Source organism: Euleptes europaea, chromosome 11, assembly GCF_029931775.1.
Source record: "Euleptes europaea isolate rEulEur1 chromosome 11, rEulEur1.hap1, whole genome shotgun sequence".
Taxonomy (NCBI): Eukaryota; Metazoa; Chordata; class Lepidosauria; order Squamata; family Sphaerodactylidae; genus Euleptes; species Euleptes europaea.
This window is the reverse complement of record NC_079322.1, coordinates 19,575,650-19,647,738: the sequence shown is the minus strand read 5'-3', so window position 1 is coordinate 19,647,738 and position 72,089 is coordinate 19,575,650.

Sequence of the window (72,089 nt, the reverse complement as noted above, 5' to 3'; positions counted from 1 at the left end):
ATCCCTCTTTATCCATCACAAACTGGTGTGGGTCATGTCACTACCATTGCATCTAGTTTCACCCCAAAAGTAGCACTTCCCTGAGGCCCAAACTGCATGTTACATTTAACCTATGATTGCCATGGAGACTTGCAGCCGTACAGCTGCTGTGAGCTCCTTCGACTCAATTTGGATTGGGACCATGTTGCGTGGGGAGGAAAGGCTTCCCAGCCTTCTTTCGTGCTGTTTTCCTGACCCAAAATGCCACAGGGGCATGGTGTTACTTGCCCCACTGGTGGGAGGCTGCATATGCACCGAATGCTTGCACATGCAGCCCCCTCCCATGGGACAAATGATTCCCCTGGGTCATTTAGTGAGGAAAGCCCCTCCCTCTCCTGCACCATAGCCCCAATGCAGTGCTTTAGTACTGAGTTGGCATAGGGAAGACATCTGTCATCCTGCTGCTAGTTCCTTTGGCAGTCATGTGTTAAATATAGCATATAGTTTGGGCCTGAGTCTTCCCATTTTCTGAACTGATGTCATATTCTTTTCCTGGGCATGAATGACATCAGCACACTCAGATCTGGCTCAGCTCCCGAAGAACTCTCAACAGGCTCACGTTGTCAGTAAAGCTGCACTGAGGCAATGTTTTGAAACCACCAGGGGTGGGGGTGGGGGGGTTGCCTTCCAGTTCAGTTTTGAGAAACACCAGGAGATATTGCAGGAAACCAAAATGGTTCATGCCTGCTGTGCACTTGGTACAAAGGGCAACTCCATCCATTTGCTTCTGTTTTTCTAACTAAAAAAACCCTTGAACCTATATAACGCAATACAGTCATAAACAGTTGGCTTGAGGGAAATCATGCAAAGCATGACATGCTGGACCCCATTCTGTTTTTATCACAATTGGAAGAAAGAGCTGCAATGTTGTTTGTTCCATGTGCATTCAAGTAGGATATTTAACAAAGGACCTCTCCTTTACTGTTGTGCGATCCATGGCAGTTTTAGACTAAACTATGGAACTGAACTTTCCCTGACAACAGCAGATGAAAAACAATGAATAGCTTAGTCAGCAACCACAGTTGCTTGTTCTACAAAGAAGGGTCGTGTACAATTCAAGTGAGCAAACCGCAGTCTTGGACACCTGATCATACAGGTCCGGGAAATGTAAAAATCAATGTTCCAAAACAGAAGAATCAAGCTGGGATCAATGGGGCAGTGTTTAAGCCTTGGCTCATACCTCCTCAAAGAAGCCTATCTTAAAAACACTTCCCTTCAGCTCTGACGTTAAAGAAACTCAAAGATAGAGTCTCGGAGAGGGTCCAAGGGCAATTTTCCAGTTTCCTTCTCAGAAATATCTTTAACAGCCTTATGGAGAACTTGATCTTCAACTGTTTTGTGAGAACGGACAGCGTCTGATCTTTGAATTGGAGCTGGGTTGTAATGTAGTTCTTAAATAATCTCAAGATTATAGTTTTCTGTGTTCTCATTTCATTCTGATAGAGTGGCTTAGAGTTCAGAGTGATGGGCCTAATAACTGGCAATGTCAGATTTCTTAGTAGGCCTCAGATTCGACTTAGTATGTGGGGTGGTCACATGGCCTTTACGATTAAACAGCATGTCCACTGCTGTAGTGATTTCCAAATTGAGTTTTGGAGAGCTGTAGAGTTCCTTGCGCCTTGACCTGGATGACTCGGGCTAGCCTGATCTCGTCAGATCTCAGAAGCTAAGCAGGGTTGGGCCTGGTTAGTACTTGGATGGGAGACCATCAAGAAATACCAGGGTTGCTAAGCAGAGGAAGGCAATGGCAAACCACCTCTGTAAGCCTTGAAAATCCTATGGGGTCTCCGTAAGTCGGCTGCGACTTGACGACACATTACGCACACACACAGATCCTTGCTAGTCGATCAAAGATTCCTCAGTGAGAAAATCAGTACTAATGGACAGCACTGAAAGGATAGCTATCCGCTATTACTGATCTTTGCCAATGTGTGCAGCCATTCAAAAGGGAGAGTTTCTTTGGACTGCTGTAGTGCAACAGGTTGAACCAGTGTCCTGTCTGTACAGTGTGTGCACCCTAGGACATGCCTCAAAATCATCTGCAAATCAATATGAAAGTATTCCTTGAATGTAGAACACCATTGCACTGTACCGTCTTAACTAAGCCATACTGCACATGGGTAACTTCTAGAAATTCACAGCTTTTCCACTGATATTCACAGAGAGTGTACCTGTTGCGTCTTCCTAGATCAGAGAAATGGAGCTAGGAAGTCTGTCCCTTACAAAGCATAACGTATCTAGAGTTACCACACAGAAGCGAATGATTCATAAAGCTAGAAATAGTGCCATAATCTCCCATGGTAAGATTACCATGGGAGAGCCGTGAGAGCCAGTGTGGTATAGTGGTTAAGAGCAGTGGTGGACTCTGATCTGGAGAACCGTGTTTGATTCCCCACTCCTCCACATGAGTGGCGGAGGCTAATTTGGTGGACTGGGTTTGTTTCCCCACTCCTACACATGAAGCCAGCTGGGTGACCTTGGGCTCATCACACTCTCTCAGCCCCACCTACCTCACAGGGTGTCTGTTGTGTGGAGGGGGTTTGATTCTTCCTTAAATGGTGGAGAAAGTCGGCATATAAAAACCAACTCTTCTTCTTCTAAGCAAGGATGAACTTGTCGTTGAGCTGGCAAGCCAAAGCAACGTAGAGTGGGGAGTTGAACATTCAACCTCATTCATTGATATGGTTAGTCCCATTTATCTTTGATAACTTTAGGTTGTCACTCTCGAGACTATTGGGCAGGAACAGACAGGTATGGTAAAAAAAAAATGGCAATCCCAGAAAAGCTTTTCCTTCTCGTTAACTACTGAGTTTTGCGTACGAGTTCTGTGAATACATGTAATAGCTGCTCTCAGAATAATGGACATAATCCAGCCAAGACTGTTTTGAGTTCTATTGATTTGGGGAGGGGGAGACATTTAATCACAGGGATAACTCTCTGGTTGAAGCCAGTGGGGCTAAAATATGTTAAACTTAGGTTGGATTGTGCCCTCTGTTTTTGGTTCTTACACAGCAGTGTTTAACTCTCAATCCGTATGTTTAGGATGCAGATGGCAATGACTTTGTAACAGGTATCTTGAGAGCATGAGAGGCAAGTGTGAGAAAAGTGTTCTGTTATGCTTACAATATGCTTCCTGTCAATTCCTAATATACCATTGGGCAGACAAGAGGATTCACTAGGGCAGTGGGCAGTGATCCTCAGGTGGGTTGCAGAGCCCTACCTGCAGAGATGTGATCCTCTATAGAGATGCTTTTTGGAAAGACTCCCTGCTGGTGTTCATGCAGATGAATCAAGAACACCTCATTCTGCCTCTCCAAGCAAGCATAGTGCAAGGGGTGGCAGGATGACAAGGTGATGTTACTTAGATCAGAAAGCCTCCGAAGAGCTGGGAGACAATTTCTTATCATCATCATGATCCGCTGTCATCTACATTTTTATCTTGCCCTTCCTCCAAGGCGCTCAAGTACATGTATCCCCCTTCCTTCATTTTCCCATCATAGCAAACCCAATTCCAGTAGTTGAAATTTCTTTCCCATTCCACTGACAGAAGTGGAGGCAATTTTATTAGCAAAGAATACCACCCTGGAGAGAGGGGGTGAGAGACTAGGCCTTATTACCATGCTGCCCCTAGGATAAGTTTACTAGCTTAACCTGGTAGTGGGAAGTTACCTACCACCACCTCCTGCCCCCTGCTGCTGCTTGAATGAGCAGCTGGAAGAAGAGGGGGGAGTGAGGTCAAATGACATATTTCTAGGAAGTCCCTGAAACTCCATGGTTTTACACTGATCAATGCTTCCTTTCCCTATGTCCTTCCCCACTCCCCCAAAGCTTCCAAGGATTGAGGGCAGAGGCCTGGCAACCCTACCCTAACAGCACCTTCCCCTCCTGCTTTTCTTCTTTTGTACCAGCTCTTAAGTTGAGGGTAAATTCCCCCTCCCCATCTCCACATGATTGAAAATTGGCTGTTTCAGAGTGGTTGCTAGGCCTCCGTGCAATATCCAAAAGCTCTTGAGAGAAGGTGGCAGAGAGACACTAACTCAGGCCCTGCTGTGCCCAGCAGTTCTTGTTTTGTTCCACAGCGTTTCTCCTCTTTTTCCACTCGAAATGAGAGAAAATGACTTTCTCTGTTAGCTGCCAACAGCCATTTGTTTTACATTCTGTTATTCACTCTATAACTAGTTCAAGCCATTGACTCTTGTGAGGCTGCTGTTTTCCTTGATTTTTAAGGCGGGTTATTAGAGGCTAAGTGGCTTCTTTTTAAAAAGTTTTTTTTTTTTTGGAGGATTTTCTTTAAATTATTGACTTTTAACATGAACTGCAAAAACATGTATAAAAAGCAAAATTGTTGTTGGGTGGTAAGTGTGAATACCAAATTAAACAAAAAAGGGTTCCAAAACCCATTGATGGCATTGATTTCCTTGGGCTTTGAACAGAATAGGGGAATTGAGTTATTTTGATTTTTTTTTTAAAGCACAAGAAGTTCTGCGTGGAGAGAAAAATGCCAGAACAATGGTTAGATTCTCTGTTAATCTGTTACTGAGCTAATGCATTTGAAAGACTTTTTGAGAAACATTTAAAATGGGTTATATCATCATTTTTATCATTGCTATGTCTAGCAATGATTAAAAGAGGCTCCTTTGCGGTTGAAAAAAGCCACAGGATAGGACATACCACAGAGAAGGAAGTGTTTCTACATACTTAGCAGATTCCCCCAGGCATGACGAAAAATATAATTCTCTAAACTAACAAAAAGAAAACGAGAGAAACTTTAAAAAAAAACCTGCCCAGTGAGTAGGCAGGAGCCAGGTGACCGTCAAAGGGGGAAGGTATTCCAAGACATGGAGCTACTGCTGAAAAAGCCCTGAAACTGGTTGCCATTTATTCCTCTCCTTTTGATTCCTCATAGGCCCCCAGATTGTCACTATATCTAGTAATGGCCTCTCCATTATAGTAATTAAAGCATCCGGGAAAACTCTGGCCAACTTTGTATTGTGATGGGCCCAGTTCCACTGTACTGTACCCAAGGGACTTGTGAGGGGACCTGAATTTCCCTTGCCTTCTCTCTCCTTTCCCTGCTTCCTTCTCTCCTTCCTACCCACTTACCCACCCACCAACCTACCTTTACCTGCTACTCATTTTCAGCTAAACTTATTATTTATTCACTTCATTTAAAACCCACCTTTCTCCACACGGGGGACTCAAAACAGTTGTCTCCCCTCCCAATTTCAGATTTTTCTGCAAACCTGTTTTTCCCCCTCCGGTTTGTAGGAACATCTGTCTGGTCTGTCCATGGCCCCAGTCTCCAGATTTAAGTACTCACAGATGGGGCCATGTTGATAATTGATAAAAGACATTCTCATTCCTGTGTGATTCTATGATTCATCTTCATCAGTTTGACTCAAATCAAGATGTTTTGAGTGCGTTCTGCAGAGCTGCAGGGTGGGACACAAATGCCGACCATGTTCAGCTCCCAGTTGGGAGGAGAATGTACCACATTTCTGTTTTCTGATGCTCTGTCCTTTGTTTTCCTCTTGTTATTTGTCTTTTGTTTACACTCCTTCACTCTCTTTGTTTCTTTCTCTTGTAACTTGGGAATGCCGTTGTGGTCCACTGTTAGGACTGTTACCTCCGGGCTCTTGTCAAATGTCTCATTGCAATTTCTAACAGTATTGTTGTGAATGCTGGTTGACCAGGCCTTTGCTGGGTTAAGAGCTCAGAATAGTTGGCTGATGTTTCCTCAGTGAGCACTGTCCACAGTTGGCCCTCTTCTGGTTAGAACCCAAATGCGAAATTCCCCGGGACTGTGAGGCCTAAGGGGCATCTAGTGAGCAGAGAAAGGTGTTGGAGAAAGCTCTCTTATGCCCCAGAGGCAAGTCTAGCAGATACTGCCAAGGTGGATGGTTGCCCAAACATAGGCCAAGTTTGATTCAGATGCATTTATGACCCTACCTGGTCTTTCTGTATAAACAGATGTTTACAACTCATGTGTGTTCCATAAATAAGCAACTTGGGTGCCTGATAATGGAAATACTGTTGAGTCTATGACAATAGTGGCCTGGGAACTTTTCTGTCTACAGTTTTGTGGTATGTCACCATAAGTACAAGACTGCATAGCATCTACAAGCTTCCAATATTATCTCTAGTGAGTCTTGACAATTTAAGTACATTTTCCATATATACAGGTCCCTAAAAATTCTGTACATGTTGAGTAAATAACAGAACAATCCTAAGCAGAGTTACACCTTTCTAAATCAAACCTTTGGAGTCTAGAACAGAATGTTTCTTACATCAAATCTGTTTTCCCTTTTTCCCAAAATTTAGTATCTGTGGGATTTTTTGGGGGGAAATGCCAGTACTGAGTAGTATAGAAGTTTCCTTCTCTCATCTACTGTCTATTAACTATCTATGAGAATAAACACTGTCTAACTCAATTATTTGTGACCTGGGTCTGATTTAATTCAATTCTACAGTGGCAAAGAACCAACTGTTAGAAACCAATGAACCATTTATCCCCACTGAGAAAATAACTCTTGTGCAGTTATTAGTGGGGGACAGACAAGGGCCTGATTTCTCCGCCTTTGGCAAAGAGCATTTTCATGAGTTTGGTCTGCTTTGTTAGATCCTTGATGCTGGCAGACTAAGAGGGTTCTTGCCCACAGGTATATATAGTTAAGTGAGACCTTGCAGTTATTCGAGTAAGCTTGATTTGAAATCTGGATATGTTCACCATAGAACAGCTCTGAAGAATCAGTGTCTTGGGGTCAAAATGTGTTGCCCTAAATACATTTCTGAAGACTGCTCAGAGACATAACTGAAATGGTTCACCTCCAAACGTTACTAGTATTACATTAGAAAACCCCCAACTTGCCAATAGTACTAAGACCACAAATGATTGCAATAGCATGTTTTGTTAGCAGCATGGGAGAAAAGAAGTGAAAGAGGCCTAAAGCACAATTAAAGCATCTTTCAAACATCAGATTCTAAAAATATTATAATAGAATATCAAGCAGTTTTGTTTTATTCCATGAAACTTAAAAAACAAAAACAAAAAAAAACAAAAAAACCCTGTAGGTAACTTGCAGGCTGGAAGATACACTCCCAACACCCATTTGCTTTTGCAGTAGGCATCTTTCTTTGATGTAAATACTTTTAACTGTGCAATCCTATGCAGTTTCTCCAGACTAAGCCCATTGAAATGAATGAGCGTAGGCTGGAGTAACTCTCCTTAGGATTGCACTGTAAGTTGCTTTCAGCCCTCAGAGTCTAGAGTTGGTACAATGAGCATGAATTTTGTTTGGATGGCCCCTTTAAGGTCCAGCTACTCTGCAGTATCTGTGAATCTCTCTCTCATTTTTATTGGTAAAATTTTATCTTGGGGAAGGAATCAGATTGGGGCTTTGGGTAGGGAAGAGAGTTTCTTAACCTTTTTGTCATGGTCATGCTGAGTCTGTGATTGCAAACAACCTTTCGGAGGATGCTGTGTGTCCTGCAGGGAATCATAAGGGTGTCCATATGGTTCTGCCACTGAGACAAATAACAACCTCTGGAATGGGATTAGTAGGTGTGGGATATTCTTAGAATCTTACTACTAGCCCCTTCTCATATCAAACAAGGAGATTTTTTTTTCAGTGAGAAACACTTTGTCTGGCTCTCCTTTGGGTGGGGAGTTTGGCCCTCTAACCTAGTGGTTCTCAATGGGTCAGGATCTGAAAGTGGGTTGTGACTCTCTCACATGTGTGTTTGTGAGTCCAGGAGGAAGGAAGTGTAAGATCAATAAATTTTGGTAGAGAAAGCCCCAGGAGACTCAATGGCAAATTTGTGTTTGCATCTAGGTAATGTGTGAATCTTGTGTTTTATGCTGGGGGAGGGGACTTTGCAAGTGAGTTCCAGAAAAAAAGAATAAGTATATAAATTTAGAAGTAAGTCCCATTTCAAAGCATGTGAGAACTGCTAACATGTTTCAGTTCTGCATCTTTGCCCTAGAAGTACTCATATGCGTTGCATCTAGATCAATGAAGCTGCAGGTTTGGAACTTTAAAGGAGACTCATTTCTTTCTTGCTTCATCCTTAATGGTTATAAAATTGTGATTCTTCTATTCTGTGTTGCATTGTTGTATTGCGGGCCATGAATCTGGTTTGCTCTTTGCTGTAGACCACTATGTGGGAGGGCATAGTTCTTTCCACAGTAAAAGGTGTTGAACCTTTGTTGAGTAATTAGTTAATACACCAGTAGTAGTAAGATGACAAGCTTAAGTTTTTTTCAGTGAAAGCTGCCAAACCCTAAACCTAAAATTATGCTGAAGAAGTGACACAACCTACTATATTCTAATTTATCTTACAAATTATGCTGGATCCAAAGAATTACTTTAGGCATGCTCAGTGGCTTGGACATACCAAATGGGATTGACTCCCCACCCCCAAGTTTTCTGTACCATATCATAAAGTTCTTGTAGGTTATCCGGGCTGTGTGACCACAGTCACACAGCCCTGATAACCTACAAGAACCAATGAACTCTGACCGTGAAAGCCTTCGACAATTTTTAAAAGCCGTCAAGAATGGTACAGAGCTGCTCGTTGAGAAAGTCAACCAGTAAACTCCCTTGGTCATGAGGAAGAAGATGTGCAGTTCTTTGGATAGTGGCCAACGTTGCTGACATTTTATCCTGAGATATCTAACTGTCCCTAACAGAGACTATATTTGTTGAAACACAGAGGAGACGATAGTGCTGACTTGCTGAAAGAGATTGATGTCTGTTAGTTGTTTGAGAAAGTGCTATACCTTAAGTACATTTGAGACTCCAAAGATTTCTTAGGTGGTCGACTTTCTCAGGTATCAGAATTTCAGTGAGGTTGCTGCTGTCGGATGACGGCCTCTGCCAAGAAACCTGCTAGACAGTTAAAAGATAAATCAACTGCTAGTAGTGCCTCCTGATGAACTTCTTCTTTAATTTGTCAAATATTTCCACCATAACAACTTGTAGAATAAAAAACAAGGATTGGAAATTTTAGAGTAGGAAACCCAATTCCTTAGAGTTGGACAGTGAGTGAATTAGTGATTTTGTGGTTTGACCTTCATATGGTACATCAATCATGGCAAAGTTCTTTTTCCCTCTGTCCAAGGAAAACCACTACTTCCCACGCAACATGTCATTACCATCACAATAGGATCTGTTCAGTAATAGCATTTGGAATAGATCTTTAACTTTAAAGCAGTGTTTGAAATCAAAGCTTCCTTCCTATTGCAACTTAACTTTAAAACAGACTTGTGTGCCTTTGGCACAATTTCTCACCTTTTCTTTTTTTACTTTTCATTTCTGATTGCTTTGCTTTAGAATCCAATACTGTCATTATTTAAAAAAATTGTAATTTACTATTTCATAAGAAAGCAGATTCTTCAATAATCTGTTGTGATTCTGAAGTCTAACAGCCCATTCCTGAAAATTGGGCCAAAACTTCTTAGGAGGCGGCGTGACCTCGCCGCCAGCGTAAGTGCATGCAGTCGCATGTTTAAATGCACTTATGCTGGCTCTGTTGTTTTGTGCTGGCCAATGGCCGTGACAATAAATGTAAATGTATGATAAAGTGTCATCCCCTCAAAGGCATTAATTATTTCAAAACCTTCATAATCATGCCCATTAATTGGAAGTAAACTCTCCTGTATTTTCAAGCCAGATATCAAAGTCAAATTCACATTAAAATAAAGAGAGGCAAAGTTTGAATAAAACCTGTCAAAAGAAATGATAAATAAGGCTGAAAGCAACCTGCTCGGTTGGATCTAGCCAGCTTCCCTCTATCTTACTGAAATGTCCCTCCATACTACAGCGCACATGTCACATGGCTTTTGAACATGCAAGTCCCATGCGTCTCAGCATAGCCTTTTTTTGCGGATCAAAGATTTCACCTCCTTTCTTTTTCTTCAACAGAAAAGCTGGTTGGATCCAGCCCCTTGTTTCTACAAAGGCGTAATGTTGCTTAGGATTGTTTCTAATTATACATTCAAAGTACTCTACAGCTATTCTATATTAATTTAATTTTTCATAGATTTCAAAATTTCATGAGTTTTATAGTATTAAACCATAGTTAAATATTATTTGCTGATAGTCTGTGGTTGATATTTTCTCTTCAAAAATGTTTCTCAAACATATGGTAGATCTAAACCCAGGCCTGTCTGTTCTTTGAGATCTTTGGACAGGGCCTTGGTCTTAGATGTGATATTTGTAGTGCAATCCTAAATAGCTTTACACCGCTCTAAGACCAATGAACTCAATGGATTTAGAAGGGTGTAACTCTGTTTAGAATTGTATTGGCAGTGTTGTTTTAGGTAGGGTTGTTGCCATGGTAGCTCTGTGATTCTCTGCTATGGAGCAGCCTTTCTATGGGGTTTGCCAGACAACCATGTTACTCAGTTTTAGGCATACTGCCGAGACACTTATTATCTGGATTTTTAATTTGATCTTTTTAAAGGATAGTGCTGTATATTAATTCTCCCCACCTGTATTGGCTTTATAGGTAGCAATATTACTGCCCTGATGCTATGTTTACTCATGTTCATTGCCTTGAACATTTTTGGATGCAAATGTGCTACATAAGTTTTATAAATAGGTATATGCATAGTGAGGAATTGCATGTCTGACATGGACACTTATTATGTTTTGGTGGAAGATATTGGTATCTGATATTTGCTTCATCCTGGCTGTCACCTGAAGAAGTGAGCTGTGGCTCACGAAAGCTCATACCCTGCCAGAAATTTTGGTCGTCTTTAAGGTGCTACTGGACTCTTGCTCTTTTCTACTGCTAGGGACAGACTAACACAGCTACCCATCGTAATCTACCTGAAATAAAGAGCGTGCTAACTGGCACAGGGGAAGGAAGTAGATTGTAACAAATTCATTGCATCCTGGGTAGTTCATATGTTCACATTTACTTACAATCTGCAGAGAAAATAATGGCTTTGATCCAGTAGTTCCCTTTTGCTAAGTGGGGAATCTTCTTTTGGATGAAGATACCCCACTGTGTGGAAGGCAACCGTTGGATCCAACCCACTTTGAAAGATTTCAATCCATCTTGAAGTACTGGACCACATTCCGACATATAACTCATGAAAACAAAGTCACGGTTGTGACCCCTGTTCTCGCACCAAGGACCAGTGAGTAATCCTTTACATACTGACAAAGGGAGCTTTGTCTCTTGAAAGCTTATATCCTGAAAATCTTGTTGGTTTCGAAGGTGTTACTGGAATTAAATCTAGTTGAAACTATCCTTTACGTAGTATCATCCTTTGCGGAAAGCTCTTTTCTACCTTGTGCACTCTATACTCATTTACCCTGCAATACCCTATCACGTACCATTGTCTGAAACCTATTTGTTAAACCAACTGGGACCATTAAAAAAATGAATGCGTAGCAGAATGTTTAGTAGGTTAGAACTAGTTATATTTGTTCTAGAATAGTTGCAATTGAATTCATTCATCATGATTTACTATCCAGATAGTCAGTTGAAGGGATGCTGGTGGAAGGGGAACTGCACGCTGGCATTTTCAAATCGTGCATCTCCCTCATGGAAAGAGAGAGCTTGGAAACCTGGGGAGAAGCTAAAGATCTGAAGGACCCTAATATAGGCATGCATATTGTAACAAAATGATGTGAGGCAAAACAGGGTCTTTTCCCTGATAAATTAAACAGTTGGAGAGTATGCAGAACATCCATCAGCCTACTAACTGATTATGGTTTGTGAGCGTTCCAGTGTGGTCAGTAGTTAAAGGATGAATTGCCATTGGAAGTAGACCAAAGACACTCTGACTTTGTCTTTTATATGTAAGTGTATACTTTTGGGATTTGAGAAGTTATGGGGGGGGGAAAGCTGTGGCTGTTTTTGTGCTTGGTCGCTCGTTCAAGGCCATCTAATAGCTGGAAGGATAGAGCAATTGGCATAGTTACTCATGACATTAGTTACTTGTTTTGTGGAAATGTAGAGTGTTCCTACTTTTATAGCTGAAATTTAAAATGCAGGATACTGTGCACTCAAATGAAATGACCATTAACTGAAAACAAGTTTCAGTTGGTTATACAAGAGCTGCCTTCATTAATGGCTTTCTTACAGTGAACCGATGCACATCTGACACAGACAGACACAAGAAAATGGATGATGGTGCAAATATGTTTTAAATTACATTGAGAGTTTGAATTGGCTTTGAGTTCGAATGATATCCTGTATAAATGATGAGAGGTTAAGGCATAGCCTGGAGCTGAACTCTGTACTAAAGGATGGAAAATCTGATATAGTTCATGAATTGCAGTCAGATGGATTCATTCACTGTAATTTTTACAAAAGCCTTCAGTATTACAGGGCCAGGTCCTACATCTATTAGTGAGATCAAGTACTTACTACTATGAGCGAGCATTAAAGGACCTTTTGACTTCCTTGCCTACATATGCAAAGGCTTGTGTGTGTACGCCTTTAGAAAGGAAGATATTGGTAGCTGTCAGCCCAAACCAACGTTTTTGTCCATCGCTAATTGGATTTAAAACAATCGTTACTTGATTTGATTTAAATCAATTGGCATAGAATGATGGTTTTTAAATTTTTTGCAGTACTTAGAATTGTATAATAGGAAATATTATGGGTTGAATCCAACCAGCTGTTTTGCTGTTGTAAAAAAAGATTTCATTTTTGACTCCCCAAAAATGCTATGCTGAGAATCATGGGACCTGCATTTTCAAAAACCACGTGGGATGGTGGTTGTGTAACACTGAAGGGAATTGAGTGAAAAGCAGGCTGGACCCAACCCTATATTACTTTGTGAATTGAACACAAGCTGATCAGTTAATTTATTGCAGTGGTTGCCAACCTTTTAAAGCCTGTGGGCACCTTTGGAAATCTGACACAGGTTGGCAGTGCCAACCACAAGATGGGTGCTATGGGAGGCACAGCCAACCACAAGATGGCTGCCACAGGAGACGGAACCAATCACAAAATGAGAGGGAGTGAGGTTATGCATCGCTCTATAGTAGCTCTTCAACATTTTAGGCAGAAGTTCTGCTTAACAGGATAACTTTTTAAATTAACATTTTTAAAAAATGTTTTGTTGCATATACACAGCTTACCCAGTCACACAGTAAAAATCTTTGTGCTGTAGTGGCAGCTGCTACTGAAGCGACTTTTCAAAAAAATTGCATAGCCAAACAGAGCCCTTACTAGAAATATTAAGTCTCAAGTTAAAAACAAAAAGTAAGACAATCTGGGCATTAGATAAATAGAATTCCTGTAGTCAAATACAGTATTTTAAGAAGTATTTTAATTTTAAGAAGTATTTAAATTGTTTAAACTTTACTGCTTTTGTAGATAGTTAATATACTATAATGTTTTTTCTTTTTCTTCTGTTTTTTTTTAAATAATTAAAATTTATTGGATAATAGAAATAACAATAAACAATAACAGCAACTGAAAGAAGCAGAGAAGAAAGAAAGACAACCTTCATTATTTAAAATACAGTATAACCTGGATGGCCCAGGCTAGCCTGATCTCGTCAGATCTCAGAAGCTAAGCAGGGTCAGCCCTGGTTAGTATTTGGATGGGATTCCACCAAGGAATACCAGGGTTGCTGTGCAGAGGAAGGCACTGGCAAACCACCTCTGTTAGTCTCTTGCCATGAAAACCCCAAAAGGGGTTGTCATAAGTCGGCTGCGACTTGTCGGCACTTTACACACACACATATCTATATACACGATAACAACAGGATTCCTATGTTACAGCTTATTTCTTTGTCTTCATATTCATCATTCCGTCCTGGCTGAGCACAATGCATTCCCCTTTCTCGCCCTTATTTATAAAATCCTCTATTTTATTTATAGTTTGTGACCATAACTCATCTAAACTTATTGTATCTCTGTTTTTCTTATATGCTGTTAGCTTAATTAAAACATAAATTTCTTTAACTTTAACCAGCCATTCCTCCTTCCAATGTCTGGCAAAGGTCGTTCTAGCAGCAGTTATCATATGTAATCCCATACAAAGTTGGGCTTTAGTTAGGTTAGGTACCAGATTTAACAGGAATATCTCAGGTTTACATGGAATATCCATCTCCATTCCAACAACTAAGCATTTCACTATTTCAGACCAAAATGCTATAGCTCTCTCACATTTCCACCACACGTGTATAAAATCTGCTTGTTTTCTATCACAGTACTAACAGCTGTCATTTTCTGATTTATGGATTTTACTTAGTCTGAGTGGGGTTATATACCACATGTATACCATCTTTATTAGATTTTCTTTCATTTGCATACTGACTGTAAAATCTAATCCCTTTGTGAATATGTATTCCCATTCTTGGTCACTCAATGCTCTATCCAAATAAGTACTCCATTTATCTCGATATCCCGTTGTTAGGTTTAGTTTATCTTTCAATAGAATTGTATAAATGTTTGAAGTTGGAGTTTTGTCTTGTATCATCAGTTTCTCAAACTCTGATTTATCTCTAAGTTCGGTTATATCATTTTCTTTTAGGTTATTTCAATACTTTTTCATTTGTAAATATTTTAAAAATGTAATATTAATTTCTTTTTTATCCAAAATTTTACATAAAAGTTCTAGATTATTATTTTAAATCCAATAATTATGTTCATTCTGTTTATCTATGAGGTAGTTGGAATTCTGGGTTCTCAGCGAAGATATTCCATACGAAGGAGGACAGTAAGGAAATATCCGGGGCGATTTTCCCTCTTAGCGCATCCCATTGCTTTAGAATAGTATTAATACAATTATTATCTTTGTTGTAGAATTTTTTCCTATAATATACTATAATGTTGATGATGAAAAGATATCAAATAGTTTGGTCATTTCAGTGCTATAAAATTATTATCAACATAGAAATCGTATTGTGTTGTGTATGGCTGTATGATAACAGTTTCTGTCCAAAACATGCACTTTCCTTGTTTACTCCAAAATTTGTGTTTTTTATTTCCAACATTAATTTTTTTCCTGCCTCAGATGGCAAAAATGAAGAATCATGTGCTAAGGTTCACAGCACCGTCCTTTCATATTAAATGGATTTACAGTTTTGCTTGTAGAAAACCTTGCAGTTACTTGCTAGTTGATTTTAGTGGGTTTAGACTGGATTAACCCCAAGTAGGATTGCACTTTCAGGTATTTATACATTTTAAATTCCATAAATATGCCAAACCGTGCCATTTTTATATGCTAACAGTGCAGTCCTAAGCAGAATTATGTCTTTCTCTGTCCATTGAGGCCAGTGGACCCACAGTTCCATCCAAAGCAAGTCTATTCAGTGAACATGTACCCAGAAAGGTGTTCTTAGGATTGCTCTGTTAGAATGGTGACACTCTGTTTAGGATTTCAGCATGATGTATTAAGTAGTAAAATAGGCTTAGGAGTGACAAGGAAGTAAGCATTGCATATATTTAAATGCTTCCAAAAAAATATCTTTCCCTCCCATGGGGGATACTATCCTGGTAATTTTTTAATGTTTACAAATGTTTATGAGAACTTTAGAAGAACATTTTAATTGTGTGTTCAAATTCATATAGAAATATGCTGTGAGTGATGAGAAGTATACCATAATGAAGAGGTCTGCTTCACGGAGACTGTCCCCTGTCTAGAAATTTCAATGCATGTTCCAATGAAGGGAGATGCTCTATGAGTACAGTCCCATTCCTGAACCATGAACTGAATTGGGTAGTTTCTGGTTCCACATAAATTCTGTATCTGCAACAGAGACCTAAAGAGCTTTGGATTGTGATGACTCTTGGTTGCAAATGCTGAACCTGGTACCATACACATTTATCTCTCTTTGAATGCTCAACACATTTCTACAAGAAATAAATATTTCAGTAATTCCATTGGTGAATAAAGAGCCTTCATTGTCATGCTTGTTGATGGGAAGGACAGCAGCCCATGTTTGCAGAAGCAGATCAGCTTTTTGGTATGAATCCGTCCACTCATTTGAGATCATCTTCAGAGGGTCAGCTGTGGTGCCCTGTCATCTGAGGTCAGCAAGATAGTGACCAGAATTGGGTGGGAAGGGCAGTGATCACATGTTCAGAGAAGCAGATCAACTGCGTGATTCTTCCAGTCCAGGAATGAAAGTTACAATTAACTTAAGTACACAATCAATTGTATTTTTCAAAGTAAAACGAATGAGACTGCAAACATGCTATTGTTATTTAATTACTCCCTCCCTTCTGTAAGCAACAGTAGTTAATAAGAACATTTGCAGTATTTGACTGACTGCTGAGAGAGGATTGACAGAGCTTAATCATTTTTTATGAAGCTAAGGCTGGTGCTTGTGAATCATGCTCACTGTTAAGCTAAACCCAAGTCCCATTGTAGCTATGCTGTTTCTTGGTCCAGAGCAAGAAAACCGTCATACCTCCTTCACTGTGGAGTAACAGAAAGCTGGAGTTGCAGGGACATTCAAATGTAGATTTTTTTTGTCCACATTCTTCAAGAACAGTTTTCCACAATCTTTAAACCACTGTAAAACCATTGTATCTGGATTAGAAAACAAGGGAAGAGTGGTTATGGTCCTGATATGTAAACATCATAATCTGAAACCGCAGGGTTTGGTGGAAACTTAAGACTCAACAAGAGAGGCAGAAGTCTTTGAGGACCTAATATTCATGCTTTCAATAGCACTTTTCTATCAACTAGAGATGGCATTGGAAGAATCTGTCGCACTTTATCATCCTGTTGGATTTCTCTGATGAACTGTGTATGAATCTGTCTTTGAAGACAGCTTGAAAACTTCAGCCAGTTCTGAATATGGCAGCCAGATCGATACCTGGGACTAGTCCAGTTGAATCATATTGATCCACTATTAAAAGACCATCACTAGTTTCCAGTTTGTTTCTGGGCACAGTTCAAAGGGCTTATTCAGTGACCTATAAATGTTTTCAGACTAGGCTATCTGAAAGACCACCTCATCCTACACGAACCTGCCCACTCGTGGAGATCATCAGAAGGTCAGCTCTGGTACCCTGTCTTAATTAAGTTTTATTTAATTGGGAAAAAAACATACAGAACACACACTAAAACCTACAATACAAACAGTATGTCAAACCTTCCAAAATGTGCCATATATGTCAGGCACCGGCCTGTTGTTCAGGGGCTTGCCAGGTGCTAGTCCCAAGGTCGCTATGTTGTGGTACATCGTCTGTATTGTTATGTCTGTACTCAGTTCTATTCTGGAAACTGGGCCCTGGGAAGAAGGGGCTTATCTGAGTTGCTGTGGCAACCAAGAGCCGTTCTGAAAGTTTGCTTTCTAATATATTTCCTGCACCCTCAGTAGTTTTCCATTAGACTCATTGCTTTTTCCAAGTCATATTCTGCCATTCACTGTGCTTATTTCTCAATAAATCACCTTCTTATGGAACACCTGCCTAAGAGTCGTTTTGTGGGATTTAGCTTGTGAACCCAGAGCTGACAATATAACCACCACTCTCAACCAGAACAATTAAGAATTTCTATATTAAAAGACCTTGTTATAATTGGCTCCGGTATCCCTTAATAAGAATAAACTACACCACATAATAGTTTTGGATTAATATATACCATACTAAATATGCTAATCCTTAAAACCTAGTCTACACATTTCTTTATCAATGATACTTTTAACATGTCTTCAAAGCAAATAATTATACTTAAACTAAATAAAATGTTACAAAAACATTAGCAAGATTATCAAAACTTAATATACCCTATTCTAATTAAAACACCTTTGGAATTTATGCTCTTCTGTCCTTAGCTAGTCACTCAATAGGTGTTATTTATCTGTTCAAATTATTCTATTAGTGTTACAGTTTTGCATAGTCATAATAGGATTTCCATTTCCTTTGAAGCTCTCCGAGGGGTCTTTTATTCAACAAATGAGTTAGTTTAGCCATCACTGCATATTCTGCCTTTTTCTCTCGCCATCTTTCTATCTCTGGATTTTCTTTTTGCTCCCACATTGATGCCAAGACAACTCTGGCTGGTGGTGCCCGGTCTTTTGAGGTCAGGCAGGTAGTGATCAGGACTACAGCCTTTTCTGTGGTGATGCCCCAGCTCTGGAACACCCTCTTTAGAGTGATCCAACCTGTGTCGTGTCTGCTGTCATTTTGGATGTCAAGTTAAGATCTTCATTCTCTCAAGCATGAGATGTCTGATTTCTTTTAATGCTGCCTATCTCCTTTTAAATTTCAATGTTGCTGTACTTTTATGGATTATTTTCATATTAACCAATTAACTAATGTGCTGAAGGTGTCATGAAAGGGGTTTGTTTTGGTTTTTTAAGTAGGAAGGCTGGGTAATTTTTTAAATGTAAACAAAGAGTGGGAAAGAGGTAGGTCACAAGGCTCTGAGAGGAGCATGCGGTTTTAATGTTATGAACTTTGCATCACGGTCTGCTACTAAATTAAGGACTGAATGGGCTGGTTTTTGTGGATTTGTGGAATTATAATCTTATCTAAATGCCAGGCATCAGGGCAGCACTTGCTAGTCATAAGCTGCGGTCATGACCTTCCTGTAGGAGTTACCTATAGTTTATTCATGCCCTTCTTCTAGACTCCAAATAGCAATCAGGGAATGGGGAAAGTTAGTTGAACTGGGCATTAATAAGGAGACCCTTCTCAGCTTCTCCTCTTCCCAGCTTTCTCTTTCTCTCTCTCTCTCTGCCAAAGTCTCCCAATTCACAGTACAGTGTTCATAACTGGATTATATAACTATGGCATCAGTGTGATGTAGTACATCAATAGCTGGATGAGGATCTGGGAGACCCAGGTTTGAATCCTGCCACAGAAGCTTGCCACAGAAGGTTGGGTCAGTCACTTGCTCCCAGCCTAATCTATCTCACAAGGTTGTGAGGATAAAATGGCAGAGAACTACCGTATGTTTCCCTAATCTCCTCGGAGGAAGGGTGGGTTAAAAATGTACTAAATAAGTAAGTGTATTTATAAGTAAATTTATTTATTTAGCAACATTCTTTGCTGCAATGTTCTTCAGAAACCTTCTTCCCTAAGGAGCCCTCCTTTAGGACTGCCTATACAGCCAAAGCAAGGCTTTTTCTGTAATAGGCCTAGTTCGAATGGCCTACCAGGGTGGGTGAGGAGGGCGCCTTTCTTTGTTACATTTAGGAAGGTGTGTAGGGCAGTCTGGTTCAACACAGCATTCGATGGAGGGTGAATTTTGCAACAGATTTGGCTGTGAGTTTGCTGATCTTGTGTGTTTTACCTTGTGTGTTTCATGTTAGAAATGACTTTTGGTTAGTAAATATTATGTTTTGATCTTTTAACTGGATGATAATTTGTCTTTGCAACTTGATTACTACACTGTTCGCCACCTTGAGTCCAAGAAGATAAGGTGGAATAGAGATGTTTTAAGTAAATAAAGAACAGAAAAATGCAGCACAAATTTTAAGCATTTGACAAGTTAAAAAAAATAAACAAACATGTTTTCTCACACAAAATACGACCTGAATTAGAAATGGTTGCTTATCACTTTCACTCACAACACTCTTGATTTTGGTGTTGTTTGTTATACACAGCTGATACTTTTATACCTGTAGTCTGTGCGTGCGCATATGGGGAGGTCTTGGATGTGGTCAGGAGACAGGGCTGGATAAGGGATATTAAAATGAGAAATTTTATCATGAAGGTTGCTTGGATAAGCAAAAACCATCCCTGACTGCTGGTCTTAAACCTCTGGTCAAAATAAGGAGGGCTTGCCAGTGCATTAGCCAGGCTGAGGACTTTTGCTGCATGGATGAAGCTTTTAGGCAGGCATGTCTATTGGGCAAACACCATGAACTGCTAACAGGTAAGCCAGAATTCTGAAGGGGCTAAAAATGTTGATTTTTATATTTTATGTATTCAGAAATGTATTTATGTGTTTGTACTTAGGAGATCTTGGAATTCTACAGTGCTGTAAAATTGAGCATTTTTCTATGACTAGTCACCATAATTAATGATTCCATTGAAAACTGGAAACATTTACTCCTGTATTATTATCCGTGTTGTGAGTCTAGCCCAATAACATGCCTGTTTCTTAGAGCAATTAACTTTTGAATGATCATCAGAAAGCTAAGTTAATTGACCTCAAAACTGTAACAGATGCATACACCCAGACGTGGTAAAAATGCCCACAAGTGTTTATTAGTGTAGGAAGAAAATCGTGCATGAATGCTGTCAGGCAATGGACCATAATGCATTGCATGCACAACCTAGGTATGCAGAAAATAACAATATATGTGGTTATAAAAGATATGTGTATGAATTATTCAGACTCACCACAGTCAGAAGGACTCCCTCATGTTTACAGTGAATAACCTATACATTTTGAAACCATGTGAAAGAGAAGGATGTGAAAAATACAACTGCCCCCTCCCTGGTGTTCTTAAATAGAGGTTTCCCATGTGGGAATAACCAACAGTTCTGGTAGGTTAACAATTCTGTTTTAAGGTTGTCACCTATTCCGTGCAGAAGTAGCGTGTAGGTAGGGGTTGCCCACCATCCTATATTTTACTGACCTAACTGGTAAAACTGCTCTGATAATCAGCATTGCATTCTGAAGAGCTGGTAAGTTCAAGATTCTACTAGATTCCATTCATGATCTTCTGGGTCGTTGTGTCCCAGGCCACATTCAAGCTTTCACATTTTGATGCTACCTTTCCTTCGAGGAGCTCATGGTTATCTCCTCCACCATCTTATTCTCAGAAATACCCTGTGAAGTAGCCTAAACAGAAACTGATTGCCTCAAGGTCACTCGCTGGGCATCTTAGTTGAGCTGAAGTTTGAACCCAGCCCCCTTCCCTCACATCATAATGGTTAGTACTTTACATATCGTACTGTAGCCATTTTCTCTCTGTCTGGACAGTAAGTTTCTGCAGAAAGCATCAGTTCCCTCTTCCTCATTTACTGAAGAAAAATGACTACTTTTTTCATATGGGCATTGGACAATTTATAGAAACCACTTCTCCTAACCGCAAATTGCTTACCCATATTAAAAGAAAAATATCATTCATCAAAACTGTGGACTTGATACACTGAAGGTGGTTAAGAGCATGAATTATGAGGTGGAAGTCTGTGTTTAAAATCTCATCTCCGCCATGAATACATGCTGGGTTGCCCACTGGCCTTAGGCATGCCATGGTCCATCAGTTGCCATTTTCCATCTGTTGTGATAATACTAGCCTACTTGTCAGAATACTGTTGTAAAGGGTATTGCAATGTTTGTGAAATGTTTTAAGCTCCTTATTTTCCCAACTTCCATCCACTTATTTCTTCTCATTACACTTTAATGGTGCTGGATCTGCATTTCTTCTGGTCTTCCATTGATTCCTGGTGAGATCATAAAATGGAAACGCTAAGGACACCCTGTTTTCTGAATGGGTATTTTGTGAAGCTCTGTTCTTCAAGTAACAAGAAAGAGTCAATTCATTATGACTTGGAGAGGGCACTACTGGAAAGCCAGCTTGCTGGTTACGGTGAAGTAAGTTAATGAGAGTATAATACCTCTGTGAGACATAGATTTAATTGCATTGTTTCCACTGTTTTCCTGCACAGTGCTAAGTAATAGTATCTCTGGCTCTAGTATGACTTTTCATTGTTTCCTTTCCTGCTATATCAAACATGCAAGCTTTTCTGTTGGCCATGGGTTTTCTCTTTTTCCTTTTCACATAGGCAGAAAGTGCAGAGGTTAATTTTAATTTTTCTGTGTCATGTTTTGGTTCATGACAATAGAGCATTTGCAGGATTAGCAGGGTGTAACCAATATACTCCCATTAGGTTTTGGCTGACTTGAGCTGAAAAATGAAAACTCCTTCCATATGCCTGTTGTTCTGAGTGTCACAGGGAATCTGGTGTTGGGATGTGAGTGAGGAATAACTCCAGCATAGAGCACACCTTAGTTTAGGGGATTGGTCTAGCCAAGACAATGAAAGTCTTTTTGATGACTTCTATCCTGTAGAATAATGGTTGCAGGAAATTGAACAGTAGCAAACAGCCAGGGCTTGGAGAGTCATGTAAGTTGGGTGGTAGCAAATTACTTGATGGTTGCTTGCAGGCCTGGCCCAGATCAGTTGTCTCTCAAAGACTAAAGCAGCCTTGGAAAGTACCCTGTTCCTTTTCAGAGGCAGAAACTAATACTGTTGTTGCCTAGCAACAGCCACAGAGGACATTTGTTTCTTAAAGCTACAAGCATTGCTTCTATCATTTTGGAAGGTCTCTCTCTCTCTTTCTCTCTCTCTCTCTCTCTCTCTCTCTCTCTCTCTCTCTCTCTCTCTCTCTCTCTCTCTCTCTCTCTCTCTCATATAAGAACATTAGAACATAAGAAAAACCATCCTGGATCAGACCAAGGACCATCAAGGCACCTGGCCAACCAGGTGCCTCTAGGAAGCCCACAAACAAGATGACTCCAGCAGCATTATCCTGTCTGTGTCCCACAGCACATAATATAATAGTCTCTTCTGATACTGGAGAGCTCTTCTGATACTGGAGAGGTTGGTATGCATCATAACTTGTATCCATTTTGACTAGTAGCCATTGATAGCCTTATCCTCTATCCCCCCTCCCTATCCCCCCCCTTTATCTAATTTTACATTTAAAATTGTTCTGCAAACCTGGCATTTTTCTTAGATTTGTAGGAAAAACTTTTGTTCATGGCCCAAATCTCTAGATTTAAGTATCCACAGATGGGGCCATATTGAGGATTATATATTTTGAAGATTTGATCTTTTTATGAAAACAAATGGAGGGACAAAGAAGAAAAAGAGTAGGTTTTTGTAGGCCGACTTTCTCTACCGCTTAAGGAAGAATAAAACCGGCTTACAATCACCTTGACTTCCCCACAACAGTGAGGAGGTGGGGCTGAGAGAGCTCTAAGAGAACTGTGACTAGCCCAAGGTCACCCAACTGGTTTCATGGGTAGGAGTGGGGAAACCAACACTGTTCACCAGATTAGTAAGGTGATGAAGCAAATGTAGTTATTTTTCAAAAGATTGCTAGGTTAAAGGCTTTGGATTTTTTAAATAGCTTGCAAATGAGTGGAGAGTGGCAAGCCAGTGATGAGACAATGTTACAGAAATCTCTGGAACATTGTACCTCTTAAGCAAATGAACCCTTTGAGAGAGATCAGTTTCACATGAGAACGCAGTGGGAGGTGATTTGGCAAATGGCACAGTCACTTACAAGATTTCCTTCCCTCCAGTCATTAAGAAAATAAGAAACTGGCTGGATAAAACCAGGGTTCCATCTAGTCTGGTGTCCTGTTACCAACAGTGGCTAGCCAGATGCTCCCAGAAGAACACGAGTGGGACATGACAATGATGACCTTACCCTGCTATTTTCCCCAACATCTGGAATTAATTCTTCCACAATTTTGTGAACACTTACTATTGAACCTGCGTTATTAATAAAGGTTTACCTTTTAGACTCCTAGAATTGGGATCCAGAAAATTGTTACCAAAACTCATTCTCTGTCAAGATACGAATTATATAAAGCATAAATACCGTTTTATAAGCAGCATAGCATCAATGATACCTTATAGAAGTCTTGTTTTTAGCATCTATATGTTTGTTCCAGAGTCTCTCCAGAATGGGTTGGATGCTGCACAGGGTGTCCATAGATGGAGGGGATATTTTCACTGGTTCCCCTCTCCTGCACCAGACCTTTTTTTCTTGCTGATCCTAGGAGTCCATTGTCACCCAGGAACATCTTAGGGGGCATTTTGGCACAGTAGAAGGCGGGAGGGAGAAAGTTAAAAGCTGATGATGGAAATTGTCCCATCAGTTGATATTTTCAGCAGAACATACGTCTATAACCATAGAATTGGTAAACACATAAAAGAAAATGTTGGTGCTGGTTTAACAGTACCAAATACAAAGCTGTACCGTCAAACAGCTGCACTAGTTTGCTTGACGGGTTGGATTGTTGATCCTAACCGAAGGACAGTAACTTTGGACACAAAAGAAGGTATGCATAAGTACCTATGGATTAAGAAATAATTAAGGACAATTCAAATCCAAGATGGGAAACATGTTTTGAGACATGTTCTACTAAGAATATGGTGTCAGTGCAGCAGTAAAAGAAACCCTCCAATATCGCAATTAATATTTCCTGTTGATGCTTACTAAGAAACAAGCATAAGAAGGATAACTGACCTTATAGCCCATGAAACTTGATTGATCATTAAGAAAAAATAAAAACTTGGCAAAAAATAAAAATAAATAAAAATTATCCAATGGCCCTTATATTGTCAAATGGTGACAAGATTAAAAGGATATATAACTGCAGAGGAAGGCCAATGAAGAAGAAAAACAGACTTTAGACAGTTAATATCCACAAATACGGGACATTTGTTAGGGAAAATTCATAAAATTCTGTGGCAATATGATACTGAAACAGAGTAGGTAAAAGATTGTATGATACAATGGATGCAAAACTTTGGAGAAAATATATATAAAGCTGTGGGAGGATTTATGGGCTAAAGAAATTAAGTTTACAGAATGTCAAACACTAAGAGAGAATTGGTATGAAATGTTTTATAGATGGTATATTTCACCTAAAGATATAACAAAAACCAATAGCTATTATAGTGGGATTTGTTGGAAATGCCAAAATATGGATGCATCTTTCTATCACATGTGGTGGTCATGCAAGAAAATACTGGATAGAGATCCATGATGAAATGCAAAACATTTTCAAATTAAGTCTGTGATGATCCTAAAAGTATGTTATTAACTATATTACCAAGCAATATGCCAAAAATATAATTAATTATTTAAATATATGGTAACAGTGGCAAGAATAATATTTGCAGCAAAGTGGAAAGCAGACAAATACCCAACTCTGGAAGAATGGAAAAACAAATTGGTAGAATATAGTGTCTTGGCAAATCTAACATCCTGTATCCTAACACCAAAATCAGAAGTACAGGAAAAATTGAATGCCTTTTACACATATATGGCAGGAGAATCAGATAAGAATTAAAGTAAAAAGGGAAAGGTTTAAGAAATAAATGTTTTTTAAAAGACACTTTTGTGATAAACAGATGTACAGTGAGGGGAAAAAGTATTTGATCCCCTGTTAAATTTGCCCGTTTGCCCTCTGACAAAGAAATGACCAGTCCATAATTTTAATGGTAGGTTTATTGTAGCTGTGAGAGACAGAATAACAACAGGAAAAACCCCAGAAACCCAGAAGACAAAAGTCAGAGATTGATGTGCATTATAATGAGTGAAATAAGTGATAATGGATCACACCCATTATCTCCAATGAAGTTATGGTGATGTGAAAAATAGCCTGAGACTCTTCGTGGGTTTTTTTGTCACTTATAATAATGGTATGGTGTTCGTTTTCCATTGGTATAAAGAAGAGTCTTCTTGCCATCTGAAATTCCAGAAATGTCTGACTGATTACTGTAATGTCACATGTGCCGAAGTTATTTTAGGATAATGAACAATTTTAATCTGATTTAACCAACTGCTTTTCACAGGGCACTTTAGGGGATCTGCCAATAAGTGGTTTTACTCAACCACTTTTTCTTCTTTGGTGTTTGTTCAAGGGTATGCAAATCCTACAAACTGGCAGCTGAATATAAAAGTCAAAATGGCCATAGCCCTGGAGTTAATTAACTGGTAGCTTTCCCAAAAAAAGATCTGATCAAAAGGATAAAAATGGCATTCTTTAAATCTTCCTTGTGTTGATTTGAAACAGGACTATGGATGAGTGTGTTGAATTCATTGTAGGTTTATGATAGAGGCCAACTTTCATTTGCCTCTGACAATTTGGGCCCGTTTGAGTTATTGTATTCTAAACAACACAAGTGGTTTGTCATAATGCATTCTTTTCATTTGGGTTGGAGTTCCTCTTGAAAGTAAAGAGGAATTGGAAACTGTTAGCAAAACAGATGCAACCAAAGCAAACTTTGAAGCAAATAAAATACTGAGCATCATAACAAATTGGCTGTAAAAGTTCAGAAAGAACCGTGCAATTATCAGGCAACCACTTTTGTTCCTTTCAGATGTCTGGAAATATTTCCATCCCATTCCAGGAGAGAAGGAACAGTTAACCACAGTGAAAACAGACCTTGACAAGCAGATACTTTATCTGCCGTAGTCAGAGGCCAAGCTGGATCAGAAGGTTATTCCAGTTGACTCTTTGGATACAGGCATTTGTCTTCCAAATGTATTCGTCTCCTTTCTCCATTTCAGGTGTGACTACATTTAGAGTTCTCTAAGTCCCTTTAGGGGGGAGAATACACAATTTTCTTTTCCTTTCACTGTTCACTGTTAGAACTACCATCTCTGTTTCTTCTGGCTGCACAATTTCTGTTAGAAATATGGGCTGGATATTCGTCTTCAGGGTACACTTTCTGTATATCCTTTTTTACTCCCATGTCAATGTCATCTGCCAGTTTAGGCCTCCAAGTTGCTTTGAGAAAAAAGCTGTTAATGTCTCAAAACATCTCACCACGTACGTAGCAATCTTTATTACTCATTGTTCACACACTAAAGTCATAGGGGAAGGCATTAGTGTTTCCCATTCAGGCTTGGAACTACTTCTCTGAAATGGATGCCTTACCAGTATCTCTCATTCTTTGTATTTGGTTACGGGGTTGTTTCTTTCTTTCTTCTTTCCCCCTGTGCTTGTTTAATTGTTGGGTTTCTGTTAAGGCAGTGGCTTTTTTTATTGGTTTGGTACCAGGTCCTGAAAGAAACTATAATCAAAACTATGCTAGTTTCCAAGACAACAACAGATCGCTATTCTGTGACACTAAACTTCATGGTCTGGAAACTGTTAGTGTACTCTGATGTCTCAGTCACTTACCGGGTTCATTCTTTTTATTGTTACCAATTGAGCCACGTGAGTTCCCTGTTCTGTTTTTCTCTTGTAGCCCATATGGACCTTGTCTGTTTCAGAGTAGACATATATTGATTTCCCTCATTAGTTTTAACATTCTTGTCCTAGGAGAGGGGAAAACAAGTGGCCCCTTTCCCAGTTTTCTAGCATAAAATGTGAGGTGATATTTTGACCACTGTTTTGCTTGATAACGTGTTTAAAAAATAGCAAATAAATAATTAAAAGCAGCGAATTGGGAGGGGGGATTCACAACCAGTTTGAATAGTTTACCTAATTGTAATGCCATCATCTGTAAAGACAGTGAGTGACATCCAAAAGATTTAAACCAGACTGTGGCCTTTTATGCACAGGTCGTGTTGCTGTCAAGCCCTGGGGCTTTGTTTTCATTATGTATTTAATTTCGAACCTTTAGAACTCCCCCCTTGTGTTTTCCCTGTGTTTTGTGGATGCTATTTACCCCAAGTTTAATGTCTGCCTCGATCCCAAATCGAAAGCTGGTCCTGCGCATACTTGTCAATTTGGGGTTTTCTCCCCACACCCATTCTTGATTCTTCCACTTGTCTTTGCCCTTATCCAACCTCTCCCCTTGAAGCTGAAATTCTATGAGGCTGCTTATTTGGTCAGTTTCACAGCGAGTGTGGCCAGTTTCAGAAATGTCATCTGAAATGTCATGTTCAGAAATCAGCCTGATCAAAAGTTTTCTTGTTTGCGACTAGTGAGATCGCTAGCAAGAAGTTCTGAAGCTCCGTATTTTCCCTGGTGATATATAAATTTCACCCCAAGCACTCCGGGAATTTCTTTGTGGGGGAGAAGCCCCTGTGCATCGAAATTTGAGAATCTGAGTTCAAATACTGTGCATCAAGAGAGCAACATATCCAGCAGTAACTACCCATGTATAAAAGGCCTGTGTGTATAAATACTACTTAAGTCAAATGAGTTTTGCAGAGTTTCCAGAATTTCACCAAGGAGGTATAGCATGATACTTGTTGATTTTATTTGATCCATTTTTATTCTACCCTTCCACCAAGGAGGTCAGGGCAGTGTGTGTTGTTTTCCCTGCCTTCATTTTATGTTCACAACAACTCTGTGACATAGATTGGGTTGAAACTGTGTTACTGGCCCAAGGTCAGCCAGTAATCTTCTTGGCACAGTGAGGGAGTCAAATACAGGTCTCCCTACTCCAGCTCTCTAACTGCCACACCACATTTGCTCTCACTTGGTATAAGGCTGATCCATATCTGTACATATTCTCATAATTTGGAAACGATTTGACGGCACATATAACACACAACCCTTGCTTTTAGTGCAGGGCTCCCTAAGTCTAGGAAACAATTATCTGTGCCTACCAATGTATAACTTATTGGTTCTGGAAATGAAGACAGACCATTTCCCTGGCAGTGTCTGTTTTGCTTTTGAGTGAAAGGGAAAGAGCACAGCCACATGACCTTCTCATATAGTATTTAAGGGGGGAAAACAGCTTGTAACAATAAAGAACTTCCTTGTTGGTTGTTAGCACTGGCAAGGACACAGCCAACAGTCTTTTGAATTGGTTGGTTGCACTGACTGGGTGGAAACTTATGGGGGGAAATCTTAGGGCCTTATTCATACTCTTGGGGGCATATTTCATTCTGGTAATGTGTCTTATGATACATACAAGTAATTTTTTGATTATTTGGGCACTACATGTAACCCCAACCCACTCCCAAAAACACACTTCCCAAGCATTCCTGGGGGGCGGGTGAGTCCTCTTGGGAGGCGGCATGATCTCGCGAAACGGCTTTTTTTTTGTTTATCGGCGTATGAGGAACGGTGTTAGGAGATGGCTCGCCTGCGCCTTTTCCCCGCCATTCCCGTACGCCAATTCTCGGGAATGCATGGTTCATGTATTGTAAGAATTGAGAAATTATGCAAGTATTTAATTCAAGTATTTCAGCTTTCTGGAAGCTTTACAACAAAATCTGGTGGAAGTTCATAAGCTAGGTATAAGGGTACAATCTAGGGTTGCCAGGTCCCTCTTCTCCTCCGTCGGGAAGCTGTTTTCAGAAAGCTTGTGTACATAGAGTGCATAGTTCATGTGGATACCATGAAGGGATTTAGCACCCTTACCAGAGGGCATCAGGGAAGGAAGGTGGCATGGTATAGCCCGGTCTCATCAGATCTTGGAAGCTAAGCAGGTTCAGTACTTAGACGGGATACCTCCAAGGGCAGAGGAAGGCAATGGCAAACCACCTCTACTTCTAACTTGCCTTGAAAGCTCCTTGTTGGGGTCACCATAAGTGAGCTGTAACTTGATGGCACTTTACACACACACACGCCAGAGGGCATCAGGAAGCAGTGACAGAGGTTGCTTCCAGAGGTCTCTGTATTCAAAACGTTGCTGAGATATTAGCAGCAACTGGTTTGGGTGTAAGTGATGATGTCACTGGTCAACACCAGAAGCTTCAGTCCGCTCAGGTGCCATGTTGCCTGCAGGGAATTCAGGAGAAGCTCCATTGCCAACCCTCTAATACCTTGTACTGGAGCTCCCTCCTCTTCAGACTTGCTCAGCAGTGGTACTTGTAATCCTTTCAGCAGTCTGCCTCCTGAGCTTTGCCACGTGATGACAGTGTGATGACATGTCCTGTTTCTGGAAGCCCCTTCTGCTCTTTCCTTCTCATTGAAGTGATGGGACATATTTTTCACATAGCAGGGGAGAATGGGAAAAAGAAGGGTGAGGTAAGCCTGGTTAACACTAGCAACAGGGGCCCTCTCATATTTGCTCAGAGGTCCAGGAACCCTCTTTTCAGTTCCATTTTTCATAGAGTTACCTTCTTACTCTTTCTCATTGCTTTTGTTTCTTAAGAAAAGGGGGAAAATAGAGTTATCTCTTAAGAAAAGGGGGAAAACAGAGTTACTTTTTATTAGTAATTCCACTTCACTTCCCTGTAGAATTTCTGTGTGAATTCCAAACGCAGGCTTGATGTGCCCCATGTAAATCAGGTACAGCTGTTTCCTAAATCTGTTCTTCCTTTCATTTTTAATATTTTCCAGTAATTAGCTTGTCTACAAGAAATACCATACTCCCCTATAGCACTCTTGAGTATAGTGAGAGAATGATTGCTTGCTCGTGATCTGTGAATCCTTACATCTTCCGAACATCCTAAGTAATTACCCTAGGAGCTCTGTTCACCTTTTCCAGGATCATCGATATTACCACTGTTTGAAAGGAAGCTGTAAATGAACATCCTGGCTAAAGGTCTCCCAGTCTCTCTTGCTGTCTGCCTTCTGAATTCGGAAAGAGATTCACTGAGGACCCCGGAGTCCTGTCAGTTCCAATCTGAGACGTTGTAATGTCTTGATCACCTGTTCCGTGGTGATCATAATTTCTTTGTGTCAGGTCCTTCCTCCCCTGAGAAATGTATGTCTGTTTCTGTCATCTAATCTGGACTCTCTCTTTTTTCCTTTGGGGAGGGGGAAACACTGGAGGGAGGCATTAAAATAATGTATTTAGCAATATCTCTTCCCCCTCATTTAATAAATTACCTCATCTCTATTTATTCCTAAAACACCAATTACACAGATGAACTCTTGTTTTACATTTTGTTTTACAATGTAGAGCTTTTCAGTGTTCAAAGGGTTTCACATGCATTCTTTTGTTGCAGTCATCACAACAACCCTATATGCTAGATCAGTGTTATTGCCCCTGTTTTGTGTATGAGGAGCTGGGGGTGGCAGATTATGGCTTGTCTAAAGGCCAAACTACATGGTACAGTTTTTAAAGCGTTGGATCTGGGTTTCCTGGAACCAACTCATGTTCCCTGAAGCCACGCAGCAGCTGTAGGGAATGGCTTCTATTTTTTTAAATTAAGCCCAAATGGACTCAGAACAGCACCAGAGGGGGAGGAAGCCCCCCCCCAGCCATTTTTCCGGGTGAAAATTGTGCTGGGAGATAATTCCCTGGTTTACATGGAATGCCTGTGCAAAATTGGTGAAATAACTCCCCCCAGCACAATTTTCGAGTGGGGTGGGGGTGGGGGGAGCAAGAGCCCTTCCTCCACCTGTGATGCCCCTCAGAAGGGCTGTAACTGTGGGGGGGGGGGCAGCTGCTGCCCCTGTGGCATGCAGAGAGGGTATCAACAAAAAACAAAGCAACTCAGGCAATTGTAACAGTAACTAGACTTTCATTAAGCTCTTACAATGTTTCCACAAACATAAATATACCACAGAGGTCACATGTGACACACAAGTACAAATATCTCCATATGCAACCACTTAGGGCATGTTCACACAGAAAAGAACCTGTTCGATGTGATGAAAGGTAAGTATCCAGTTATTTAACACATTATAAGTACACATTATAAGAACTGCCTCTCCTACAAGTGAAGCGGGCGCCCCTGTGCTGTGTAGTTCTGCCACCCTCTCTGCATGCCGCAGGGGTGGCGGCTGCCCTCCTCACTCCCCACCCCTAGTTATGGCCCTGGCCCTTCTGAGCCCATTTGGGCTCTTTCTCTCTTTTTAGAACCCGTTCCCTGCAGCTGCTGTGGGAAGCTGCAGGAAGCACAAGTTGGGTCCAGGGAATCCAACTCTTTAAAAATCGCAATGTGCAGTTTCGCTCTGGGTCTGCTTTCACACATGTTAGATAATGCACTTTCAGTGTACTTTAGCAATTGTTTGCAGCTGGATTTTTCTGAAAATCCAGTTGCAAATGATTGCTAAAGGGCATTATCCAACATGTGTGAAAGCAGCATAACACACCCCCTATTGAGTTTATGGTAGAGGCAATATTCTTACTGGATATGATCTTATGACAGGCCAGTGTAGGAGGACAGCATGAAGACAATAACAGCCCCCCTTCACTGTCTTCCCCAGCATTCATTTCAAGAAGAATGGAATCTAGGACCCCTCAGCATGTCAGAAGGTGACAATAGGACCTATGCCCAAAGAACCACCCTTAACACATGTAGCCACAGCTTCCCAGCCTGTTAGTTTGTGTTTCTCAAAAGATGTGGTTTTCTTAGCTGCCGCTGTTCTTTGTCAGTAAATTAACTTCTCTGTATAATAATTTACTGTGTTTTATTCTGGTGCACATGGAACAAACAGCATGTTAAGTGATTTCTTATAGATGCACTGTGTTTCTATTCCCTTCTGAAATCTACTTAAAAGCCAACGGTAGCCCTTTTAGTTCTTCAAATGAAATGTGCCCTACGTGTTGTACGGCCTCCCTTCTTTTTGGTTCTTTTTGAATTGCAGGGAATATACCCTTTAACTTGGAAAGAAGGAAGCCCACCCCAGCTACAATTGCTTGATTTAGAAAGTTTTGGGTTGCGCTCCATGGAAAAAACTCAAAGAGTAAATACAAATTTTATGACGGCCCTAGTGATTTCAATGTGGTTTGGCTCTGGTCTTACGCTATGAATGGAATAAAATGAGCCAAACTATCTAGAAATCAATTTTAATGCTTGATTTGCCATTCCTTCCTGGCAGATGGTAAGTTTTCTCTCTCTCTTTTTCTTTCTGTGCCGTGGTAACCTAACTCCCATGTGGGGGCTCTGTTAGAACTAGAGCACACTCCAGGCCCTGGCTTTTCCTCCTTCCCAGACTGTAGCAAGCTGGCTCTCAGAATCATCTGGTATTTCCCTCAAGGTGAGCCAGAAGCTGATGTTACATATGCATAATGCCTGGCCGGTTTTTCTGCTTCTGTATCACAGTACAGACCACAATTTTCCTGGCATCCCCCTCCTTAAGTACACTTACCTGGAAGGAAGTGTAGCTCATTTAAGTGGAAATGACCTGTAAGTAGATTTAATTAGGATACTGCCTTCCAACCTGATCATGGGGACATGCATAAACTTTAGCGGCTGACGGCACCGCTTGTGCTGAATTTACCTTTAGCAACTCTTCCAATTAGCAAAACGAGTCTATACTGCTCTTTTGTCAATCAGAATAAAATTAAATAAATAAATAAATAAATGTAGCTAGATTATCTACGGGTTGCTTGGAGGGAGGAAGAGATGGACACCTGCATCTACGAGGGAGAGGAAGGGTCCTTTCCTCACGGATGAACTCAGATTAGTCAGTCAATTCTCCCCTGTCCAGGCGTCACCATTGTGATGGTCCAAGGCTCAAGCATACCTGCAAGGTTTGTCCTCTGACAGGGAAGTCTCTCCTGTGAGTATTTGCCTTGCTTCTTCCACTTGCCTTGCCACAGGAGTATTACCCCGTCCCTACAATTATTTATCTATGTATCTAGAGCATATTAACTCTGCCTTTCCACAAAACCAGATGCAAGGTGAGTTAAGATGATTCCAGTCTTATCTACGTTCAGAGAGTAGCCATGTTGGACTGCAGTAGAACAGCCAGATTCGAGTCCAGTAGAACCTTAGAGGCCACCAAGATTTTTGGCGTATGAGCTTTTGAGAGTCAAAGCTCCCTTTGTCAAATATCTGATGAAGGGAGCTTTGACTCTCAAAAGCGCATACTCTGAAAATCTTGTTGGCCTCTAAGGTGCTACTGGACTCGAATCTAGCAGTCTTATCTATTGTGTAATAATATTTATTAGTACAGTCAATCAGACCAGTAAAAACTATACAACAATAAACCGCGCATGAACAATATAAAAAAGTGTTTAAAAAAATGAGACATATTTTTATAATTTTTAAGAACACTTTACATAAAAGTGTATGGAGTTGAAAAAAGTGCAATAAATACCAATAACATAATTCTATCAGAAGTCTATGAAGCTTCATAGAGACAGCACAAAATTTGGCAACCGGAGTTGTAACCTGAGGGTTCTCACCGCTTAAAAATTTCACGACCCTATCCGCTGAGTCCCGGCCTGGGAATCTTACCAACAATGGAGAAATCATTTCAGCACAAGCATTTTCATGAAGAGGGCAGAATAGTAAGATGTGTTTCGTGGTATCATCTTGCCCACTGCCACACAGACAAAAGCTTTGAGCCCTGGGGATTTTTTTTATAACGACCCTCTAGTAAGGCTGAGGGCAATGCTGAGCATCTGGCAAGTGTGAATGCTCTTCTATGTCTATTTACTTCAAGGGAAAGCAAATATGTAGCTAGCTCCAACAGGTATCTAGTTGTGGCTGAGGCAATAAAGGATGGTGTTCTAGTCAAGTCTATAATTGTCGTCCAATGTCCTTAACTTTCTGTTTAATTGATGTTATAGCCTAAGCTTAGCTCTAATATAAAGTGGGTAGAAAAACCTAAATGTGCTAATTTATTTTGGACACTTACAAGCCATGACGACTGAAATTTGTCATGTAATATTAATGATGACAATCCCTGAGGGTTTTTATTAAGTTTGAGCCATTTTGTAATGGATGCCATGCAGATCCTATCCTCCACTCCCTGTTTCCAAGCAAACCATAGAATTAGAAACGCATCGGGGAAGCTGGAGAATGGTCCTTAAAAATTTAGATTGGACCCTCTCTAAGGAGGCTATGCATGTTTTAGGAATCCCTAGGAGCAAGCCATATGTAAGTTGGGCCAAGGTCTTTGCAGTGAATAGTTTCAAAGCAGCTGGTACAAAGTGCCCACCCTTGGATTGGTGAAATTTAAGTATGGAGTTCGCAGTGGGCACTCCTAGATCCAGATGATTGGATAATCACTCCTAAATGCTTAAACTTAGTAACCTGTTCAATTTGCTGGTCATTTATTTTCCAGGTTCTAACCTTGGGACGCTTACCAAAGACGATGACCTTGGTCTTTATCTATTATGTTATATTTGCTTGTCCGGGGAAGATCAGATTTGGGAGGGGGTGCTTTAGGAGAATACCTGAAATTTTGGTCAGGTATTTGTTTGGGGAGGGGCCATGGCTCAGTGGTAGAGCATCCGCTTGGCATGCAGAAGGTCCCAGGTTCAATCTTTGGCATCTCCAGTTAAAGGGACTAGACAAGTAGGTGATGTGAAAAACCTCTACCTGAGACCCTGAAGATCTGCTGCCTGGAGATCTGCTGATGGACCAAGGGTCTGATTCAGTATAAGGTAGCTTCATGTATTCATGTCTATGTCATATATTTTTGGGGAGGGGCCATGGCTCAGTGGTAGAGCATCTGCTTGGCATGCAGAAGGTCCCAGGTTCAATCCCCAGCATCTCCAGTTAAAGGGACTGGGCAAGTAGGTGATGTGAAAGACCTCTACCTGAGACCCTGGGGAGCTGCTGCCGGTCTGACTAGGCATTACTGACTTTGATGGACTAAGGCAGCTTTATGTGTTCAAGCAAAATACTTGAAAGTTTTTGTTTTTTTTAAAGGAGTATTATATTTCACTAGTATGTATGAAAGATCACCAATGAAAGTTCATGTAGTAGTTCAATGGCAGACTAGCACTTCCATCACTGAATAGGGGTGGAGGACCAAGAGGATGAACCAGCACCCTGCAGACATACAGATACTGGGAGGATAGCAGTATCCAGAGTGCATGTCAGAGATGGCAGCACAGGACTGCACTGGGTGTTGCTATGCATTTGATATCTGGTGCATCTAGCAGTGGTAAATTAACAGCCCCAAAGCATCTGATGTCCTCCAGTGCCGGTGCAGATCCTTCTCCCCTGCTCAGCAGCACTCACTGACAGAACTTTGTAGATCACCAGTGAAATGCTGCATGAGATTTCTTTATTTACTCCATTTATAGTCCATCTTTCGTGTTGAGACTCAAGACGGATTACAGAATTAGAAAACAATGCCATAAAGAGTGGTGTAATACATGTAAGAAACAGTGCAATAAAACTAGAGTATAAAATTGGAGAACAATAAGTTAAAACCAGTTATAATACAGCCGGTAAACAATATAAAAGAGAGCCCCGTGGCACAGAGTGGTAAGCTGCAATACTCCAGTCAAAGCTCTGAACACGACCTGAATTTGATCCTGATGGAAGTTGGTTTCAGGTAGCCGGCTCAAGGTTGACTCAGCCTTCCATCCTTCTGAGGTCGGTAAATGAGTACCCAGCTTGCTAGGGGTAAAGTATAGATGACCTGGGAAGGCAATGGCAAACCACCCCATAAACATAGTCTGCCTAGTAAACGTCGCAATGTGACGTCACCCCATGGGACAGTAATGACCCTGTACTTGCACAGGGGACTGCCTTTACCTTAAACAATATAAAGGGGGACACACAATATTTTCCAGTCAGTTATACTACAGTCATTTGTACAAAAAGAGCCCTTTTGAACAGTTCCATTTTACTGAATGTTTCCCTTTTTACTACCACCCTTTATAGAAATGCCCTCCTGAACAACTCTGTTTAACACATTTTGCAGAAAGATAAAAGCATATGAGCCTTCCTAATACTACGGCCCTTTTCCTTTTTCAAAAAGAGCCCTCTTGAACAATTCCATTTTACTAACATTTCCATTTTACTAACCACCCTGTTCTTCTTTGTAGAGCTCTTTGTTGCAAATAATTATTTTTTAAAAATTGGAGGAGGCTGGAAAAATTGGTGGAAATGACTGGCTTTGAGGTGAAAAGAGAAACAGTGAAGGAAATGTGTAAAAAGAGGAAACCAGCGAGTGCGGGGAGATTTAAGACAGTGAAGTGGGGGTGGGGAAGATGACAAGGGAGAGAATTGTGTGGGGAAAGGATGTAAGAAGTGGAGGCAGCCAGGAACACACGAGTGAAACATAAGTCTGTTTCCCACTTCCTCCAACCGACCAGATGCCGTCACTAGGCCCAGGCTTAAGCTACCAGTTGTGGCTGGCCTTCTGGAGTTTTGTACTCGTGCTTTCTAATATTAGACATGTAGGATAATTTTGTGACTCTAATGACTGAAATTATACCCATGCAGTTCTGGAGGCCTCACTTCAAAAAGGATGTGGACAGAATGGAGCGGGTGCAGAGGAGAGTGACCAGGATGATGAGGGGCCTGGAGACCAAGCCCTGTGAGGAAAGGCTGAGGGAGTTGGAATGATTGCTCTCTTTAAGTATTTGAAGGACTGTCACATAGAGGAGGGCAGGGAGCTGTTCCTGTTGGGATTAGAGGATAGGATTCACAATGATGAGTTTAAATTGCGGGCAGAAAGGGACCAGCTGGATATTATGAAAAAAATTTTTACAGTAGGAGTTGTTCAGCAGTGGCATCAGCTACCTAGGGAGGTGGTGAGCTCCTCCTCACTGGCAGTCTTTAATCAGAGTCTGGACGAACACTTATCAGGGATGCTCTAGGCTGATCCTGCATTGAGCAGGGGGTTGGACTAGATGGCCTGTATGGCCCCATCCAACTCTATGAGTGTATTATTCTAAGTGCCTTTTGGACACTCTTCCTTTAGTCTTTCTTGTTTCAACAGCCCAATAGCTATGCTGCCAAAACCTTGCTGTGGAGTTATTTCCCATTAGGCTGATGTGACAGCTGCTAGTATAGCAATGTTCCATCCCTTCTATGCCACCATAACGTCGCATTTGCCAGATCATTTGTGTCTCAAACTTGGAAGTCTTTTTTGCTCCCATATTTAATTTGGAAGGCCAGGAAACAACCATAAAGCATGTTTCTGTCTTCTGTACACCCCTCCTGGCTCTCGCAGACTGGCAAGAAGAAGCTGTTTTATTGCTGCAAATTGGTCTGGGTCTTCATTGGGGAATAGTGCCTGGAAGGGCTCTTGTTTAGAGCCACTTCCACATTGAATTAAAAACAGCTGTTCCCTTATTTTAACAAAAATATTTAAAGGTGGTTAGGGGAATACATTTAAAACCACTTCACACTTTTTTTTCCCCTTCCAAAAGATGTTGTTCTACTGTGCAGTTAAGTTGGATGGATGGGGTAGCATTTTCAGCAATTGAAAAGCATGGTCTATTTTATAATCTTGTAGCAGTTTAGAAAAACCTAGTCCCCCAGGTTTCCCTTGTGGGGACTATTTTAAGCACCATATTGTTGAAGAATATTTTTGAAGGTGGCTGTTATTATCAGGTGGTCCATTTACAGTGCCCACTTACAGAAAGTTCAGGTTCTGAGGCACTGGAAAAAACATACTTAGGGACAAAATGTAGATTATGTAGTAGATCCATGATCAGATCAGAGGAACGAGGAAGCCTGAATTCCCATTCCCATCACAGATTTGTTTCCTCATCGTCATTCCCCATCATGGGAGAAGATTCATATTAGGATCTACACCTTGTGAGATATTGGGCTGTCATTGCAGAATACTAATCAGTTACAACTGGATTGCTTATCCACGCAGAATAATACAGTTGCAAATGATTGCTATAGTTGCACACAGTATCCATCAGTGTATTGATGCAGCCCTGTCTGACCTAACGGCAGACCAGGGGTGCTTGGTTTTGATTGAGGAAGTGGTACAGGGGGAGTGTTCCTTCCCCAGCATCATGGTTCAGATCGCACTCAGATCAAATTGGTCCTGACCTGGATGGCCCAGGCTAGCCTGATCTCATCAGATCTCAGAAGCTAAGCAGGGTGGGCCCTGGTTAGTATTAGGATGGGAGACCACCAAGGATGTCCAGGGTTGCCGTACAGAGGAAGGCACTGGCAAACCACCTCGGTTAGTCTCTTGCCATGAAAACCCCAAAAAGGGGTCGCCATAAGTCGGCTGCGACTTGACGGCACTTTACACACACACACAAACCTACCATGCATAAGTGACCAAAGAGTGTGAAAAGAAGCAGGAAGCAAGCCAAAGAGTTGCATTCTGGGGACAAACAAGGAAACCACATTTAGCAGAAGAATGGTATATGACTAGCTTTTCCTCTGTGCTGCTGCCTTTATGAGCTTCTTCTTTTGTACGATAGATGCTGCATATTCCAACATTATGAAGTTCCGTCTTTTAGTGTTATTATGGGGAGGGTGTATTTTTGCTCCCCAAAATCACTTAAAAAAAAAAAGATGTAGCCATTGGTTCCTCTTATTCTTGGTTTCCTCTTTTAAAAGAGGGGATTTGTCTTTCATTTCTCTTTGGGCAGAAAACAGTGTATCCTTCTGTATCTTCAGGCCTTGCAGTTGTTTTATGTTATGCACCACTGGGTGGTGTTCTAATAGGAAGATGGGAAGGTTTGGGAAGACATTTCTTGTCTCTGTTCACTTACAGAGTGAAATTCTGACATTTTGCAGAATCTCTCTCTGCCTGCCTCTCCTCTCTTCCCATTTCTCTTTGCTCTAATTGGAATTGAGTTGAAACTGATCCCAGTAGGGTTGCCAACTCCAGGTTGGGAAATTCCTGGAGATTTGGGGGTGGAGCCTGGGTAGGGAGCTTTGCAGGTAGGGAGCTCTATGTGATGCCATAGAGCCTGCCCTTCGAAGCTGCCGTTTTCTCCAGGGGGAACTGATCGTTGATGTCTGGAGACATCGGTCGTAATTCCAGGAGAACTCTAGCCCCCACTTAGAGACTGGGCACCCTAGATTTCTTTAAAAAAAAAAAAGGAAAAGAAATGGATTGTTGGATTTCACAGAGAAATTGGGTACAGAGGAATGAAGAGAATTTCCTTTAACAATTCTGTTGTGTTTTTTGGTACATACTGTATCAGCTGTGCAACAGAGATGCCATCTCCTTTGTGCTTTTGACTGTGGTGTGCGGGCAGAAGCAGCTTTAGCCTTCTATGGAACCCCAGTTGGCTCTGTTGTGAAAATCATATTATGTCGCTCTGGGTCATTTTTGTAATTGAGGCAATTGCATGAGGACTTTGTAACATGTGGCATGACTCTCTGAAAAATGTAACATCTAATAGGCTGGAACAAAAATGTGTGGGAGCTGCCTTGCAATAACATAGCCCACTTGCAAGGGCTGCAGCAGTTATTACATGTTTAACAAAGAAATGTCAGGTATTTATTTCATTTGCTCTCTATCTTTCCTCCAAGGAGCTTTGGACAGCACACATGTAGGGTAGTCTATCCTATCCACAAAAATATCTGAGGAAGATTAAGGTGATTAAGATCTTGACTAGCTAAATTTACTGAGAAGAGAGTTGTGAATGAGCAGGGGTCCCCAACCTTTTTGAGCCTGCAGACACATTTGGAATTCAGAGATGGTGTGGTGGGGGCAGCAACAAAATGGCTACCATAAAATGGCTGCTGCAGGAGGCGGAGCCAGCCACAAAATGATTGCCACTGCTTAACTTCAGTAACACAATGCAGAACCTTGTGCTGTGTTTGCAGCTACTGTCAAAGCAACATTTTTAAAAATCTGCACAGCCAATCAGAAGCCTTGCTGTGCAAAAGTCCTACGTGGCCTCGCCCACTTTCTAAAAGCACTTGGTGGGCACCATAAAGGGTGTCGGCAGGTGCCAGGGCACCAGGTTGAGGACCCCTGGAGTGGAGCTTTTTAACCCATCATACTCCTACAAATGGTGGGGTGTCTCTTGGGCAAGTATGCTCCTTCCTTCCCTTCCGTTTTCTCTTTGCACACGGCCATCTAACAGAATGGCTTTCAGTGTTATGGTAAGGCTTTGCTTGCTGTTAACAGCCAAACCATAAACCAAATATTTGTGTTCCTCCCTATAAACCAGGCTTGCAGACTTTGGTTTAATATGCTTTGTAGGGAAGAATGTTTGGTTCATGCATAATAGCAAAAGAGTTTGCTGTAAAAGCAGAAAAGTTTATTGAACTTCACATAAGGGGGGGATAGTGAAGAGCAGTGGGTCCAACGATCCTCCAGGCTCATTCACGAAGCAACAAACCACAGTTTGCAGTCGCGTCTGAATCATGCCGTGCTGCCTAATAGCACTATTATTAGTATCTTGGTAATATGACAGTTGCCATCAAAAACAAAAATGACTGTCTGAAATATTAAGGATATTTTTTAAAAAAATTAAAAATGGTATTTAAAACGGGGTGCCTGGTTATTTGTGTATTTCTCAGGACAGCATGTCAGCAACCTACAGTATATTCACTACATATCACGGTCCTTGGAAAGCTATCAAATGTTCTAGTTATAGATCACGAATAAAAAATGTTCCAGATTGATTCATGAGCATTTCCAAAATTTGGACCTGTGTTTTGTCACTTGCAATGATAAAAAATGCCAACTGTATTTGGTTTCCGTGGGTTGCCAGGCTCTGAGTAATGCCATGTTGTATATTCTATATTTTGAGTTCTGCATTTGTTGTTCCAAGTCGTGAATTTGTGCGTGCACAATCAGACCTTCAGTTTATTGTCCTGTTTTGTTTTGGGGTTTTTTTTAAGCCTCATCCAAAAGAACAGAGGTAATTTTGTATGAAAAAAATATCGAACACAGCACAAATAATCAGATAATTTTCGGTGTCTTGCTTCCCTCCTTTTTGAACGACCAGCTCACACAAGACATTTTCACCCCATACAACCTTTTCCTTGGACATGTCCCCGCACCATGTGTTAGTTGGCATAAAACCTCTGGTCAATTGGGAACCCCACTCTGAGGCAATTTTCTTGAACCTTCCAGTTATGGAGAGCTTTCTCGGCCCTGGCCCTGGCCTGGTGGAACAGTCTACCAAGTAACCTCAGGGCCCTGAGGGACCTAAATGAGTTCTACCAGGCCTACACCTGAAGGCAACGTTCTAATATGAAACTGACCTCTCTCAAAGTCCTTATGGTTCAGTTCCCCGAACCGTGTCCCCTAATTTGACTATGAAATGAATATTCATTCACTGTTCATTGAAACATAATATTCCTTATTTAAATACAGGTGCCAGTTTACAGTCATTTAGCAATGTGTACAAAGCTAAGCACATTCTTACGTTTTTTATTGCCTTGTCAAAGCAAAGTCTGTCATTAATTGAATCCTGTTCTTTCAAAGTAAATAGAAGTTGCTGATTAATGGGAAGACAGGTCTGTTGTTTGCATATAGGGTAATTATTATCTAATTACAGTTTACCAAACAAAGGGTTGCCAGCAAAAATAAAATTGACCTATAATAATTATTGCAAATAATATATCCATCTGGAGAAAAATAGTCAAGATAACTTGAATGTCAATATTTAACAAATCCACCTGGTCTCCAAATGAGCTGAACAAAATTGAAAGACGTTAGACGAAAGTGTTTACTTTGTATAAGCTGACAGTAATGCTTTAATTATTTACCAAATGAAGTATTTATTTAAATTAGTGATTTAAATTAGTCTTATGACATTTAGGCTACACTCCTAAACATATGTAGGAAGAATCCTTTAACCCATTTGAGCTTACTTCTGAATATATGTTTTGGATTCAGGCTGTATCCTTGTTTACATCTTCAGAAACATGGTGGTCGTAGAGAAGGTGACAGTGGCAGAATGGAATGGTGCTTGCTGTTCTCACCTCTGACTTCCACGCACTCCGATTTGCCAGACAAGTACATTATTGATGTTAATAATTATTATGACAAATTCATTTATTGGCCACAGTTTTCTGAAGGTTTGAGTAGAGTGTAGCACTCACAAAAATGTATAAGCATATTCTCTTCCATGAGAGTGGGAACCTTGATCCTGCATCTAGAACTTGCATTCATTGGGCTCTGTTCAGACATTTGGCTGAACACACAAAGGTCAGGGCAGAGAAGCAAGAGCAATCATGTCATCCTGCATGCTTGCACACTTGGAAGGTATGAAGGGTCCTGTATTTGTGGATTTCCTCAGCCATAATGCACAAGTAGTTTTTCTGTTGACGTCTAAGCGTTCTTAAATTTCTCCAGTATTACCATCAGCACTGCATATTTTCATTATTATTGTCTATGTTATTAGTGAAATTCCTGTTGTTATGGTGGGTGGATATGTGTGAAGGGAAATTCTATATAAAAGAAAAGTTGGTTTTTACACCTCACTTTTTTCTCCCAAAAGGAGTCCCAAAGCAGCTTACAGTCACCTGAGAGGCAGGTGAGGTTGAGACAGTTCTGACTAGCCCAAGGTCATCCAGCAGGCTTCATGTGTAGGTGTGGGGAGTCATACCTGTTTCTCCAGATGAGAGTCCGGCACTCTTAACCACTACACCACACTGGCTCTATCCAGTCTAAACACTTGTGGTATGGGCTCAGAAAAAAAAAAAAAGTCTCCTGATGTTTTCTCTGTTGATGAAGGCTGGATCACTCAGTGTTTGGTGTTGGGTAATCTTTGCCTCTGTCACGATGTTAGCCTCCCCAGAATACTTTACTTTGCACCTTTAGGGGAAATGCATGTGAGGAAGATTTTGTTCAGAATGATGGGTAGCCATTAGAGGTGCTTTTGAAATTCTCCTCATCTGAATTTCAGCCCAGGTTTTGGAGCTATAAATTAATTGTTGTTGTTTCAGAAGGAAAATTGATACAACAGGGCCATTTATGCATGGGAGTTTGACCTGAGGTTTGTTGCTCACTGGACCCACACTTTCCTGTTGGGAATCTATGCTCCAGCAGTCTCCCAGCTCAAATCAAGTCCAAGCCCATTTAAATGGTGCTTTGTAATTGGGTTACTTTGTAGAGCTTACTGTGAGAGAAAATGCGCCCCCTCAAAACCCAATTGCTGCATAAAAAAGCATTTTAAGAACAAAAAACACGAAACGGAGCAATCTGAAAGGGGCTCTGCTCAGAAAGAGCTCCAAGGGACCAGGAAGCATTTGAATCCCTACCTCTTTACATGCTGCTTTGTAATTGGCTGTGAGAGAAACCAAGCTTGCGTGTCACGCGCTTTGCCTTATGCACGGAGATTTCACACAGGCTGAGCTCAGGGGAGAGGGAAGAATCGGGTTAAAAGAGGGATGGGAAGTCCCGGGATTTGTGAGGGCTGGCAAGGTCATCTCTAATGGATGGGAAACTCATGCATAATTCCAAGGAACAAACGAGACAGACCGGGGGCAAATGTGAGTGAAAGTACCCATGCATAAATGACCTAGGAATCCCCTAGCCATAGGAGCAGGCAGGGCCAACAGACTGAAAGCCAGTCACACCTCTGGCTCAGATTGGCTGCAAACAGAACCAACCTCTGTCTATATAATGGAGGGTTGCTGTTGAATTGTTCAGTGAGGCTGATTTGACCTGCTGTGATTATGCAAAAGAAAGAATCAATACAATTTTTTGCAGTCATTTTGCTCAACATACCCAGTGATATCTACTTGATGTGCCTTGTCCGCAAAATTAATTGCATTTTCAGCAATGTTTTTTAATGAGTACATTTTTTCCCCACATATGTGGGCTTTTGTGCATATGTGTGCATTTTTCTTTTCCTTACATTGGGTTCTGAAGCATATGTTGCAGGAACATAAGATGAGTGTGTTCTTTTACTTGTGTGTGTGTGTGAAGTGCCTTCAAGTTGCAGCTGACTTGTGGTGACCCCTTTTGGGGTTTTCATGTCAAGAGACTAAGGTGGTTTGCCAGTGCCTTCCTCTGCACAGCAACCCTGGTATTCCTTGGTGGTCTCCCATCCAAATACTAACCAGGGCTGACCCTGCTTAGCTTCTGAGATCTGACGAGATAAGGCTAGCCTGGGCCATCCAGGTCAGGGCGTTCTTTTACTTAGGCACTGGTTTACCAGGGTTCATTGCAAAGTCGACATAACATGCATACAGATGTGTCTCTTTCTTTATGGTGATAAACCTACAACAGAGCTGTGAGAGAACCTGGGATGCCCTCTTGAATAGTGTTGGGAATAAGAACATGCAGTCCATTGTGCGCATATGTATGTACAGTCACAGAGGCAGAGGTTATTCAGCTTTATTGGGCGGGATCAGATCAGATCTACAGCAAGGAACTCATCCTGTATGAGTTCCATCAAAGGTTCCCTCTCAGAGTAATCTATTTACAGGAAGAGCATCCCTTATCCGGACATCCCATATCTGGACTGATCTGAAAACCAGACCCTTGGAGCCGACATGCAGGCATATCCATGCTGCCTGCTTTCAATGTACCCTCTCACCTAAAAAATAAAACACATTGTACATTACATTGTAGGTGGAGACTGAAAGCCTGCTGTTGTTAGTTTGTTCGTTGTTTGTTGTTGCTCTTGTTCAACAGCTGATACAGGTAGTCTGGTGTGATAGTTACACCTTTGCTTTCTGATAGCTCAGTGTACAAAAAAATTAAAAAAATATTGTTTAAAATTACATTCAGGCTCTGTGTATAAAGTGTGTATAAAACTTAAATGAATTTGGGTCCCATCTCCAAGATATCTCAGTATGTATATGCAAAAATTCCAAAATATTCCAATATACGGAAAGATCTGAAATATGGACCACTTCTGGTCCCAAGCAGTGTGGATATGGGATACTCAACCTGTACTATTTTCCTTACATAAATGGACAGATTCCTTTGGTGATACTATATGTAGGTATACTTGTGTTGCTAACTATGGCTGCTAGATAGGGTATAACTAAGGTAAAGGTAAGGTCCCCTGTGCAAGCACCAGGTCATTCTTGACCCATGGGGAGACGTCACATCCCGACGTTTTCTAGGCAGACTTTGTTTGTGGGGTGGTTTGCCAGTGCCTTCCCCAGTCATCTTCCCTTTACCCCCAGCAAGCTGGATACTCATTTCACCAACCTCGGAAGGATGGAAGGCTGAGTCCACCTTGAGCCAGCTACCTGAAACCGACTTCCATCGGAACTCAGGTCGTGAGCAGAGCTATTGACTGCAGTACTGCAGCTTTAACACTCTGCGCCACGGGTATAACTACATGTGATATTTTTCCTGAGTACATCCATGGGTTGGACGGAAGTGTGCCCCTTTCTGTGGATTTAAGTATCCGCAGTCAGGGGGCGCATGAGGGAATTAGATATATAGATGAACAGTCTGTTTACCTCTTGTAATTGTAGAACTCAGAACCACCTAATAAAGCTGAGCAGATTGGTAGTAGTTCAGATAAAAAGAAAGTATTACTTCTTTATTCATCTCACACTGACTTGTGAATTTGTTATAAAAATGTGGTTTTAGATGGCTTTAAAAGCAAGCTCAATGAAATCATGAATCATGGGTCTATCAATCGTTATTATCAATGGTATATAAATGGAACATCTCATTACAGATGCAGCTTACCTCTGTATTCCAGATGCAGGTCACCAGTAACAGGGGAAAGGCAGCAGCTTCATATCCTGATTTTGGACTTCCCAGTTATATCTGTCAGGTCACTATCAGAGGCAGGAATGATTTTATCACCTCTGCTTTTGTGCCATTTTCAGTTTAGTTTTCCAGTAAAATGTATACATTTTCCAGCAGTATTTCTGTGTCAATGAATCTGTAATATATATTATAGGTTCTTTATACAAATCGATTGCACTATACATTATATAAATACATGTATGTTATACATATGTGTATTGTACAAATTATACGTAAGCATATATTATACAGATGCAATACATATTATGCCCTGGCCTATATAGCCCAGGCTAGCCCAATCTTCTCAGATCTCAGAAGCTAAGCAGGGTTGGCCCTGGTTAGTATTTGGATGGGAGACCACCAAGGAATTTCAGGGTCACGATGCAGAGGCAGGCAATGGGAAACCACCTCTGAACGTATCTTGCCTTGAAAACCCTATGGGGTCGCCATAAGTCGGCTGCAGTATGACAGTTTCCACCACAACCACCTTACATATCATATAAAATATTGTATAAACTACATATAAAAACCATACAACATGCATGCACAATACAGATGAATTAACAAAATCAAGAGTAAGAAAATCAGACAACCAAAACTGTTGACAGATATCTGAACAAAGATGAAATGAAGTACGGAAATGTGATCCCACAGGATACTGGATTAGACGGAACCCTGGTCTGATCCTTCAGGGCTCCTATTTTCTTAATTATTGAAGGGAGGGGAATCTGCTCCATCTGCCAAATCACCTCCCACAACGTTCTAATAAGAAACTGATCTCTCTCAAAGGCTTCATATGCTGGTGGGGTACAATGTACCAGAAATCTCTGTAATGCTGTCTCACAATTAGCTCATCGCTCTTCACTCAACTGCGAACTATTCAACCAAGTCTAGTGCCACTGGCCTAGAATTATTTAGAAAAACTACCCTTTCTATGTCATCTTTCTTTGGATGCTTCACTTGCTTTCATAAAAATAAGTCAAATTCTTATCTAAACATTTTCTACTTGTTGCTAATTTTCTGAAGATAAGTTACTGTTTCTTTTGTTGTTGTCATTCTTCTTAATATTTTATTTTGTATGTTCCAGTTTCCAGCTTTCTCTAACTGTGTTAGCAGAGTTACTCCAAGTTCCAATGCACCTGCAAGGGCTAGTAAAGTCTCAGACATACTGTAACCCTGCAGGTTCTTTTGCTTGCCTTCCAGTGCTCTAACAGTGTCATGCAATCCTCTGGATTTCCTATTAAACTCCCCAAAACGGCCCTCAGTGCTTTACTGGGGCCACACAGGGCTATACCACCTTGGTGCTGATCAACACATTTGCATTCATGCACTAAAAGTATTCTCATGACACTTTAAAAACGGCCTTCATAAATCTTGTCCAATAACTTACATACTACAATCATACTACAGAAGTCAGAATAGCTGTTGAGTTCTCCTATATCCTGCAATGATTTCATTAGATCTGATAGAGGCCATAAAAAAGACTTCTATTGACTTGGATAGTTGAGTCACTGTAACCTAAGATGTGCTTTACACTAGTCGTATTTTTCCCTGTGCCAGATTCTCTTTCTTTGACACTCAGAATAAAAGGCATGTGGAAAGAAGTGTTCATTTTCAGCTGTTGTAGCTCAAAACCTAATGGGAAATATTGGAAACAGAATGCTGGACTAGCTTGCCCTCGGTCTGATCCAACAAGGCAATTATGTTCTTATTTACGTCCTAGGTTTACCATACTGCAAAGTTGGCTGGATCTATCCTGAAACGGTGCATATCACCTTTTCCCAATTAAAAGCAAGGGTATTTTCAATGTGTTTTTTTTCCATTCTAGCCCAGGATGAGACCAGAACAGCTTAAGACAGGGAGAGACAGGGAGAAACCACAAACACCATCTTCCCTGTAACCAAAGCCCTTTTCTCATTTACCAAGTGGCAAAGCAGACAAAAGAGCTTTGATCACTTTCAGTCGCTCTTAACAAGAAGACTTGTTTTAATTATAGAATACCTCGGCTATTACTACACATTTGCCTGGCACAGTTGGCATATGACATCATTGCACAAAAACTTGGTTTTTTCTTTTCTTTTTCTTTAGAGCATTCCAGCCCTAGGCTGTTCTTCTCAGAACTAAAGAAGCAGCCTTATTCGCCGCCAAATGAAGAAAGGTGTCTTTAAATTAGAGCCAATAAAAATAAGATAGTAATCCGGAATCATTCCCAATGAATGACCACAAAGGCAACAGCCACCTAATGAAGACGTGTTCTCATTCAATGCTCTGCGTGTCGATTTCCGGCAAACTCTCACCATTGCTGCAGATTTCCCTGCTGCCTCTTAGAAATAAGAGGAGGGTTGAATTTCCAGTAATCCCAAGGCAACATTAATTTTACAAACTCGTATTGTTCTATACAAGGGGGGGGGGAATGGTTTGGGAATGTTTTTCTTTCCAAGCCACTGTGACATGCTGTATGGCAAATACAGATTAAATACCAGATGAGGTCAGTATAACATGAAAGGGAGCTTGCAAGGATCTCATAATCATGACCTCAAGTGTCATAGAGCTACAACCTGATACTCTGTATAACTGCGTTCAAGACTGTATTAGTAATTAACCTGGGAGATTTCTGTGAGCTGCTTCAGTTTCACCCAAGAAAGTAACTTGTGGATGCATGTCATATGTAAGATGGAGTTCTACAAAAGGCCATGTTAATTGCATTACAAAAATATCATTTCTTTTTAAAAACGGTTATTCTCCAAGCTGACAACATATTTTTGACAGCAGTTAACAGTTCAAACCCTAGGGAAGTGTTGCATTTGTCATTTTAATTTTTTAAATTTGATTTTATGTTATACAAGGACTTCCTAGCAAATATTTTGGTCAGATAACAAGAATTATTTCTCTGCAACTCTCATATAATATGGGTGTTATCATTATCAAGAGATGCAGGTAGCAAAAGCAACCCCTAAAGTCAAATGCGTTATTCATTTACAGCACATTCCTGAAATCTGGGCTGGCGAGGCATGGCCCGGCCCGAGCAAGTGACATTTATATCATATCCGGCTCTCATAACAATTGAGTTCAACACCCCGGTCTAGATCATGAATGGTTTTAAATATTATACGGTTTTAATGGTTTTAAATATTATATGTGACTCACATTATATGCAACTCACATTGGCCCAGAACTATGTAGTCTGTATATGTTTGTGACCTAGACATTACAAGTCATTTTCCTCTGAAGGTGCGTATCCACAGTCAGTGTTTGCCATAGCCAGGTATCCTTTTAGGTGTATGTGCAGAAGTTTTTAATGTTAGTCTTATACTCGTGATATACCCAAATATACAATATAATATAATAGCAGGCCTTAAATTGTTGCAGAGTACTAGTAAGTCATGGATACAACCTCAGGCTTAGGGTAGCTGAAGAATTAAGGATACTAACTAGTATTAGGATTTGGGCAAGAAACTATTGCTCTGCTATACTATACTTCTGTTCATCATTATGTAATCCTGATTCAGAGTATAGAGTATGGATCAAAAACTCCATACAATGGGGCCTGGTTTGCAGAAAAATATGACATATATAAAAATATTAAATATACACAAAAATATATATTGGGGGAGAAAAACCTAAAATTGTTCAAGCAATGTCTGCTTCTTTAAGAAAAGTGTACCGCTGAGGTCTCCTGAAACTTGTGAGGTATCAGTGATCATTTTGGGGGGTAGGTAGGCAAACCACAGTTAACATTGCCAAGCGTTCCAAGCCTCAGTTAGTGACAGCAGGGTGCGGGAGAGAGACATACTAAAATGTTTAAAAATAGGAGGAAGGGAAGGTAAAGCTGGAGAGGGAGGAGCAAAAAAGGTTTTTAAAAAAGAGAAAGCTGAAGACAGGGAGGGGAACAGAAAAAGGTGTGAGTGAGGAGGAGCAGAGGACACCCAGGGAGAAAGAGTAAAAGACAGGTAGGTAGGTGGATAGAAGAGGAGGAAATAAGAGGGCCTGCCAGGGAAAAGAGAAAAAGCAAGAGGGATACAGGGAATAGAAAAATGTGACCCCCCCCCACATATTCTTGCAGATTCCCCATTTGTAGGTAAGGTAAAGGTCCCCTGTGCAAGCACCGGGTCATTCCTGACCCATGGGATGACATCACATCCCGACATTTCCAAGGCAGACTTGTTTTTGCGGGGTGGTTTGCCAGTGCCTTCCCCAGTCATCTCCCCTTTACCCCCAGCAAGCTGGGTACTCATTTTACCGACCTCGGAAGGATGGAAGCCTGATTCAACCTTGAGCCGGCTATCTGAAACCGACTTCCACCGGGATCGAACTCAGGTCGTGAGCAGAGCTTTTGACTGCAGTACTGCAGCTTAACACTCTGCGCCACAGGGCTCCCCATTTCTACACTTAGATTATTGTTCCTTGCCAATGTACAAAATAATATGTTCACAGAGAACACAGGTTTTACATTATTTTGTTAATTTTTCTCAACACTTTAATCATTGTATGGGTTTTCATGTTGAACGGTGGGTCCCCAATTAGAAAAAGGTTAGGGATTAGAAAACGAGTGTCCAAAAGGTGGTTTTAAAAAGTATTGTGCTTTCAGTGTACAGTAGGCAGATTTGTGACTCACAGATACCCTTATTTTTGGTTCATGGTGTGACCATGTGATGCGGATAGCCCTGAAGACACAACTCCTCCCTGTCTGTGCATTCAGTCAACAAACGGAGAAGGACATCAGTGCTATCTCCACCCCTTCCTCCTCACTATCGCCTCAACTTGAGCCAGAGGTCTTGTGCAGCCCAGTCTTCCTGCTGGGCACGGGCCGAATGATGTGTAGGGTCGCTGTGGCTGCCAGACCTGGAAGAAGTTACCAGCGGACACTTTGGTTGTCTGGCCTGCCAATCCAGTAGCAATGCTGCGGCCAAGCCAGGTGCTACAAAAAACTTGCCCTGGCTAGGTGTTCATTTCAGGGAAGGAGGGGAGGAATGGAGCGGGGGGGGGCAGGTCCGTTTCTGGTCCCCCCTTACCAGTGTTTGTGGATCTCTCCATTTGTGGTGATCTTGGGAACAAATCTCACATAAATGGTGTCATTATCCTGAAGATGCCAGTTGTTTTTGAAGTGTATGTATGCATAAGGGGATAACGGAGCGGACAATAGAGGTCTCTTTGCAGGTTGCAGTGCTGAAGAGGCAAACTGCTTTTCTATTTTAAGTTTAAACTGAGAATTGGCTTGCTTCATTTGTTTGCTGTAGAGACTTCAATGAAAATCCTCCGTTATTTTCATTGCAGTCTCAGAGACCGTTTGAAAGAATGCTAAACCATTGATAGTCCATGGATCGATATTTCTTATGTTGACAGTTTCACAGACTGCAAAGATTTGTCTTTAATTATTAATTATAATTTAGTGGCATTCTTCTACATCACATTATATGCCTAGCCTTTCCAGTTGTACCCCGGGCATTAGATCTGGAATTAAGAATTCATAACTCATTGACTTGGGTGAGATTGGCGGCAATATGATAGCATTTTAAATTTGAGACTTTTAGCCCTCTATTTTCATAAGGCTTGAGGGAAGCTTGTTTCCTAAGCTACAGATTTCCATGCCTCCAATGCAATCACTCTGTTAATAGAGAAATATTTCTCTGTTTGGCATAACTGCAGGGCAGAGTGAAATTGCAGATCTCTCTGTGCATCTTTATTACGCTCATTTGTCCTCAAAGCTTAAGGAGGTATTTATCATAGCATGTGATACTTTTCTGTGTATTTAGCCCAATATTCAAGGAGGGATTAAGAAAGACCTTACTTATAATTGGTAGTGAGTAGTGAATGTGAGGTTGTTAAATGCTATTTTTATTTCCTGTTAGAATCTCTTTTCTTCCTCATCTCCTTATAAGGCGCCAGTCCTATACTTCACCACCCATGTCCCAGAGAAGTGGTACTTGGTTAGTGGGTAAAGGCAATTAACTTTAGGATGAAGCTCCTTCTGCCTCAGTAAAGACCTTTCTTAAGGAAGAAGTGGAGGAGCAGTCTCTGCTTCTTCCTAAAATAAATTGCGTTAAGCAAGGTTTCTCTAAATTACCAGGGTAACCTTCTCCCCACTGGTGTTAGTTTTTTTTTAGTGGTTGGGTTCTCACTTTGTCATGTGTAGGGAAGGACTACACCTTAACTTAGCCACCTGGCTTATTGGTTTAATCAGAAAATGTCTATGCCGCCTCTCTAGAGAACCTGCTGGATGTGGGTTATGAAATAAAACAAGATAAAAATATAAAAGAACATAAATTTGTTAACAATTAATAAATGACTGAAAACCCAATTGGGTCATTAAAACAGCATGAAAACGGTGCCAAAGTCTGGATTAAAAAAATGTTTTGGCTGGTGCATAAAACATTGCAGGGTAGGTGCTAGATGAGCCTCAAGAAGGAGGACATTCCACAAGTGTGGAATGAAATAGCCATGTCTCTGATTTCCATCTCTCTTGCCTCTGCACAAGGAGCAGGGCTGGTGCAAAGGCTCTTCACTTGTGGGCTGGTATAATTGGAGCTTTGAATTTATGAGCCAGTCAATAGTTGCTGCTAAACGAATATTTCTTAGACCAAGATTTAAACCTAATGTCAACATTAAAATAAAATGCAATTGTATGTCATTAAATAAGGGGTACCCAACCTTTCTGAGCCTGTGGGCACATTTGGAATTCTGACATGGTATGGTGGGTGAAGCAACAAAATGGCTGCCACAAAATGGCTGCTGCAGGAGGTGGAGCCAGCCACAAAATGACTGCCACAGCTTAACTTCAGTAACACAGTGTAGATCCTTGTGCTGTGGTGGCAGCTGCAGGCAAAGCAACATTTTTTAAAAAAAATCTGCACAGTCAATCAAATCAGAAGCCTTGCTGGGCAAAAGCCTTGCCTGGCTCCACCCACTTCCTAAAAACTTTTGGTGGGTGCCAGAAAAGGTGTCAGCGGACACCATGGTTTGGGACCATATTTGGGATCCCTGCATTAGATATGACTTTCTGCTTCTAAAGTATGTGAGAATAAGAATATAAGCAGAGCCTGACCGCATCATGCTCAATGGATGAGCATTCTGTTTCCATCAACAGTTTTCAGGCAGCTGATTCCAGAAGCAAGTCAGGAAGACAGCTACCCCTCACTATTTTTAATTGCCCATCAATTGGTATTCAGAGGCATTATGCCTCCGAACATGGAGGTTTCAATTAGCTACGATGGCTGATAGCCCTCTCTACCACGAATCCATAGCCCTCTCCACCACCCTCCACCACGAATCTTTATCTAACACCCTTGAAAAGCCATCTAAGCTGGTGACCATCTCTGCATCTTCTGACAGCAAAAAATGGGTGCTAGTTCTACATCGTTTGAAGAAATACTTTCCTCCATTTTAATTCTGTATCAGAAAGTCAGGAAGGGCAAGCTTATTATTATTTTGTTCCAGAAATATTGGAACAGCACTGCTAATTTTTTTTTAAAAAATTGACAGTCATGCCCTTCCCCATACCCATATAGAATTAAAAGGAAGGAAGGGGGGAAAGGAGGGATGACACTTGTGCCTATTACCTCTTGGCATCTTGGTCTCTTTAAATTTACCCACCCTGGGGCTGGCTTTGGCTGTGGATTGGGTGGGGGGGCTAGAAATCTAAGTGAGAACAAAACACCAAGTGAGAACGAAAAGGACAAAAAATGGATAGGCTGTGAAATTTCATTCCTGTTAGTGGTGATAAATAGTCTCAAAAATTCCCATGCCAGAACATGGATGGGGAGATATTTTTGTGACTATTAATACTGATCATTATTGAATGTTTATGTAGTATTATAAATATATGTAGTGGTTTACAGAATAACAGAAATAAAAGAGAGAGGTTCCTGCCTCAAGAAGTTTACAGTCTAAAATGTGAAAGTACAGGAGATAAGGGAGGGAGGTATAGCTATAGAGATGATATAGAAGAGTGGGATGATGGGAGATTCAAGAATCACAGGGCTGCACATCTTTGCTGAAGGTCTCCATTTGTTTTCAAGTATCATCTTCTTTAGCCTCTTGATGTCAGCAGTTCATCATGTTTTCTTTGTCTTTGGCAATACTCATCATGTTTTGCAAGTTAATATTTGTCCAAATGCAGTTGAAGGACATTTTGTATATTTGGTGAACTTTATTGTTTTTACATAACACACTGAAAACATTAATGGCCAGATTGCGAAATCATTAGTCATGCTTATTTGTCAGTAATTAATTTACTTCATGGGCAGTCTCCTTTGCTTTGTAGAGAGTTTCCTGTTTCCCAGTGCGAAGGAGTCACGTGCTGACCCTGTTCAACATGGAACCCACTTTCTTTAGTGTATCTCTTTGCCCATTTAAGTGGTGTTGCAATCCTACATATGAAACAAGATTGTAGTTTACTGGAGGCTTAGTTTGAAATTTGGTCTTCAGAGTGAGTTTACTGCAAGAGCTCCAGTTCAACTGACATCAACTTGGTAAAATTATCCACAGGAATTATTACTGATTGCTAAGTAAGGACACTCAAACATTGTCAGTTCTAGCTTGGAAATAATCTGATGGGACCTAGAAAATCGGCTGTTTCGATAGACAATGTTGTCACGTCATCAACCTGTTTCTGTGCATTGGGCTTTGAAAAGACCGACCCTTTCCAGAGCCCAGTACATATCCCCCCAGGGTCTTACTATATGAAAATGAGCAGATCCACAGATTAGACTGTGTAAAGTCAGTGGCCTGTGTCCACCGAGCAAAATTTGAAGTTTTCCTCCAGCTTAAAGAACCTTCCTTCAATGGAAGTGACTCTTCCATTGGAAGAAGAACCTCTTAAGCTTGAGGGTGGCTCCCTAAGCTGGAGGAAGCTTCCTTAGGTAATTGGTTTCCTCCAGAATTGCTTGGAGTTCCACCACTTCCATGAGCACGTTACTCTAAAAGGGATACTTGTATATAGTTACCTGGACCATTAGTATGGCTTTTGTTGAAAAAACCTTCTCAGACCACTGGGGGGCTTGGATGGTAGATTGCCTTATGTCAGCTCACAGATGGTCTAGTGCCTGCAGGAAGGTTCACAATAACTACATGACAGAACATTTTGTAGTTTCTTAAATGTGCAAAAGATAAGCCACTTGTCAATCCCTAGTAGACAGTCGCATTGCCCTATAATTTTATCAGAACCCTTCGAGTGCAACTAGAGCTAGTCAGAGTGAAAACTACACAGCTATTTTTTATCTGTATTGAGCCAATCTGAAGTGCTCACCTTCATATGGTCATTAATCTATTAAATGTTAAAGGTGTGTATGTTAAGTGCCATCATGTCACTTCCAAGTCGAATGTTGTGTCTTTCAGACTATACTGTCTGTTTTTCTAAATCAATACTGAAATGTATCAAGGCAAGAGGAAATTTCTTGCATTTGTGGTAAAAATGTGAGTTCATTCAAAGCTTCTGGAACTTGGTTCACAAGGGAATGGTGAATATTACAAGTTATATTTTTAGGATGTCTTTTGTGACTTATCAATTAGGTGAAGTACCATCTAGATTTTTTTTAAGTTACTTAAGTAAAATGTTTAATTGTTGCAGCCAGAATGACATTAGTATACACATGGAAAGGTTTGGTTTGCAATGACAATGGAATATTTATAAATATACGTGGTTACAGAAATCTTGGAGACGTGACACATTTGTAAGAACTTGGTCACCTTTTATAAAATTTTGGAATCAGCATAATCCATTTTACATGGCAAAGCATTAGATTTTCTGATTTTATTATCAGTATGGCTGTATTTATTTTGAGAGCCCTTTTTATTTTCCTTGTAAAATTTAGGACTTAATAAGGTTTATTGCGTATATTGTAGGCATATATTGTGAAAAATTGTTAGAATGTTCGGTGTTTTTCTTTTTAATAAACGAAACATTTAAAAATACTGAAGAGGTTCTTTCTTATTCTTCAGCTTCTATTTGCATTACAACCGACTATATACTAAGCAAATATCTTGTGATATCATTGCCATATCTCTTCTTATGAAGGACTGCAAGTGTTACACAAATGTAGCAACTTTGGTCATTAAGAACACTACATTTGACATTTGCATTTGGGAAAAATGGGTTTTATTTTGCCTGAAATGTAGAGTTAAGTACCAGAATGCAAGCCTTGACATTCATGGGTTTACTAAAAGCTGCCATCTACTCTCCCTCAATATCTTCCCTTTCTGACCGGATGCTACGCTTGAAGAGGCAAGCACCTTGGCCAAAAGGTCGCCTGGGATGCTACAAATACTATCTACTTTACTATTTATGTCTGTGGAGTAATTACAATGGAATTTAAAGACCTGGTTTTTATAGACAACAGAAGATGTTCTGTGTATATTAAAACGATGAATCCTTTCCAGACCCTCTTCTTATTTGGCTGGAGAGGAAATTCATGAAGTCTCTCATACAGTCAGCCGAAACCATTTACAGAAAAACCCTGGGTGGTATTCATGGTGCTAATATCCAAATATAAAGAGAGCATGATTTCAGTTTTTACATGATTAGTTGTTTGTATAGTTATGAAAGAGTTATGAGCTTAGACATTTTTAGGAACGTAAAGGAAGATAGCGTAATGACAGTATCCAGCTGCATTGATCCCGGGGAACAAAAAAATATTTTTAGACTATCTTGGTGGACCTAGGTAGTTTATTTTGCAGTTCTTTGGTAGGCAGGTCTGTGCAAACAATATGGAAAGAAATAGGAAGGCTTATGAGAAGAAAGTGAGTTTGTGTGTGTGTGGTCATAATGTTCAGCTTGACTTCAAATGTATGTTTATGCCACCAATGAAATATATAACTATCACAGAACATGTCTGGACAGCAACTTCCTGTCCTCTCCACTGGGTTCTGTAATGTGTACTACCAGGATTGTCAGAAATATATTAATGAGAAGACCCATTTTCAGTATTGGGATTTACATCTGTTAGGTCACTGACTACATTGGCATTTAGGAGTCTTGTTCCCAGAACAAAATTATAATACTGTACCCCCTTTATGTTTTCTACCAATTAGGGCCTGTGTGGAGAAATGCATTTTATTTTGGGTTTGGGCTTGACACAACCCCCCTAACATTTAGTTTTAAAAAATTCTCCCTCCTGGCAGAAGTCAGACAGGAAGGGGGAAGTCAGTTTGCTTCCAAATATCAGCCAACGACCAGCTATCAGAGCTTTGGAAATGCTAATGGCCATCCTGGCCGGAGACTATGAAATAGCTCACACCTTAACTGGAATCTGACACCTAGAACAGAGATTTGGAGGACGGGCTAAATTGTATCTTTCAAAAGATTTCAAGAAAGGATTATTTTGCTCACAAGGGGGTGGCAAAACAGAAGAGATAGAATCCCTGGGCACAAAGGAAGAGGAGCCATTTTGGCAGGTCTGTTCTGGCTGAATACATCTGGAGGAAAGAGCTCTCATACCTGAGCTCAATCTTAATGGCTGTCATTGCCAAGTGGAGTAGACAAAAAACTGGCTGCTTAGGCAAAGACCCCAAGGTAATGTGAAGCTTTTATCGAACTAACTTCGATGTTTAAAAGCCTGCCTTGGAATAAGATCATCTAGGACATGTACAGAGTGACGTACAGGACAATTACATACTTACGCCTTTAAAAGATATTATATTAAAGATTTCCATATTACTCAACCATGCGCATACATACAATATAATCAATCTTCCAGGTTCATTTTACGTTTGTCAATTCATTACGAAAGAAAGAAAGAAAGAAAGAAAGAAAGAAAGAAAGAAAGAAAGAAAGAAAGAAAGAAAGAAAGAAAGAAAGAAGCCTGATCAGCTATCGATCAATACATTGCTTAGTCTCTAGTTTGTGGCATATTAATGACCATTTCTATTGTTTCTTTTGATCTATGCTTAGTTTATAGTCTCCATTTACTATTTCGTAATGCACTATTATATATATCCATTAAATTTTTCATCTTTATATTGCTCTTCTAGTATTCTGGTAAGCGCAAATATACCTCCATCTCTCTTTCTTAGTTTCAGCTTTACATAATCAAAATAAGGTACCCAGTTCTTCCAGAATTCTTCCATCGATCTACCTTTCACCAGATTAGATAATTTTGCCATCACTGCTTATTCTGCCATTTTTTCTTGTCATTTTCCCAGTTCTGGAAGTTCTTGTTTCCAAGTTGATGCCAAGACTATTCTTGCTGCTGTAATCATATAACTGAACAAGTCCCTGTGGTTTTTATCTAGTTTTTCCTGTATTATTCCCAACAATATCGATTCAGGGTAGAGGAAAGTTAATTTTAGGGACTTTTTATTTTTAATAAATTATTTGCTATTTTGAATGCTGGTACTTGTTTTTCATACCATATAGACCTCCACCATGCAAATATGCTATTTAAAAGGGGTGCCAAGGGAGGGAGGCGTTCAATTGCTATATACTGCTATTTTCCCAGGAATGTGCAAGTGTGGTAAACAGTCCCATAGTAATCAGTTTCTGAGTAGCAGGAGATGTAGGCACTAGGTAGAACTTTAAAATGGCAATGCAGGAAGGGAAGCTGGGAGCACTTGCCATCTTGGTGGGTAATCCGTAAAATGGCCAATTTTTGGCTGTGTACCAAAGGAGAAGTAGGCAAGGAAAACCACTCTAAGGGCTGGGAGAGCAGCTCATTGCTGGGCAGAGAACTGAGACAATTGCTGGGTGCCTAGACACCTTAGAGGACCAAATGGGGCCGGGCTCATGGGTCAACTGGGTTGTTCCACCACAGCCCTTCAAGGATTCTGTTAGCATTTACAAAGCAGTTCCCCTAGTGATTTGTGTGTTTTAACCTTAAGTGCTAAGATATTTACAGCGCCCTTATAACACTCAAATTCATTTCATCCCATGTTTATTCTTCAAGAGTATGCATAGAGGTATGCATTTTTAGTGGCACGTTCTTTTGTGGCTTTTTTTAACGTTCTAAGATTAGCGCTATAGCACTGTAGCACCATAGCAATCCATTACATCTGAATGCTGGTGACATAGCACTGAATTGCTATATCACCAGAATTGGGATGCATTGAATTGTTATGGTGCTATAGCACTATTGCGCTAAACTTAGAATGTTAAAAAAAGCCAAAAAAGGCGAGGGGGGAAAGTAGTCCTTTTAAAAGAAGCACAAGGAAAAACTGAAAACAGCTGAGCCCCAGGATACCAACAGGACACAAGCAGCTTTGTCTGAAAATGTAAAAAAAAAAAAAAAAAAATCTATTAGCAACCAGGAACCAAAACGGTTGTGTTTGAAATTACACAAAAAATCGGTTAGCAACCGGCTGCTCAAACAGATTATAAGGGCAGTTCGAAAGGGGCCACTATGTTTGTTATGCTGGGAATTGAGGGGAGAATTGTTTATTTCATTTCAGTGATGAGAGGTTCACTCCCCCTTCTGGATATACAGTCCTTCCACAAAGATATGGTGAAGGGACTTTGAAGAAAAAACTGAGCTTTGAGGCCAGAAGAAAAAACTGAGCTTTGAGGCCAGTTGATCACTTTGACTGGAGTGGATGTATAGTGACGTGCACATGCTTTGCTTCTGTACCTTCTTGATGAGCTCATAAGAAAGCATTATGTCTTGGGTTCTTCAGGGTATTTAATGATGATTTATAGACAGAAACCACTCATTCAGACCTCCAGTTTAACTGGGATCCTTTAAATATGTGAAGCATACAATGAATGCTTAACTTCATATTAAGCAGCCTGCCCTCCCATATTTCGACAGACCAGCATGTTTTGGGCTCTAAGGTAGAAAATTCAAGTGGTGATGATACAAATACAACATGTCATGCACCATTGTGGCCAACCATCATGGGGAGTTGAGCTTTGGACCCAATCTGAGTTGGGCCCTGCATGCCTCGGAGTTGTGTTCCCAAGAGAGAACTTCCAAACAGTGTCTGACTGAAAATCCTCATGGTATGACTGAGAAACAACCTTAATGTGTGATTGGATCTTTGGCCTAATGCTGTACCCTTTGCTTTCTCTTATATATAGAGGAATGGCTGCCATTCACTCCAAAGGGAAAAATAGTCACTCCTAAGGGAAAAAATAGAGCACTACTGTATAGACAGGGCAAAACCTACTGTCCATGACTGATGCTGGATGGCCCAACTCTCACTAACAGTACAATGATGCATTGTAAGCCTGTGCTCAGAGGACCTCCCCAGGTTCTTGAAACGTAGTAGTCCTGCCATCATTTTGATAATAAACCATGAAAATGCCAGTTTGCGGCCCTTTCATAGTATCAGAATGTGTTGTTGCCTGACGTGACCACCCTCACTTTCTGTGGTGATGATGATGATGATGATGATGATGATGATGATGATGATAAGAAGAGTAGTAGTAGTAGTAGTTGGTTTTTATATGCTGACTTTCTCTACCACTTAAGGAAGAATCAAACTAGCTTACAATCACCTTCCCTTCCCCTCCCCACAACATACACCCTGTGAGGTGGGTGGGGCTGAGAGAGTGTGACTAGCCCAAGGTCACCCAGCTGGCTTTGTGTGTAGGAGTGGGGAAACAAATCCAGTTAACTGGATTAGCATCCACCGCTCATGTGGAGGAGTGGAGAATCAAACCCGGTTCTCCAGATCAGAGTCCACTGCTCCAAACCACCGCTCTTAACCACTACACTACGCTGGCCATGGAGCGTGGAATCTCTGGGATGTAAGAGGTGGGGGGGAACCACCATAGTGGCATAAATAAACTCTGAGGCACAGTCTCTATAAAAAGCAAGGGAAGGCCTCCAATGCTGTGAGTGATAAACAAGACAGGGAAATAAAGCAAGGCAGAGGTGTCAAAGAGCAGAGCAAACTGAATAATGCTATCCTTCTTGGTACTTTTTTTTGAAGACTTGTGAGCTGGATTGGGCATTGAGTGAAAAGACCATCTGTTGCAGGGGTTTATACCGTGATTACACAGAAAATTGAGTTTTTGTGCCAAAAGTGACAGACTTTCAATTATTATTTTTTCTCTCTCTTCAAGATATGGTTTAACTATGGTCAAATACAGATGTCCGTGTTGGCAAACAGAAGTGACTGTGTCAGGAAGCAAAGTCATATTAGAAGACTTCAGTCTAAGCGTAGGAAGTACCTGTGTTCATCCTAATGATACCCATGTTGCAACTTTGCTACCTCCTGATCTTGTGGCTCCACTGTTTCCATCACTCAAGCGAGCCTCAGAAAGCTAGCACCCGAAAAACTTTCACATCTGTGCTGATGGGAGCTAGAAATGGCATTTGGGGGTCAAAGGTTTCTTGTTAAGCAAACTGCTATGACCCCCACTGACACAGCTTATTTTCCATTTTAATTGCTAAAGCAATTATTAAATGGTGCAGATTCAGAACATCCAATTCATAAATAGCCACTTAAATCATAGCTGTGAGACTTCTAAGTCTTTATGCGAAATACTGGAGCTTTGATCTTTCTACAAATAAAAGATGAAATCAAACAAGAATTCTGCACTGGTTTTGTCCCAATGCAACAGCGTGAACCTGGCAAAATCCTTTTTGCTTCTTATACAATTGACCTAAAATATTTATCCACACACTATGAATGGCAAGAGAACATTGGTGTGTATAATAATTACTGCATTGATTAAGTAATGCATATATTAATTGAGTAATGAAAGATTTCTGTGGGCCCAAGCTGGTGGACTGTTCGTTGTGTCTCTGTATGATTCCTTGCTTTTTCCTTGCCTCTCTTCCAGATCTGTGACATATGCACAGAGGAGGGGCTGCCATCTGAGAGGAGTTCTTAAGGCCAAATGCCGACGCTAGAGATCCATGATAGGACTCCCTCAGTATACAATTACACCTCAAACAATAATTATAGGAGGAGCAAGTATGGATCGGGGCCCTGGCACTGGGGAAAGGAGTCATAAGAACATAAGACAGGCCCTGCTGGATCAGACCAAGGCCCATCAAGTCCAGCAGTCTGTTTACACAGTAGCCAACCAGGTGCCTCTAGGAAGCCGCTAACAAGACGACTTCAGCAGCACCATCCTGCCTGTGTTCCACCGCACCCAAAATAATAGGCATGCTCCTCTGATACTAGAGAGAATAGGTATGCAGCATGACTAATATCCATTCTAACTAACAGCCATGAATATCCCTCTCCTCCATGAATATGTCCACTCCCCTCTTAAAGCCCTCCAAGCTGGCAGCCATCACCCCATCCTGGGGCAGGGAGTTCCACAATTTAACTATGCGTTGTGTGAAAAAATACTTCATTTTATCTGTTTTGAATCTCTCACCCTCCAGCTTTATCAGATGACCCTGTGTTCTAGTATTATGGGAGAGGGAGAAAAACTTCTCCCTGTCCACTCTCTCCAAACCATGCATAATTTTATAGACCTCTATCATGTCTCCCCTCAGCCGCCTTCTTTCCAAGCTAAACAGCCCTAAGCGTCTTAACCACTCCCCATAGGACAGTTGCTCTAGTCCCCTAATCATTTTGGTTGCTCTTTTCTGCACCTTCTCAAGCTCTGTAATATCCTTTTTTTAGGTGTGGTGACCAGAACTGTACACAGTATTCCAAGTGTGGTCTCGCCATAGATTTGTACAAGGGCAGTATGATATCAGCAGTTTTATTCTCTATTCCTCGTCTAATTATGGCCAGCATGGAATTTGCCTTTTTTACAGCAGCCGCACACTGGGTTGACATCTTCATTGAGCTATCCACTACCACCCCAAGATCCCTTTCTTGGTCTGTCACTGCCAGCACAGATCCCATCAGTGTATATGTGAAGTTGGGATTTTTTGTCCCAATATGCATCACTTTACACTTACTCACATTGAATCTCATTTGCCATTTTAATGCCCATTCTTCCAGTATGCAGAGATCCTTCTGGAGCTCTTCACAGTCCAATTTTGTTTTAACCACCCTAAATAATTTGGTGTCATCTGCAAACTTGGCTACTTCACTGTTTAACCCCAACTCCAGGTCATTGATGAACAGGTTGAAAAGCACCGGTCCCAACACAGATCCCTGAGGCACCCCACTGCTCACATCCTGCCATTGTGAGAACTGACCATTGATTCCTACTCTCTGCTTCCTATTTTTCAGTCATTAAGTCTTTCCCCCTTCCATTTCACTAGTCAGTTGAAAATGGATCCCTGTGGCTACTTTTGATCCTGCAGGGAAAGAAGACGTTAGTCTATCAGTCTGACTATTGATCCCCTGCATCAATTTGCCCCTATGCTACAAGTGAGTCAGCTGAACAAGACCTGTGGCTGAGCATCTGTACCTCCCCTTTTGGCAGATAGTTTAAGCCTGGGCTTATGCAAAGGTGCAAGCACATCGAAGGACAAGACCCAAAGGGCCCTTGGCTCACAGCCTTTGTGATCCTGTGCAAGCTGTCCTGCCAAAACTTTATATCCCATGAGCTTCTGGAAGTGGGACTGAAGTGACTATTTCTATAGCTGCTTACATTGTGTGTGTTTGTGTGTGTGTTTTGAATGTGAGTCACATTGAGTCTCCAGTATGGGATAAAAGGGTATAAATACTAAATATATAAATAGCAGGTAATCCTTTTGGGATAATGAGCAAAAAAGTTCATAATCAGGGAATGATGACAATAGCCATCCTCTGCCCCCACCGTCCACTCCAGTCATCAAAGCTTTTGCACTTGATTTCTAGTTATTGTGGTTAATGCCTGCTGAAGGGCTTATTGTCCCATGTTGATAATATGTCTATATGTGATCAATATATGGACAGGTGGGCATCAGATGATTCTTCAAGTTGGTGGTGCACCAGAAAGATTTCTGCTGCATTGTGGATCAAAACACACACACAATTGGCTCATGTAGTTCCTTAGGAGGAGGTCCTATTATACACATCTACTGGTCAGAGGTGTCCATAATTTATTAATACGGTCACTGACCTGCAAAAAAACAACAACAGCCACAACAGATAATAAGAAAACCACCACAGCTACTACTGCTACTACAAATAATCTAAACCTAAAAATGACATTACATGCATGAGTAAAATTTATATAAACACTGTATAACTTGGTGTGACCCCCTTAATATTTTGAGTAATAAAGTATTTCTGTTACTCTTATCCTGTCAGGGTACGATGTATTTTAATAGCTGCAGTGCAGAATTTAGCAGTCAAGAGTGTACCCTGTGATTTGTCATCAGTTAGGAGCTTCCCAGTCAGAGGTGGATTTGATCTCTAAGGCAGGGTTTGGATGCAGTCTGTGGGAAATGGCATAGAGATAGATATACTAGAGTTCATATTTGCTTCTTGCTTTCCAGTTTGGAAAATCTGGCTGATATCCCTGAAGGCTGCATATCACTGTGGATGAAGCCAGCTTTGCTTTGTGGTACATATTACAGTGAAAACGTACCTGGGAGTAAGCCCCATTGAATAGACCTGACTTGAATTCTGAGTAGACCAGCTTAGAATTGCTTTCTTTGTGCACCATTGGTTCGATTCCTATGCATGGTCAGAAAGGAGCGAGGTTATTTATTTAGTTATTTAAAAAATTATACCCTGCTTTTCCCCCCAGTGAGGACCTAGGCAGCTTACAAAATCATTCTCCCCTCCTGATTTTTATCTTCACAACAACAACCCTGTGAAGTAAGTTAGGCTGAGAGAGATTGACTGGCCCAAGGTCACTCAGCCATTGTCTGTGGCAAGGTGGGGATTGCGTCCATTCACTCTGCCCTCAACTTCTCAGTCTGGTCGTTGGAAGTTTCATAAAAGTCAGGATTTGATCTGGCAAGCAGCCTGAGGAGTGGGGAGGTCCTTGATTTGGTTTGACATCTGGTCTAATAGAAAGTTACAATCCACCCTAGTCCTGAGCTTATGCACAGCACCAGCAATTCAGGAAGCAGCAGGAGCTGCCTCGGGCGACACTGTTTCCAGTTTTGCCAATGCCATCCATCAGAGACTGGTGCAGCTTTATTGCTCTGGTATGCCCAAGCTCTTGGATAGACCTAAAGTAGCCCTTTGCATCTCTAGTCTTTAACCACTCATAATTCTATCTAAATGTTAACATTATTACTGCATGTGGCTATCTGAATGATATACATACCTCTGGTGGGGGGGCACAGCTGCCCCCAGACTTATCCAGGAGTTGCAGAATGCTCACTTGGGAACCCACTGTGCCAGCAACAGGGAAGCCCACCAGGACAGCAGAAACAAGGAGGAATATTGCAATAATTGTAAGACCGTATGGGCCCTTTAAGGGCCCAGTTCAGCCACAACCAACAGCTGCCAAGCCTGGCTGTAAGCTGTTGTTGCCAGGTCCCTCTTCTCCACCGGCAGGAGGTTTCTGGGGCGGATCCTGAGGATGGTGGGGTTTGGGGAGGGGAGGGAATTCAATGCCACAGAATCCAATTGCCAAAGCAGCCATTTTCTCCAAGTGAACTGATCTCTATCGGCTGGAGATCATTTGTAATAGTGAGAGATCTCCAGCTAGTACCTGGAGGTTGGCAACTCTACTGTAGGCAGATTAGCCTGGCCAGGGCAACGGGAAGGGAAAAGAGGCGGTAGGTGCAGCCTAAGTTCCCCTTGAGGTCTCATGAGACTGCTAGTTGGCGCAAGACTTCAGGAGAATTGACCGAGCATGTGCAGCCTGCTGCACTGGCTTTGTAAGGGTCTTAGAAGCAGGCAGGAGGAGAGATGGTGGGGCTCTGTCTCCAGACTGTGCAGGAGAGACCCAGTGGGAGAGGAGGAAGAAGAACTGGAACTGGACCTGGAACCAGAGGAGGAACAAGGTTCAGCAAACACATGCACCTCTCTAGTTCTGAGGCTCTGCAAGCCCAAACAGAACAGAAAAGGGCTTGATGGACAAGGGAGCCACTGAAGACAGGGGCGTGGATGCTGCTGAACTCCACAACTGGATGACTTATTATTTTTGGAAGACAAGCCACTAAAGGAAAAGATATAGTCTAGTGGCATGCCCACTTACAGAAGTAGCACAAGGGGTTAAGAAACAAAAGACAGTCAAACCTGGGAAAGCAAGAGCACAAAGAAATGTTGTTGCAGTGTGATGAAGATTACCAGACCACCACAGAAAAGCCCCAAAGCATCCTTCAAACCTCAGGAAAAATGCACTAAAAAAGTTACCATGGAAACAGCCAATTAAACGATTCAATAAAAAAGGACAACTATCTACACCTCAACCAACAACACAAACAAACAATAAAAACAGAACTATAAATCAGCTAAACTCTAAAATTAACTGGGGAATGGAAAAAGCTTAAACCAGCTCCCATCTCCACCAAAACGCTTCCAAACCCATACCAGCCTTGATTTTCTAACTTTACGAAAAGAAAGTGAAAACACAAAATGAAGATATTCAAGAATATGACAAATTCCATACAGCAGATCAAGTACATCTTGGAAAGTGTGGCTTTTAAATCAGCCAGTGTGCTTTCTCATTACAGAATATAGAGCAGGTCTGCTCAAACTGTAACCAAAGTTGTTGGCTACGCCAGCAGCATTAGACACGGTGAGTCACAGTCTGTGCAGGCCTTCAGAAAAACGGTGCTGTTCCCTAGCCTGTCACAAGAGAGCCTATTGGCTGATTCTGTTAGATTTTTCAAATAAAATTACAAAGTTACTTGGAGCCTTTTTATCTATTCAGACTATTCAAACCAATATACTTGATTTATTATAGGAACTCCATTTCTGGATAGGATAGTGTAAATATAGTTTTCCTAATCTAGTCTAACTAACTAGGATGGAGGGAGGTACAGGACCTGTGTCCTGCCCTCATGGTTGCAAGATGGAGAAGGCGGCATGCATGCACGTGGGGTGTGAAAAGGAGGGAGGAAGGAAGGGTTTCCCTGACAGTAGCAATCTACGCTTCAGAGGGATAGTGTCAGAGCAGTAGAGAAAGGATGCCCCGGTGCCTTAACCCCTGTATCTCTCTGACTCTCTAGTCAAGTCCCCCTCTGAAGTCTGAGGTTAGGAGACAGCGCAAAGTCCTTCACTTCCAACTAATTTGGATGTTGTCGCTTTTACATGGCAATGTTTACACTTCCCAAGATTTATTTTGAGTTACATCTTATGAATTATCTAGAAAACTATTTATTTTGGCCTGCCAAACACTTGACAACTTTGCACCGCCAATCAAACAGCAAAAACAGGTGGTATCTCAAACCCCCTGTGAGCCTACAGGGCTGATACATAGCTTATAGACTATGATCCGGGTGGTCAGTCACTAATTATGCAGAGCTATACCAAATCTGCCACTTCATCATTAACCTCAGTGTTACAGTCTGTGACATGGGCTGCTGTCTTGTGTGCTTCTAAGGGGCACACCCAGTTCACAGCCTAATAGAGGAGCAGGTTTGTTTAAGCCGAGGCCTTTTTGTCTTCTCCAGTGTCTCAAATACATAATAGCTCCAGAAAGTTGGTAGTTATCCGATAGTACATATTACTATTAGCCCTGACCTGGATGGCCCAGGCTAGCCTGATATCGTCAGATCTCAGAAGCTAAGCAGGGTCAGCCCTGGTTAGTATTTGGATGGGAGACCACCAAGGAAGTCCAGGGTTGCTGTGCAGAAGAAGGCACTGGCAAACCACCTCTGTTAGTCTCTTGCCATGAAAACCCCAAAAAGGGGTCGCCATAAGTCGGCTGCGACTTGACGGCACTTTACACACACACACACACACACATTACTATTACTATATAAGGGTGTGAAAGCTGGACAATGAAGAAAGCTGATAGGAAGAAAGTAGATTCCTTTGAAATGTGGTGTTGGAGGAGAGTGTTATGGATACCCTGGACCACCAACAAAACAAATAAGGGTGTTCTAATCAAATCAAGCCTGAACTGACCCTAGAAGCTAAAATGACAAATGAGGCTATCGTACTTTGGTCACATTATGAGAAGACAAGAGTCACTGGAAAAGACAATCATGCCAGGAAAAGTTGAGAGCAGCAGGAAAAGAGGAAGACCCAACAAGAGATAGATTGACTCTCTAAAGGAAGCCACAGCCCTCAATCTGCAAGACCTAAGCAAGGCTGTTAAGGATAGGATGTTTTGGAGGACATTGATTCATAGGGTTGCTATGAGTCGGAAGCAACTTGACAGCACTTAATAAACACATATGGTTTCCTAGTAAAAACAATGAGAAGAAATCTTACCTAATCTTTGACGAGTTGGAATATTTATTGGTTATATTCATAACCCGGCCTTCCTCCAAGCAGCATACATATTGTCTGAGGAAAATGCCACGCATTGAACAAAGCACACTTAGCTTTAGCAATAGAAATTACTTGCATGTTCTCCAAGTATTCTCTGATACGTGGCTATCTTGTTTCCACTGGATGAGGAATGGAGATGTTCCCAGTCCCACAAATGTTATGTAAACCTTTCTTTGGCATTTTCACACACATTCCCTTCTCTGCTGACTGGCAGGGACCTTAGCATTGTTCTTATAGAAAATAGGCAATGCCATGAGGACATACGGCCCCATGGTATTGCCTGTTTTCTATCAGAACACTATCATGCCAGGCAATGAGTGGAGAAGGGAGATTGTGTGAAAATATTATTATGAACGGTATGGAGAAATGTGATAAAATATTTCCCCCTATCTATGCTAGTACTGGAAATTAATTGGCAGAAACGTCTGACATGCAAAAGAAAGCATTAAATCAAATGATGGGTCATTAGTTTCTGGAATTTGTGTCCAAAAGATGCAGAGATGCTCGCTCCCTTAGATGGTTTTTCAGTGAAGTTAGACGGATTCACAGTAGAGAGGACTGTGAACAGCTCTGAGTAGAGTTGCCAGCTTTTATTGCTTACCTCTATGAAAGATGCAGATATGGCTGACCCTTTACAAGGCAAGAGTGGAATGCTGAGATAAACCACGCTGATAGGTGTAACATATCCATACACTGGAATTTTAGAGTAGACTAACTGCTGTGTTATTGTATTGAGAAGAAGAGTTGGTTTTTATATGCCGGGTTTCTGTACCACTTAAGGAAGAATCAAACCGGCTTACAGTCCCCTTCCCCTCCCCACAACAGACACCCTGTGAGGCAGGTGGGGCTGAGAGAGCTGTGACTAGCCCAAGGTCACCCAGCTGGCATCATGTGGAGGAGTGGGGAATAAAATCCAGTTCACCAGATTTGCATCCACTGCTCATGTGGAGGAGTGGGGAATCAAACCAGTTCTCCAGATCAGAGTCCACTGCTCCAAACCACTGCTCTTAACCACTACACCACGCTGGCTCTCACGCTGGTAAGGAAGTACTTTCATCCATTGTTTCCTGGTCTGTTTATACAAGATCCCTGTTACTTTTCCTGCAAGGTCAGGAATGGCCATGGAGCCAAGCAACAGTAGGATGATGGTTCTCCAATGATATCCTAGCCTAGCTGCTGCTGTTGTACAATGTCCCAAGCTTCTACTGCATTCTGGGGAGCACATCTTCATCTTCTCCCTGTGTGAACTGCAGCAGGCCCTATCCTATCTACCTAAAATATGCCAGGAAGCTCTAGACACTGTAAGTCATAATACATTTGGGAACCTTGAAAGACAGTTTGGTACCATCCTCCAGGTGGAGTGTGGAAATGTCCCATAATTGCAGCTGATCTCCAGACATTTTGTTCTCCTGGAGGAAATGGCTGCCTTGGAGGAGGGACTCTATTGCATTACATCCTTGCTGAGCTCCTGTCCATTCCGAAACTCTACCCTCCTCAGGCTCCACTCCCAAATCTCCATGAATTTCCCATGCTGGAGCTGGCAACCTTAGCTATGGAAGCTGGCTCACTGACCTACTTCATAAAATGGATAAAATGGAGGGGAGGCAGTGTCGTGAGCCTCTTTGGGGAGGAAAGCAGGGTACATATCACTAATTAGATTAGCATGATGAAGCCTTCTTTGTAAATTTTTTTTTATCGGCATCATGCCATGTTTGCAAGATATTGAGTAGTAGAACTTGGGCTAAGAGCTAATTCTGGAGATATTCTGCTCAGAGTGTTGAAACTCATATTGGTGGATGTTTGGTAAAGGACGTACAGGTATTAGAACCGACTGAAAGCAAAGGGATCCATTTGTAGGAGCATACAAACAGGATGCCAAAGGGTCAACTTTGCTGAGCATAGTCATTTGACTGATCTGTGTGAGTTCTGGAATATGTCATTTGACCATTACAGCATAGATAATGTGCCTAGGCCCGCTGAGAATTCATTAGAGATACAGCCTAAGTCTCACAGGTATATATTTGGAATGGCAGTAAACTGTGAAAGAGTCGGTACAATACGCTCTTTAGTCGATGCTTTCGTTTCCCTGTAATGTTGTCCAGAACTTCTTTCCTCCCTGTTCAGCCTCATGTCAGGATATCATATTCGGTGCTATCGGGTGTCCTGTATTTTGTCTGTCTCTGTATCACGTTAGTGTTTCTATTTTAGTACATTCTTACAGCATCCCAAACTTCAGATCAAGAGTTTCGTAGAGAACTATTGCACCATGAACCAGCTTTCTGTTTGTATGAAGTCATGAGACCCCTCCCCCCCCTCCGCCGGCCATTCTGATGCATAGAGTATCGCTGTGAGAGCTTCAGAAAACTCCTCTGAAGCAGCAAAAAACTATTTTGTAATTTTAATGCATTGCGCCTTCTGTTTTTCCTCTTCCATTGTTATCCAAGGGGGAATAGAACATGGTCCAGCTTATGGGCCTTCCTTTGATTTTGCCCTGTTCAATGTTAGGTTCTGTTTTTACTGCAGGCTTTTTCTTGTAATTAAAAATCAAGCAGATTCCCCTTCTGGCCATGGGAGAGAATAATAAATTACAGAAAATTTGGAAGTTTTGGATTATACAGTCCTATCTGTGTCAGTGATAGAACACAGGGACAGACAGATCAGTGGAACAGTAGCAGGGCCTTTCTCTTGGTCTGGTGAAATAGGTCTGGACTCACCTGTGCAGCATCCCCAGCAATGTCTTCGAGGATAAATGGAATTGTTGGGAGCTTCTTTAAAAACACTTATTCAAAAAATAGTAAAGTACCATTTAAGAGGCAGCATGGTGTATAAGGGAATGTTGGAGCCCAGTTTGGGAGACCAGGGTTTGAATTACAGAAGCTTGCTGAGTAATCTTTGGCCATTCTCTCTCACAGGCTAACCTGTGGCACATGTGCAAAGGAATCAAGAAGATACTTGGATGGTAAGATATCCAGAACACATCTGGGTGGTTGTCATAAATACGTTCAATGTGATTTCTGCACAGATCTAGTGTGCCATGTACGTACATAGGCTCTGTGCAGACATTATGTTGAACACATGGAGGATAGGCCAGCATGAACATTCATGTGTTTATTGTACACTGAAGCAATACCGGCATGGATCTGGGATAACGAATATCGGGTTGAAGCCACTGTTTCTAAAACTAGGTCTACAGAAGGAATTATTTCGGCACTGGGCAGTCAAAGTGGTCCATGCAGAAGGCTGCCACTCATAACTTCAGATCACATGTGGCCGTTGCTATAGTGACAGCCCTTTTGAGGAACATTTTTCCTAGCAGAGCTTGCTTAGCCTCTCCATCTGATGATTTTTGAGTAAAATGAAGATCTGAAATTTCTGAATGAGGTTCCTCATTGACTAACCACAGGCCTTTAAAACTTCAAAATCAATGGCCTTGGAAGGGTATAATTGCAAAGGATACACATGAAGCTGCCTTATACTGAATGAGACTGTTGGTCCATCAAGGTCAGTATTGTCTAGTCAGACTGGCAGCAGCTCTCTGGAGTGTCAGACTGAGGTCATTCACGTCATCTGCTACCTGATTCTTTTATGTGGAAGTGTCAGGGATTGCATCTTGAACCTTCTGCATGCTAAGCAGATGCTCTACCACTGAGCCACAACCCTTCCCCAGAGAGAGGAGAGAGACGGTGTGACATAATGGTTGGATTAGGACCTGAGAGACTTACGTTCAGATCTGTTCTGTTATGAAGCTTCTTGGGTGATTCAGTCTTTAGGATTGAACAGTTCATTTGGGTGTAGATTTCTTATATGCTATTCTACTTGTATTGTGTGGTGGTTTGAATTATTGCAGTGTTTATAATTTTTTGGATAGTGATTTTAGATCTGTATATATTGCTTTGAATATAATTCTTCAGCGGGAATGTAGCCTTCAGTATTAAAGACAAAGTAAATATATATATATTAAAGACAATTCTTTAATATAAGTAATTTTTAAAAAATGACTGAGAAGGTGATGAGTTGATGATCCTGAAAAAAATCAAATCCACACACACACACACACACACACTGTAGAACTATCC